The 72,089-nt window shown below is 35.7% G+C and overlaps 4 protein-coding genes across 4 annotated transcripts; 1 reads left to right on the plus strand and 3 right to left on the minus strand.

Moving 5' to 3' along the window:
- The first annotated feature begins 16,752 nt into the window (after nt 1-16,752).
- Nucleotides 16,753-19,603, plus strand: BIM2 (BES1-interacting Myc-like protein 2). Its single transcript, XM_089609231.1, has 7 exons — nt 16,753-17,042; nt 17,472-17,556; nt 17,863-17,932; nt 18,013-18,108; nt 18,315-18,640; nt 19,063-19,192; nt 19,303-19,603. Exons 1-7 carry the CDS (start codon nt 16,934-16,936, stop codon nt 19,384-19,386), a joined length of 900 nt encoding a protein of 299 aa, XP_089465357.1. The 5' UTR covers nt 16,753-16,933; the 3' UTR covers nt 19,387-19,603.
- Nucleotides 19,604-19,903: 300 nt separating this feature from the next.
- LOC149402715 (rhamnogalacturonan I rhamnosyltransferase 1-like) lies at nt 19,904-25,233 on the minus strand. The gene is made up of 8 exons (XM_089609230.1): nt 24,934-25,233; nt 22,515-22,582; nt 22,302-22,390; nt 22,066-22,213; nt 20,766-21,055; nt 20,464-20,668; nt 20,229-20,386; nt 19,904-20,157 (listed from the first exon to the last, which is right to left on the minus strand). The coding sequence occupies exons 1-8, from the start codon at nt 25,196-25,198 to the stop codon at nt 19,911-19,913; spliced, it is 1,470 nt and encodes a 489-aa protein (XP_089465356.1). The 5' UTR covers nt 25,199-25,233; the 3' UTR covers nt 19,904-19,910.
- Nucleotides 25,234-26,531: 1,298 nt separating this feature from the next.
- LOC149402716 (rhamnogalacturonan I rhamnosyltransferase 1-like) lies at nt 26,532-30,315 on the minus strand. The gene is made up of 8 exons (XM_089610068.1): nt 29,868-30,315; nt 29,651-29,718; nt 28,940-29,028; nt 28,684-28,849; nt 27,963-28,252; nt 27,457-27,661; nt 27,165-27,322; nt 26,532-27,072 (listed from the first exon to the last, which is right to left on the minus strand). The coding sequence occupies exons 1-8, from the start codon at nt 30,187-30,189 to the stop codon at nt 26,835-26,837; spliced, it is 1,536 nt and encodes a 511-aa protein (XP_089466194.1). The 5' UTR covers nt 30,190-30,315; the 3' UTR covers nt 26,532-26,834.
- A 36,442-nt stretch (nt 30,316-66,757) lies between these two features.
- On the minus strand, nt 66,758-70,843 carry LOC149402717 (Prolyl oligopeptidase family protein). Its single transcript, XM_089608785.1, has 11 exons — nt 70,421-70,843; nt 70,036-70,199; nt 69,728-69,950; nt 69,509-69,651; nt 69,200-69,408; nt 68,981-69,115; nt 68,679-68,807; nt 68,208-68,563; nt 67,449-67,665; nt 67,170-67,363; nt 66,758-67,064 (listed from the first exon to the last, which is right to left on the minus strand). The coding sequence occupies exons 1-11, from the start codon at nt 70,777-70,779 to the stop codon at nt 66,860-66,862; spliced, it is 2,334 nt and encodes a 777-aa protein (XP_089464911.1). The 5' UTR covers nt 70,780-70,843; the 3' UTR covers nt 66,758-66,859.
- Between the last annotated feature and the right edge of the window lie 1,246 nt (nt 70,844-72,089).

The following is a 72,089-nucleotide window of genomic DNA, read 5'->3' on the forward strand; positions in this document are numbered from 1 at the left end:
GGGGATTGTTTTTTCAAAGTTGACCTTTTGGACTAAGTGGTTGGTTGCACACTTAGACTCAATCCCTAGTAATCCTCCCTTGAGGCTCTGCGAAAGGATGTGAGTGATCAAACTAATTTAAAAGGTGGCTAGTCAAAATTGGTGTATTGACATTTTGGCTAAGCATTAATGATGTGTCATTTACTTATAAAAGGAGATTTTTTGCGGCCTTCTCTTGAGAGAGTAGATTATCATTTTTCTTGTAACACCTTTGGATTTTATCAAATGTTAAAAACTTAAATCCTAAACCAAAGACTAATCATAAACTTGTTTCAACTCTTATAGGCAAAATGTCTCTCAACCCTCTCTCAACCATTCTTTCCTCGAATAAACTCGAAGGCAAAAATTACGTCGACTGGAAATGTAACCTTAATATCATCCTTACCATTAACAAGCACAAATGGGTTCTCAAAAGCCCGTGTCCTCCTCAAACGAATAATGATTCAACTCAAGAGGACAAAGACACCTTGGCGGCCTAGCTCCACTCCGATGAGATTGTGAGGTGCTATATCTTAGCATCTATGAACAATGTGCTGAAACAGCAAGATGGTGACACTGAGACAGCCGCTGACATGCTCTATAATCTCCATGAGATGTTTGGAGGGCAAGGGCGTCAGGCTAGACAACAAGCAGTCAGACAGTTTATGAACTGTCGCATGAAGGCTGGGACTCCTATCAAGGACCATATGATGTTGATCATTAGTTACCTGAATGAGATGGAAATCCTAGGATCTGAGATTGATGAGGAGACCAAAATAGATATGATCTTGGAAACTCTCCCCGAATCTTTTGATACCTTCAAGCTAAACTACTCCCTGAACAAGCTATAGTACACTGTTACCGAGCTAATGAAGGAGTTTCACACTGCTGAAGGTCTCAGTAAGAGAAAGAGGAACCAAGGAGAGGCATATGCTACTGAGCACAAAGCCTCCGCCTCTGGATCTAAGACGAGACCTCACAAGGCCGAGAAGAAGAACTATCCTGCCTATCTCAAAGCAAAGGAACATAGTACTGTACTAATTACCGAAGCATATATGCTTAGTAGCTGATAATGTATCAACGTGGATTCTTGACTCCGCTGCTACTAACCATATTTGTTGTTCCTTGACTGGTTTCAAGAAAACCAAAAGCTTAGAGGATGGTGACTTTTGTTTCAAATGGGGTGATGGGAGCCTGGTGTCTGCGAAGGTTGTGGGATCTGTGATGATGTCTTTCGAAGACCGCAGTTTAAACTTGAATAATGTTTATTTCGCTCCTTCCGTTGGAAAGAACTTTATATTTGTTGCTCGTCTTCTTGAGCAAGATTATTGTTCAAAGTTCATTAAGAATGAAATTCTTATTTCGTTTCCTGATAATTCTTTTTTCACTGATGCATGTATGAAGAATGCTCTTTTCTACATATATCCCACTCAACCTTCTCTATTAGACACCGAAATAGATAATGATCTAGTTAGAGAGCCAAAGAGAATCAAACTTTCTGATTCCTCTGATTTAACAAACTCAACATATCTCTGGCACTTCAGGCTTGGTCATATCAGTCTAGACAGGATTAAGAGACTTGTAAGGGACGGTCCACTCTAAGCCTCTGCAATAGGTTCACTACCTACTTGTGAATCTTGCATAGAAGGAAAAATGACTAAGCGATCTTTCTCCGAGAAGGGTCGAAGAGCCACTGAGTTGCTAGAACTAGTACATTCTGATGTACGTGGTTCGCTCAGTCAACAAGCACGTGGAGGACACAGATACTTCATTACCTTCACTGATGATTACTCAAGATACAGTTTTGTCTATTTGCTCAAACACAAATCCGAGACCTTTAACGTATTTAAGGTCTTTAGGGCTTTAGTGGAAAAGAAAACTGGCAAACTGATCAAAACTCTTCGATCTGATCGAGGAGGTGAGTATATGTCTGGAGAGTTCGATGACTTTCTTAAAGAAGAAGGAATCACTTCTCAGCTTACCACACCTGGCACATCTCAACAAAACGGAGTGCCAGAGAGAACAAACTGAACTCTTATGGAGATGGTTATATCAATGATGAGTTACTCATCACTCTCTATTTCCTTTTGGGGATATGCCCTCGAAACAGCCGCTTACATTCTGAACCAAGTTCCGACAAAAACGGTTCCTGGTACTCCTTATGAACGATGGACTGGTCGTAAAGTAAATCTTGGCTGCATCAAAATTTGGGGTTGCCTTGCACACGTGCTGAGGCAAAAGACTAGCAAGTTGGCTAGTAGGTCAGAATTGTGTCTGTTCATTGTATATCCAAAGGAAACCAAAGGTTTCACATTCTATAGTCCCGAGGACAATAAGACTTTCGTTAGCATGAATGCTCATTTTCTTGAGGAGGATTTTATGTAAGATGTAAAACCTAGAAGAAAAATTGTGCTTGAAAAAAAGTTGGATGAAGAAGCTTCCACCTCATCAGTAAAAACTGTTCTTACCCCAACTGAAACACAAACTAACTCATCATAACCTCGTCAAGTAGTACTTCGACGTAGTGGGATGGCTACTCAAAAGTCTAACAGGTACATGTCCTATGGAGACACTCTCGTAGCCCTCTCTGACATGGATGACCCTGTTTCCTATAGCCAAGCGATGGCTTGTTCTGAATCAAACCTTTGGCTTGACGCCATGAAAGTTGAAATGCGCTCGATGTATGTCAACAAAGTCTGGAAACTTGTAGATCTTTCTGAAGGGATTAAACCCATAGGGTGTAAGTGGATATATAAGAAGAAAAGGGGTCCGAATGGGTACGTCGAGACGTTCAAAGCACGACTTGTAGCTAATGGTTATACCCAACAAGAAAGGATTGAATATGAAGAAACCTTCTCGCCAGTCGCGATGCTTAAATCCATCCGCATACTTCTATTCATAGCTGCATCTCTCGACTATGAGATCTGGCAAATGGATGTCAAGACTGCCTTCTTGAATGGCAATCTTGACGAGCGCATTTATACAGACAGTTTCGTGGAAGAAGGTCTAGAGACCAAGGTTTGTGAGTTGCTTAAGTCCATTTATGGATTAAAGCAAGCATCTAGGTCATGGAAGTTTCGATGAAACTGTGAAGAGCTTCGGCTTTGATCAGTCAATAGCTGAGCCGTGTGTTTACAAGTAGTTGTGTTTCTGGTACTATATGTCGATGATATATTATTCATAGGTAATGATGTGGGTAAGTTATCTGAGGTTAAGGTATGGCTAGCAAAGCAATTCGATATGAAGGATCTAGGAGAAGCCGCGTACATTCTGGGGATTCAAATCTTTCGATATCGGAAAAACCAGACTTTGTCGCTCTCTCAAGCATCTTATATTGATAAGGTGATGGATCGCATTTCGATGCAAGACTCCAAGAAGTGCCAAACACCCTTTAGGCATGGAGTCTCAGTCTCTAAGGACCAGCCTCCCAAGATTGCACAAGAGATTGAAGACATGAAAAAATTCCTTACGCCTCAGCCGTTGGAAGTCTCATGTATGCTATGCTTTGCACTAGACCTGATATCTGCTTCGTAGTTGGCGTAGTTAGCCGTTTTCAATCCAACCCTGGACCCGAGCACTGGATTGTTGTTAAACATGTTCTCAAGTATCTTCGAAGAACTAGGAACTTGATGCTTACATATTCAGGTACTGACCTGACTATGACGGGATATACCGACTCTGATTTTTAAGCGGATAAGGATTCTAGGAAATCAACTTCGGGATCTGTGTTCATTCTTAATGGTGGAGCTATTGTGTGGAGGAGTATTAAGAAATCTTGCATTGCTGACTCCACGATGGAAGCAGAATATGTGGCTGCTTGTGAAGCATCCAAAGAGGCTGTATGGCTTAGAAAATTCCTTAAGTATTTGGAAGTTGTCCCAAACGTCGACGAGCCCATGACCATTTATCGTGATAATAGTGGGACTGTCGCTAACTCAAAAGATTCTCGAAGCCATAAGCGCTCTAAACATATTGAGAGGAAATACTATTTGTTTTGAGAGATCATGCAGCGCGGAGACGTGGAGGTGAAGAAGATCTCAACGGTGGACAATCTGGTAGATCCATTCACCAAGGCCCTAGCGAACTAGGTCTTCGACCAGCATCGAGAGAGATTAGGCATAAAGGACTACACACGTCTTCTTTGAGTCAAGTGGGAGTTTGTTGTCAATGGTGCCCACAAGAAGAGTTGTAGTCTTTACTTATGTACTTTTGATGTAATAAAGCCTCACGAAGACTCTTTCTTGTAATTGCTTGTTTATTAATAAAAGTTGAAACGTTCATTCATTCTTCCTTGTCTGAAGCTTTATGATAAAACCTTAGTCCTTAGTCCATAAACAAACCTAACAACATATGAAGAGACAAATGTAGATTTGCAGGAACAAACTCGTCATGGTTTGCTTAAAACAATACATTCGCAATCTAAGGATCAAAGGACTATTGATCTCAGTACGATTCTTAGGAGAATCTATGATGTCTGATTATGGGACATTGAGAGTTGGAGACTCAATAGTTATTCTAGGTGTCTTCCAAAGGTACTGAATGGACCAGTGCACTTCTAGAGACAAGATAAGAACAAACCATTTAACCTCTTATGTCTTGAAGTCACTACGTATGAATTGCATCATGCTTACCTTAATCCTGAAATGAGACATGCCATTTCATAGCTTACGTATTCTCATTTGAGAAAGTCAGAGTTCGGATTCACTATGTGATTCTTAACAGGACCTATTGATGAAGTACTAAGTTATGAAGATGTCATGAGTAACTTTGTGAAGATCTCATAGATATGGAATTCATGTACAAGATTGCTGAAATGCAATGTATATCACCTTATGCTTTGTTCCCTGGAATGTGAATAAATGAACTAGCCAATGTCCAAATTGAGTCATGACTGTTTTGGATGAAATAATGTGACTTGTTAGTTTCTGACTTATTCACAAGCGACAAAGGAGTTGAGGAAATAACAGCTATAAGGGTAAAATGGTAATTTCCTTCTAGCTGTTATTTCCTCAACTCATTTGTCGCTTGTGAATAAGTTAGAAACAATGTATTGACGAGGAACTAACAAGTCACATTGATACATCCAAAAGAGTCATGACTCAATTGTTGGAATTGATCTAGGATTTAAGAAAATAATTAACGCTTCGGTAAGCGGCGGAATTTTAAAAAATTTCTTTGACAAGTAAAACCAGTTTTTACTAACCTAGACAAAAGAGCAAGTACACGTAATTAAAAACTATTATGAGCTAATAAGTTTACTAACCTTTCTTGAAGCTTGATCTTTGTGAAGCTCTTAGAAAGTTGCAACGCTCGTCTCCCCTCGCAGCACGTCCCTCTTTCTTTCTCGGCACCTCAAGCAACCACGAAAGTTTCTATCACTAAATCACTCGAGAGAAAAGGAATTAGTGAGTGGGCACTTTTAAACACTACGACTTAAGAACGAGTCTTGAAGTCGCAGAGCTAAACTCTAGGTCAAATGAGGACCTAGGTGCCAAAACAAAATCGAAAATAAACTAGAGAGAGAGAGAGAGGAGTTCGGCCAAAGTTCTAGAGAGAGAGTCTCTCAAATCTCTTAAACTTGGATGAATGAATTGTGAAGAAAAAGGGCTCCTATTTATAGGAGAGGTCTCACCTTCTATAAGGTAGTTTCCTCTTCTATAGAATATCACATATTCATGAGCCAATTACCACTTTTCCCACTTGAGATGCTCGGCCAAGGATGCCTTCCAAAAGGCTTGGATTTGTTTCCATTTTTGTTCCTTGCCTTGCCTTGTCTCTCTCTTGGTCAATTACCCTAAAGCATCTTCATGCAAATTTGTTTCCTCTTTTTCTTTTGGCAAGTATCTTGATACATTTATGCACAAAATATTCTCTCTATCTCTTGGGTAGTAGGCGCCCAACATGTCCTCTAGAAGGAGCTTCTAGAAGCTTCTTTATTTGTTCATGAGAACATGAAAAAGGCCCATTAAGAATTTTCAATAAAATTCTTATGAAATGAAATTAATCCACATGGCCCAATAAGACTAGTATTGGCAGAGTGATGCATGTCATCAAATGACCTTGTCAAAAATATTTATTGACATTCATTTCATCATATGTCTCAAAAGACAAATATACCCTTTTGACAATTTTCGTTCTTGTTTTGACTTAGCTTCCAGTTTAACTATTCCTACTCGATGTGATTCGTGACAGTGACCTCATGGACCCAAATAAACAAAGCTTGAGCTAAACACTTGGACTCAAAAGTTCACAAACCTTTTCCAAGTTTAGCTTAATGCCAACTGACTCCACTAAAGAGTTGACACTGAAAATCTATCGGTTCAAATGAATTTATTTTCTACTCAAGAATTCAACCTAATTATGATGAGCGGATCCACTGAATATTATCTATGTTTACCCTTCATGAATGTCATCAGCTAGTCGGGATTTACTAAATAACCATTTTACCCTTCTAGCTATTATTTCCTCAACTCCTTTGTCGCTTGTGAATAAGTTAGAAACAATGTATTGACGAGGAGCTAACAAGTCACATTGTTTCATCCAAAAAAGTCAGGACTCAATTTGGACACTAGCCAGTTCATTTATTCACACTCCAAGGAACAAAGCATGAGGTGACATACATTGCATTTCAGCAATCTTGTACATGAATTCCATATCTATGAGAACTTCACAAAGTTACTCATGACATTCTCACAACTTAGTATTTCACCAATAGGCCCTGTTCGGAATCACATAGTGAGTCCGAACTCTGACTTTCTCAAACGAGAATACTAAGGTGTGAAATGACATGTCTCATTTCAGGATTAAGGTAAGCACGATGCAATTCATACGTAGTGACTTCGAGACATAAGAGGTTAAATGGTTTGTTCTTATCTTGTCTCTAGAAGTGCACTGGTCAATTCAGTACCTTCGGAAGATACCTAGAAGAACTATAGAGTCTCCAACTCTCAATGCCTCATAACCAGACATCATAGATTCTTCTAACAATCATACTGAGGTCAATAGTCCTTTGACCCTTAGATTGCGAATATATCGTTTTAAGCAAACTACGAAGAGTTTGTTCATGCAAATCTACATTTGTCTCTTCGTAAGTTGTTAAGTTTGGTTATGGACTAAAAGACTAAGGTTTTATCATAAAGCTTCAAACAAAGAAAGAATGAATGAACGTTTCAACTTTATTAATGAATAAGCAATTACAAGCAAGAGTCTTCATGAGACTTTATTACATCAAATGTACAAAATAAAGACTACAACTCTTCTTGTGGGCACCATTGACAACATCAATTTGGAAACTGGCCAGTTCATTTATTCACATTCCAAGGAACAAAACATGAGGTGATATACATTGCATTTCAGCAATCTTGTACATGAATTCCATATCTATGATAAAACGTTTTTTATGAATTGAACAGCTCGAATACGAAATAGTAGGTCATTGATAGTTCATGCAGATGATTATCTTGATTATCTGGTTTATCTTGTTGATACTCATCTGCATTATTTATTGATAGGCATGAATGGAATGAGGGACAACGGTATCCATAAGCTCACTTGATTCATCGGCGATTTCATGCATCATTGAAATGCACGGATAGCATCATAAAAAACATTAATGCATAGAAAGTCTATTCATGTCATCAATGCAGATTGTTTGGAATGCCAGCCAGTTGGAATAATGCAGTCACATGCTTGTTTCCTTTTGTTAATTGTATGAGTCCTTTGTTTCTTCCTATTTGACCCGAAACCGATCGATCTAGCCATGAGCCTCGTGATGGAATCTCCCCCTAACTCATGCCAAACCCTTATCTTATGAGGTATCCGACTTTTTCCAATTCTGCCTTTGTGACTTCATCAGTCTACCGATAGCAGCATGCCAGTACTTTGCCCTAACTACGAAGCTTGAGTCCTGTCTTCGCCCGTGAACGCAACAGGACGCGGTCGTCTTATAGAGCCGTAGGAAAATAGGCTTTATGGGAAGGTCTTAAAGGGGGGCTATTGAATGCTGCTCTATAATGCCAATGATTTATGTTCCCAGTAAAACGCGGCGTTGTTCTATAATGTTGTTAATACCTCATGCTTAGGAAGTTGATATAAGTCTCAAGAGTCATCTATTAATGGGAGAATAAAAAAAACGAACATGATAAAGTTTTAAAGAAACAAACCAGATACAATAAATAGGTGATACAATCGAAGAGGAAATAGAAGAACTCAACCATTGCTGGGCATTGCAATCTTGAACGATATGGACTCTAAAAAACTATCATAGTCCGGTGTGTTGGGGACAACGATTCATACCAGAGAATACATTAGCTTCGATCCTACGTAACTCAATGTTTTTTCGGGATAGAATAATGAGATACTCGTAGTTCACCTCCCGATCACTCTTCACTCTATTTGAGGGATTTTATTCAAGGGCCGAGAAGAAAGGTTATGAAATGCATTTTAAGGTAAGTAAGGTTAAGGTATTGTTCGACTTCAGGGTTCTGGCCCACAGATTGATTGCGCCTATAAAAAATTTATCCAATGAGTTGATTTGCTCACTAGAAATCCTTCTATTCTCAGTTTTCGGGGGTGAAAGCCTATTACCAGACAGAAGAGGAGGTTTCTACCCCAACCCAAAAACCTTTTTCTTTTATTTAGTGCCTGTCTGCTTTCTGCCTGAAGCTTTCAAGCATAGGATTCCCACTAAACTGAAACTAATCCCGTGCTCGCGTAGGTCTCTCAAATTGAAAGTCCCGTTAAAAACACAATAGGTCTTGTCTATATCACTTAGTGAATCTAGAACTTTGACTTTCTCAAATGAGAATACGCAATCTATGTAATGACATGTCTCATTTCAGGATTGAGGTAAGCACGACGCAATTCATACGTAGAGACTTCGAGACATAAGAGATTAAATGGTTTGTTCTTATTCTCTCTCTAGAAGTGCACTGGTCAATTCAGTACCTTCAGAAGATACTTAGAAGAACTATAGAGTCTCCAACTCTCAATGTCCCATAACCAGACATCATAGATTCTCCTAACAATCATACTAGGATCAATAGCCCTTTGACCCTTAGATTGCGAATATACTGTTTTAAGCAAACCATAAAGAGTTTGTTCATGCAAATCTATATTTGACTCTTCATTTGTTGTTAGGTTTATTTAAGGACTAAAGACTTTAGTTTATCATAAAGCTTCAAGTAGACAAGGAAGAATGAATGAACGTTTCAACTTTTATTAACAATTCAACAGTTACAAGCAAGAGTCTTCGTGAGAATTTATAACATCAAATGTACATAAGTAAAGACTACTACTCTTCTTGTAGGCCCCATTGACAAAAAAATCATGTGAGGATTGAGAACTTTAGTGAGAGAGTCGCTAATGCTAATGTTAAGCCACTAAAAATTCTATTCCATACCTTTGACCATAGCTTTAACATTACAAGCCTTGAAAACCTATGGACTAGCTAGAAATGATGTGTGCATATTAATGGAGATCAAGGGTAACGAGAGAGCATATGGGTGTGTCAAATTGGAAAAATTCTAGTTTAAAGTCGATTTTTGTGTTCTCTTGATGGTGATCGGACGGATTGCGAGACTTGGTGCCCAACATCTTTTGAGGTGGGTAAACATTGCGAACGGTCTAAGGTAATGCGAGCTTGTATGGGTTGTTTCACATTTAGTAGTTGACATAGTTTAAAAACGTGAATTTTCATGTCAATGTAAGCGTATAAATTTGAAGTTGAGGCAAGCATGAGTCGGTCTATGTATTTCAAGCACTAAATTTCACTTGTTAGTTTAGATAACTTCTTTTGTGTGTGAGTTGTTTTGTTTTTTTGTCACTTGTTCACAACCGAAGGTTCAAGTTTAGGGGCGTATTTGACAGGTGCCTTCCGTACGCATTAAACTCATATTTCCCAGCTTGAATTCAGCAAGTTCTTGGGTGATTTGATGGTGTTAGAGTCATTATGATGATTTGCAGGTGCAAAGGAGTAAAAGAGCCTCAATAAGTTGTTGGGAGTCATTTTTCGACAAAACGAAATAATCGGGAATCAAAACGGGTCAAAAGGGAGCAAAGAAGGCAAAGCGGTGAAATCTTTTCAAATCGCGTGCCCCTATCCACTCGCCGCGCGGAATGTTACACAAGTCTCCAAGCAATTGCGCGTTCCGCGCTAACGTTGAAATTGCTACTACGCACAACAAACCCCTCTTTGCGCGCCGCGTAGTTTGAGTAAATTATCATCGTTCTTCTCCAAATGTATGCGTGCTCCTCGTACTTCCCAAAAGTTTGAAAGCACGACGCGCACAGCTTCCTTCTTGCTGCGCAGTTGCCCCGCATGTCGTAACCCTCTTTATGCGTGCCGCGAGGTCTCATCAGGCAGAACTTGAAATTAATGATTTTTGAACCGTCGAATCAATTTTAGTGACCTAGATCACTCCTAAAATCGGCAGGAAACCTATATAATCAGCTCTTGTAACTTAAAAACATACTTTTGCTTACATATTAGTTTCGCTTAGGTGTTCTGGCTAGTTGGAAGAGAAAAGGCAACCAAAGAAGAAGACCAACGTCGTCGCGATTGACAACCACGATTCAGCATTTTTTTTTCTTCTATCTATATTCCTTGGAACTCCCTTTTATTTATGCTTTGTTTTACTTTAGTTTTTATGGTTTTTTTTAGTTTATTTTGCTTTTATGTAACTCTCGTCGCCATGAACTGAACTCATTAAGGATGATGGCTTAGCTTTGCATAAATATTGTTGTGGATTCATAATTATTTATTTGAAGTATTTTTCTATTCATCCTCTCTATTGCTTATTAATTCCATGCTTTATGTTTGTGTGAGATTGGCGATCTCATTTGGGATTTTTAGGATTGACTTAATGCCTGAGAAATATTAGATTGATCATGCATAAGAATTATTTCACTGAGTACATTCCTAAGCTATAGATAGTCAGAATGCTATGAAGTCGTGTGTACACTCTTATTTGTAATGTTTGTCGTATTTTTAGGGTTTGAGATCAAGAGATAAAAACCCGATGTTGACATAGGTTGTTAGATGATCGAGAAAGATTTAGCGATCATTACATGAGTGTGATTAGTGAAGAGAGAAAGAGAACCGAAAAATTGTGTGTAGTTCTACGAATACCGACCCTAACAGAGTTTTGCGAAGCCGTTGCCCTTGCCTTCCTCATATCCGTTCACTTGTTTTTTTAATTTGCTTGTGTATTTAATTTTTGAAGTTTAGATAACAATATCCTTGTTTTCTTTGAGTTCAATTCCTTGCTAGCTCGTTCAGTTTTAGTTAAGAAAAGTCATCGTGGGATCGAATCATACTTACGATTTACTACTTGAGCGACTACGTGCACTTGCGTATGGAAATATTGCACCAAAGCCACAACCAAGGGTAACTCAAAGACACTTATTCGAGCTCACGAAAGCGAATCAAAAGGTGAAGTCGAGAACCATCTGTTGTCAATGGTGCCCACAAGAAGAGTAGTAGTGTCTATTTATGTACATTTGATGTCATATAGTCTTACGAAGACTCTTGCTTGTAACTGCTGAATAATTAATAAAAGTTGAAACGTTCATTCATTCTTCCTTGTCTGAAGCTTTATGATAAAACCTTAGTCTTTAGTCCATAAACAAACCTAACAATACATAAAGAGACAAAAGTAGATTTGCATCAACAAACTCTTCATGGTTTGCTTAAAACAATACATTCACAATCTAAGGATCAAAGGACTATTGATCTCAGTACGATTCTTAGGAGAATCTATGATGTCTGATTATGGGACATTGAGAGTTGGAGACTCAATAGTTCTTCTAGGTATCTTCCGAAGGTACTGAATTGACCAGTGCACTTCTAGAGACAAGATAAGAACAAACCATTTAACCTCTTATGTCTCGAAGTCACTACGTATGAATTGCATCATGCTTACCTTAATCCTGAAATGAGACATGCCATTTCATAGCTTACGTATTCTCATTTGAGAAAGTCAGAGTTCGGATTCACTATGTGATTCTTAACAGGACCTATTGATAAAGTACTAATTTATGAAGATGTCATGAGTAACTTTGTGAAGATCTCATAGATATGGAATTCATGTACAAGATTGCTGAAATGCAATGTATATCACCTCATGCTTTGTTCCCTGGAATGTGAATAAATGAACTGGCCAATGTCCAAATTGAGTCATGACTCTTTTGGATTAATCAATGTGACTTGTTAGCTCCTCGTCAATACATTGTTTCGAACTTATTCACAAGCGACAAAGGAGTTGAGGAAATAACAACTAGAAGGGTAAAAAGGTAATTTTGTAAATCCCGACTAGTTGATAATATTCATGAAGAGTAAGCATAGATAATATTCAGTGGATCCACTCATCACAATTTAGTTGAATTCTTGAGTAGAAAATAAATTCATTTGAACTGAGAGATTTTCAGTGTCAACTCTTTAGTGGAGTCAGTTGACATTAAGCTAAACTTGGAAAGGTTTGTGAACTTTTGAGTCCAAATATTTTAGCTCAAGCTTTGTTCATCTGGATCCATGAGGTCACTGTCACAAATCATATCGATTATGAATAGTTAAACTAGAAGCTAAGTCAAAACAAGAACGAGACAAATTTTACGAAAATTGTCTAAAGGGTATTTTTGTCCTTTTGGACATAGGACGAAATGAATGTCAATAAATTTTTTGACATTGTCATATGATGACAAATGAAACTTAAACCACTCGGCCATGAAGAGATTTTTGGGCCTTGAGGATTAATTTCATTTCATGGAATTTTACTTGAAAATTCTTAATGGGCATTTTCTTATGTTGTCATGAACAAATGAATAAGCTTCTAGAAGCTCCTTCTAGAAGAGGTGGCCGTCCAACCCAAAGAAAAAGAAAGACCAATTTTGTGCATTAATGTATCAAGATACTTGCCAAAAGAAAAAGAGGAAACAAATTTCCTCTATGAGGAAAGAGATGGGCGGCAACAAGGCAAATAGAGAACAAAAGAGGAAACAAATCCAAGGCTTCTAGAAGCCTATGTTGGACGTGCAAGGCAATGGGAAAAGAGGAAATAGGATTTGCTCATGAATGCTTGGAAAAAAAAAGAGGAAACTACTTCTTTCCAAGGCCAACCCTTCTCCTATAAATAGTACCCTTGTTCCTCTCATTTCATTCATCCCACATAAGTTGGAGATTGAGAGCTTCTCTCTCTAGACCTTGTGGTGGCCGCCCATCTCCCTCTCTCTCTCTCTAAGTTTTCTTTCATTTTTGTTTTGGCACCTAGGTCCACATTTGACCTAGTGTTTCAGCTCTTGGACTCATAGACTTGTTCTTTAGTCGTCGTGTTTAAAAGTGCCCACACATTAATTCCTTTCTTTCTCGAGTGATTATTGTGATAGAAACTTTCGTGGTTGCTCGAGTTCCTGAGGAAAGAAGAGAGACGTGCTGCGTGGGGAGACGAACATTTCAACCTTCCTAAGGCTTCTCAACGTTCAAGTTTCTCAAAGGTTAGTAAAAAAATAATGCTCATTTATAGTTTTAATTTATATGTACTTGCTCTTTGTCTAGGTTAGTAAAAACGTTTTACTTGTTTTAAAGAAAATTTTTAAATTCCGCCGCTTGCTCGAAGCGTTAAATCTTTTCTTAACCGTATATCAATTCCAACAGCATCATGATCAATGGTCACACTTAACATCCCTTAGGTAGAACCATCTCTCGGTCGTCCTTGCGATCAGCCCGGCCGCCCCTCGGTGTTGACCCTTCTTGGCCCGTCCCTCTTGGCGTTGACCCACCCCGGCTAAACCCTCCCGACAGTGACCTTTCCCGATCGTGCTCATGTCACCTCAAACCTTCGCAAACGTGCCCATGTCACCTCGACCCTTTCTTGGCCTTTTCTCGCCCAAACCTGGCTAGCCCTCTTGGGTTTGAGCCATCCCACCCTTCATCTCGCCTAAACCCGGCCAGTCCTCTCGAGTTTGAGCCCTCCCGACCTTCATCTTTCCTAAACCCGGCCAGCTCGGCCTTCATCTCCCCCAAACTCGGCCAGCCCCCTCGTGTTTAAACTCACCCGGCCTCCCTCTGGCCCAAACTCGGCCAGCCCTCTCGGGTTTGAGCATATCCCGGCCGGTCCGCACCATATTGACCCTCTCCCCTCGATCAAATGTGCACCTATGTCCATCCTCTCGGGAAAAAATCCCTCCTCTTGGAAAACATACCTCCTCTCGAGAAAAACTCCCTCCTCTAGGGAAAAGCCACATCCCCTCACTTAACCCCCCAAAAAAAATCCACCAAAAACTCCTTTTTTTTTTTTTTTACTATTTCTTTCACAAAAAATAGGTCCCACAACCCATTCAAAGCATCCTAACACTCTTAAAACTCTTTAAAATCTGTCATTTCACCACACTAAGGGGTGAGCACGAATTTTAGGAGCCAAAACTCTCTCACACCCATTTCCTCTCAACAACCCAAAATCAAAAGGCCAATACTCTACACAAATTACCTCTCATCCAAATTATCTCAATTCTCAAGAAAGATTCTCTAAAAAAAAACTCTCTCTAACCTTCCATCTCTCATCCTACATCTTTCATCATACAAAACCACAAAAGAGAATCATTCTTCTTCTTTTCTCTATAGAATTGGAGGAGAATCACTCTTACACCTTTCTTATCACATATTCTTTTACACAGAAGGTTAGGCTCACAATGATGCCATATTATATTACCTCTCAAGGTGTCTAAGAGCTTTTAGAAATCTTATTCTCAAGCTCTTCACCTTTCATAGAAGCACATCCCATCATTTTTCTATATCTTCATTTGATCTAGGAAAGAAGGGCAAGAAAAAGCCCAATTGTCCCATTCCACACGAGAAGGCTATTCAGAGGCTGATCACCATCAAGATCACCATTTCCAAGGCTCATTGGAGATCGTAATCCTTATCGGGCTAGTCCCCATAGTCATGATCTCCTTGCGACCAAGGAAGATGATCTCATTCACCACCATCATCCCGATTAACCCTTTCTAAGGAATATTAGAAATTGTTGCCATCATTGTGTCTTGACCTCATAGCATCGTTTTCTTTGAAACTAAGGGAAGACAATCACCTCTCTCACAACGTGCGTAGCCTGACCCCTTCGCGATACGTACGTCCCAAATGTTATGCGAAGAACTGAATCAACAAGTCTTGCGAGCATCAACAAGTCTTGTGAAAACTGTATCAACAAGTCTATGTCCTAAAAACTACTCATAACGAAAGAATAGTTAAGTATGGACTTGCATGATAGTTCTCATGAGTAAGTATGAAACTGACTTTCATAAACTAAGGATCGAAAGGACAACCGAATCCAAATATTAATTGTTATGAGAATTAATGATTTTTGATCTTGATACATAGAGAGTTGTAACATCATATATATTCTTGTTAAAATAAATTGAAACTAAAGGCCTTTTGATTAGAACCCTTACTCACCCCTCTTATTATATCCCATCAACATCTTTATCATCATCTTCTTCATCGTTCACCACCCATAATGAATCTTCACTGCCACATTACATCAAACTCCAGCCTCCCATGCCGCATGCCACGATCGAGCAACACCGTTCTCATCCACGCACAGACAAGTTCCACCATGACACGATCCTGCTCTTCCGTGCTCCACCACCACACGTCCTTCTCCATGCATCTTGGATGAGCACACAACTCCCTTAGAACCGCGATGCCCAACCTACCTCGGTAAGATACTTACCATGAGTTCTACCACCAAACTTTGTCGATGAGTCTCCAAGACCCACCACAACACGAGCTATTATATGGCGAGCCAAGGTTACCCTTCTCTGCCTTCTCATACATCGATGAGCTCCTTCACGACATCCGTTTTGACCACGGAGTCACTACGACCAAACCCACACTAACCATCCATAAACTATATATACTAAACTCGATTCTCTATCACAAAAAGGCATGATTATAGATGAGATAATCATATTACAAAACCAAACAACAAAATCAGATCTGAAAGAGTATCAAGATGAGAGAGAGAGAGAGAGAGAGAGAGAGAGAGAGAGAGAGAGAGAGAGAGAGAGAGAGAGAGGGGTACAAATAAGGAAATAAAAAAAAAAGCTTTTGAGAAAGGATTAAGGAATTCAAAATAAAATATAATCACATTAACTTAACTGTTATTTATAAAAATAAAATAATTGATTCTTTTTTAATTAATACACATATAAAGTTATAATCTGAGTTCAATTTTAACTGAATTGCTAAAATTGACCATTTTATTAAAATGCTCTAAATATTGTCTGATTCGCGATCTCAATTAGTGACAGTTCATCTAATTTCTAAAATCGTTTCGTCTTTTACATTATATCTTAAAATCGTCTCATTTTTTTACTTATAATCACTAATCCCCTTATATTTTATACTCTACAACAGCTAAAAAGTAATAGAGTATTTAGAGTATATTTCTAGATGATTTTGTTGTTATTTTAAATGATAAAAGTTGATTGAAACTGTAGGAAAAAAAAATCAAATACCGTAGTATGTAATAAGGAAAAAAATGTTAAAAATAAGGTATTCTTAAAATTTAAATGAGATATTTCCAGAAGAAGAACGAGAAGAAAGGTTAGTTGTTGAAATCGTTTTTAGAATGGAGTAGCTCAGGTAATTTCAAAAACAAAAAACGTTTGCCAACTCAAATCAATACCCACACAGTGTATCGAGAGAGAGGGGAAGAGAAATTAAACAAATAATAATAAATAAATAAAATAAACTCAACCCCCTAAGTCCGACCAAATTCTTCATTTCTCTCGCTAAGCTCGAACACTAATAAAGTCTTCACCTTTTGAATCTCCAAATCCATTCATATTCTTCTCAATCTCTCCTCAGCTGGGCACTTCTAGATTTGAGTCTCGATACTACGACCTCGGAAGAAAAACGAGGATGAGAACGATGTCGAAGGGCAATCAGGAAGAGGATGAGTACGAGGATGATGATTTTGGGTCCAGGAAAGAAGGCCCTTCTTCCAATTCTAACATTTCCAACACTAAAGGTTTGTTTCATTTATTAGAATTTTATCATGAATGATTTGTGTGTGTGGATCCGAGTCAAAAGATCCAGTTCTCATGGCATGTACGAACTTGTTCACTTCGGGTCAGAGTCTGCAATTGTGATCTCTCTTGATTTACTAGCATTACATGCTGAAATTTTTTATTTTATTTAGTTTTATATCTTTTTGTGTGATTTTTGTTGATTTCTGAAGTTTGAGCTTTACTTAGATGGTCTGTTTGTTCAGTTACGTATCTGTTTTCGTGCAAGGAAGAAGGGTAAACTTTTAATCTTTTGAGTACTTGGTTTTTTTTTTTTTTTTTTAAATATATTTATAAATTATTTTAGTATTTTGATTTCTGGTGACCCTTGTTATTAAAACCTCTTCTGGAGTAGTTTTGTGATTTTTTTTTTTTTTTTCTGTGGAAATCAGATGCTAGGAATAACGACAAGGCTAGCGCTACACGATCGAAACATTCAGTGACGGAGCAGCGAAGGCGGAGCAAGATCAATGAGAGGTATACACTAGAATTGATGAAAGTGTTGGTGTGATTGAAAGAAGAAAAAAAAAATCTCAGGTTTATGAACTCGGGAACTTAGTCATAGTTTGTACTGGGACTCACTATCAAATAGCACCAACTCTTTATCGTACCCGTACAAGAATCTTGATTATTTACTTTTCATTGACGAGTTTGGGTGTTATTACATAATCGAGCTAAGATTGTCACTCTTTAAGCTCGTATGATTTATTTGCATTTTAAAGTCGTGATTGTTGATAAATAAAAAATAAAAAAAGCCGTTTATTTTGTTACCACTTGTTTCAGGTTCCAGCTATTGAGAGATCTTGTACCACATAGTGACCAAAAGAGAGACACAGCTTCATTTTTACTTGAGGTTAGGCTCTTCATTTGTGCGACAATCGCTTCAGTTTCGGACATAGTTTTATTTTTTAATATAATGTTCTCCCTATGCAGGTGATCGAGTATGTTCAATATTTACAGGAAAGAGTGCAAAAGTGTGAAGGCTCTTATCAGGGATGGAATTCCGAGCCCGCAAAGTTAATACCTTGGGTAAAATTCCGACTATTGTGGATACATATCCTCTAATTATTCAAAATGACATATGCGTGTATGTAGTGGAGTTTGGATTTTATGCTTGATTATTGCGGAGGCGAAACATTTTTGGGAATTTTTCGGTCCGATTTTATTTTTTTGTATTTATGAGAATTGGTAATGGAATTGGATAAAATTTTTACGATTTTGCGTGAATAAAACAGCGAAACAGCCATTGGCGCGTTCCGAATTTTGCGGGTCATCCTCAAGAAGCAAAGAACGGAGGCGGGTCCGCATTTCCCGGGAATCTTGACGAGAATAACATCCCAAGCATTCTGGCGTGCTCGCAAAATGCGGTGGAGGCCAACCCATGCAGGGACGAGGGGCCAAGCAAAGAGATTCCTCTGCCGAGAGCCGATCCGGTGCTCGCATGCCCACTCCAATTGCCCGTCTCCGATCTGCAATCCACTCACTGCCCTTCCACGAGCCAACACGACAAGCTCGCCATCGAGGGCGGTACAATCAGCATCTCGACCGCCTACTCTCGAGGGTCAGTGTTTTTTTTTTTTTTTTTTGTCCATGTACTCTATGGGTCCTCGTGTTGTTTGGATGGATATGGAAAATAGAAGGGAAAGGAAAACAGAAACGAAAATGGAAAATCGGTTGGAAAATGGAATCCCCGTCAAATTTTTTACATGTAAAGACCACGTTTGTGTCTATTTCCGCATTTTCCACCCCTTTTTTTTTTTTCCTAACCATTTTCCATTACCTCCATACACAGCATAGGATTTTGATTTTCCCTCTTATTTTCCATTCAATTTTCATTTTCCCTCGCATTTTCCGGGTTCCAAACAGAGCCTATAAGCCCCGATTCGGGATTTATTTTGAACTCAAAGCGCGGTTGTTGTTTTGAATTTTCGCATATGAAACTACTAATTTACACTTTTCCTAACTCGATTTGTCTTCGAACAGGCTGTTAAACACGGTTGCTCAAGCGCTGCAGAACGCGGGTTTAGACCTGTCACAGGCAAGCATATCTGTCCAGATCGATCTTGGCAAGCGCGCAAATCAAATCCTCTCTGCAGGGGCGTCTTCTTCCAAGGTATATCGTCTGTTTTGCAGATTTATTATTATTATTATTATAATTGGTCACTGTGAAGCAATTTTGTTTTGTGTGCTCCATTGTTTGGTTGTTTGAATCTCTTATTATAGGATTATGAAAATCCTTGTTCACATCATGGAGATACGGGCGGTGGAGATGATTCGGATCAAGCTCAAAAGCGTCTAAAGACGTGACTACGGAGTCTTTTCGTGCTTGGTAATTTTTTTTTCTTTTTAATTCATTTTGCATTCTTGTCTAGTTTATATTCTCATGTGCTCGTGGTGTTCTCATATTTTTACCTTTGTTTTGAGCATAAGATAGCTATGTATCAAAAGAGCCTTTTAGAGGCCGGCCTCCTGGTAAATAAGTTGGCAATTCATGTTTGATGAGTTAAAACTCCAGTTTCTTTCCTCTCAATTTGCTCATTTGTGTAGAGAAAAAAAGAATAGTTCTTTTTTTTTTTTTGGGCCAAAAAAGAACAAAAAGTAGGGGGAAAAAATTATTTGAGGCGTACCAAAACTTGTTTTTCATAGAGATCAAAAATGATTATAAATAATTGCAGGACTAGGAAGACTAGTAGGATAAATATAAAGTTATCAACATATCCTAAAGCATAATACTAGACATCTTATAGCTTACAAACAAACATCAAACTCATGGATAAATTATAATCTTGAAGTTATATTTGTATTTTTTTTTTTTTTTGGGTCTTTCCTCACTATGGTCTATGATCTGTATGTGCAAATGGTGGCATACATTCATATGGGTTGCTGTAGAAGTACTGTTCTTGCTTGGGCTTACCCTTGATCTCCAATCTCGGAGACATCGTACCAAATTGACCGGCATGGCCTGTTTTAATCGATTCCGCAAACTCGTGCCAGCTCATCGTTCCGTTCCGGTACCGATCCGCTAAATACACTATAACCCCTCTTTCTAAGATAATAGTTGGTCTGTACCCCAAGTATCTGCACACAAAAACTTATAGTTAATTAAAGAATTAATGGAGTTGAGGTATTAATTTGTCTAAGTGAATCACCTTCTATGACCCTCAACGAGCAATGCCATGTTTCCTCTGTGGTTAGGCACAAAAATGTCACTTTCCAAGGACACATAGTAATCCAAAGCAGCCATTTGGTTCGAGTGGTTCCGAAAATGCTCGAGCTCTGAGCTCGATATCAGTGTCTCTTTTTTAACCTTGTTTTCAAAAGAAAAAACTCAGCCAAGGCATGTACATACATTTGTTATTGCTTTTGGTACTAAGTACTACTAACCAAATGTGGAAAGGCTAATCTTAAGAGAGCTAATCTCTTTTCTCCACCGTAAATTTCACCGGCGGCAATGTAGATTTGCATATCGGGGTCAATGTCCAACGCTCTCAAAGCCAGAGCCGTTTCCTCTGGAGTTACGGGGCATCCTCCGGTTATCCGTTTCTTCTCCGAGTCGATCTCTTTTTGCTTCCACCATGGATAAGCATACCTAATTAATACAATAGCGACGCCACAAAATTTTCAAATGCTATGTAAACGTCAAAAACCTTAGTAAGCTTTATAGATTCATGTATTAATGGAAATACCTAAGTGCGGTTAAGTCTTCGATTTCTTTGTCGTTGCAACCTTCAGTGCAGCCAGTGAAGGCCAACATGTCCATTTCGTAGCGGAGATGGAGAGCTATGAATGGGCCGTTTTTCCGTAGAAGTTTAATGATCTTGTTTCCCATTTCCTCTATCCGAGGAGTGAACTTTAAAGCCTCGTAATTCGCTCTACAACGGAGTTGTTGGATCTCCAAAGGAATCCCATTGTTGGCGAGTCTAGTATCCGTTTGAGTGAAATGAAGAACTTCGTACTTCTTTAGTCTTTGTAGAACCTGTATCAAAACATAACATATCATTTTCACCTATATTCTAGTGTGTTTCATGGCGTTTCCCTATTTTATACTCGTTCGATCTTTGTTCACTAAATTGCAAAATAGTGTGTTTATGAGGAGCGTATAAGAGAATCGAGCCTCGCGTAGAAATATACTAAGAAGGAGAGCTCATTATATATTATATATGCTGAGAAGAATAACCAATATTAATATCTGAGTGTTGCTTGGCTGCCACGGGATATCGGGTGTGTTGCCAATTATTTCTATATAAATCGAGTTGGGTTTTGATTTTTGGAATCTCGCCTCTCAAATGCTTTTTCCTTCAAATAGTTAGTTGTTTCTTCCCAATCATGTTCGATCTCGGCGATATTTCCAATATTAATGTCCTAGAAAGATTTTCAACTTTTTAATTTTCGTAGTTTCTAAACATAACATGAAGATACATGTAAAAGCTTACATTCATTTACACCTCTAGATTTATACTTGCCATGTATATTAATCTAATTTGAAACTAAATTTCAAACTACGAAGACATGAAGAAATTCGAATGTATTACTATGTTGTTCATCAGCGTTTGCAAGCTTACCACTTACCAAAATTTACAATATTACGAATATATTAAATGTTAATTAGATTTCAAATCCAACGTTTTAAGTGGTATTGTCTGTATATTAAATTTTTAATAATGAAAATTTAACATTGCAGAAGGAGGAAGAGAGTTGGAAGAGAACACAAAGAAGGGATAATTATATAACCCAAAAAAAAACGCTAAGACAAATAATATACTAAAAACTAGATTACCATTACATAATTGCTAATAAATTGATTACCCGCTCAATGGTCCTAGAATTTAAAAGTACATATAGATATTTAAGTTTTTCTCTCCACGTTTCCTCTTTCTTGATTTCTTCATTGGAATTAAAAATCACCTAAATGTGAATATAGATTAATAATTAAGGGTAAAAATTGTAATTTTAAGAGAGAGAGAGAGAGAGAGAGAGAGAACTAACCAGAGTGTCATAGAATGTCAAGTTGGACCAGCTAACAGGTGCCATTGAGAAACGAGGCTTGTGGGGTTCAGGAAGTTTTTTCAATATCCGTACTTCGTCTCTCAAAGATGTTATAAAATGTTCCACGTCAAATATATCTTCAAAATTACTGCGCCAAAAATTAAGTCCCATAATTTTAGTGTACACTAAAACAAACCTAAATCGGTTCTCATTGTACATGTATTACACGAGCAAACCTCTGATCGTTCCAAAATGATGTTTTGTCCAGCTCGGGAACTATTAGCGTTGCATTCAAATATCTTGCAATGGCCACCATATCACAAATCTATGGGACGATAATAAGCATATATGCACATATGTTATTTCAAGTATATAATATAAATAAATAAATAAAACCTTCAGCAATGCGAATATTATTGAAGCTAATAACAAATCGCAAAATTACTCACGCCAGATCGCATTTGGTTCAATCCTCCGTTACTTGAAATCATTAAATATCCATTGCTCTTATAATCTCCTAGTGATATTAAGTAATTGTATCAGCACAAAAATACCAAAAAGAACATATATCTAGGTCCATACATAAACCGTATAATAAATTATGCCCCCAAAATTTGAAGATCTAAATAGACAATTTTTTTATAAATTTTAAAATAGATGCTGATGTGGTAAGTGGCTAAGCCAGAAATTGAAGTTAAGGGATGGAAATTTGAAAAAAAAATTATATAAATTTAGGCTAAAAATATTAAAATATATATATATATATATATATATATATATATATATATATCAATTTTAGGGTAATGTTGTAATTTTGAAAAGCTTAGGAGGGCGTTGGCTGCCCCCTCTGGTCTCCATGTGGCACCACCATTGGATGTGACATTATTTGGACGTTTTTAGCATTTCAGTTATGCCTTTAGAGTTTGATGGTTCTTTGCAATTCTTAACGAATATTTACAACTATAAATATATTTTTGGCTATGTTAATAAAATATCGTTAAAATTTACCAAATACTGGCTAAATAGAAAAACCTAAGTTTTCATATAGCTATATAATTAGAGATTAAGTAATTAAACCACACAAATTTGGAGATTTGGTAAATAGTTAACCTTTTGTAAATTTGAAGTAAATAGTCATTATTGTGATGTGGAATTGTTTGGACGTTTTTAACATTCTATTTATGCCATTAGACTCTTATAGTAATTTACAATTGTTAATGAATATTTACAACTATTAAAGTTTTTTTGACTTTGTTAATAAAATATTGTTGTTATTTACTTAAAATTTATCAAAAATTGACTATATGGCAAAACCTGAATTTTCATATGGTTATATATCCTAAATTATTCATTACAGGCTAATGTGAAGTGATACCCATCACTCTATAAAAATAGAAGAAAGGATATATGCTATTTATTTTTTTGTAGCCCTGTAATATATAATTTGTATAACATATAATTTCAATTTGATTACTCACACTAAAAAAAGATTAGGCATATGGAATAAATGTTGGCTATACCTCAATGCTGAAATGTGGACTATGTGACATTTTGAATCGTTTTATTGACTTTGGCACAATCATGTAAAATGCTAATTACATCGTCAAGTTTAATTAGATTTTAAAATGCATAAAGCGTTGATTATATTATAAATCTAATATTTCAAGTAGTGGTCTAATCCGTATGATTTTTCAAAAAAAATATAACTTACCAATATTTCTTTTATATACTACTTTTAATCTTAATTTTAAAATGAATCATTTTGAATAAAAAAAAAAACTATGATCGTAAAAAAAACGCATTATCATTTGTAGAAATAGTACGTTGCCGAATTCTTGTGATTGTGCCATTTTAACCCCTAATTGTCATGGGAGCATTTTAATCTATAATTTTTATTTTGTAGCACCTCTTTTGTTTTTTCTAAAGATGGTTTTTTTTTAATGAGCTCTATTGTTATATAGCCATATAGAAACATAAAATTTGCATAGTCGAAATTTATTAATTATAGTTAATTAGTTGCTGATTTTATTAACAATAATTAATTGATAAAAAATTTCAAATAATTCATGCCTATTGGAAATTAATGGGCATAAATTATTCGAGCAAAATTGTCAAGTAATTGTTTGTCGGCTATATAGTCAAATAGAACTTGAACTTTTGCAAAATAGCCATAATTTGTCAACTATAAGCAAACTAGCCAAAATAAGATTAATCTAGGTTGGATTAAATTTAATCTCACGAACTATAAAGACAGAATGTAAGATTTATGAAGGCTGGATTAAAATTAATCGATGCAGGATTAAAAGTCGTAGTACTCTCAATTGGCTATTTTGCTATACCTAATGAAACTATGGCTATTTTGCAAAAGTCATAGTTTAAATTGGCTATTTCATACCATTTTTCCTTAGTGGTTAATTAACTATGACTAACCAAACATTGGCTATTTATCAAATAATAAGTTTGATTTGACTTAGTTATCTTATAAATATTTTTTTTAATTAAAATTCAAATACTAGATAATTGAAAGCATATTTACAATTAAAATGTATAAAAAAAAACATTAGTGATCTAGGGTCAATATATATAATTTGAGTAGCTTATTTTATTAAATTAACAATATATATATATATATATATGTGTGTATGTATATCTTTGCGTACAAGTATGTTGTACGTTGTTTATCAATGTTGAATTTCTTCAATAAATAAACAAAAAATCGAATAAGATAAAAAATAAATAAATAAAACTTCGAAATCGATAGTAGAAGCAAAAATTCCGCCAAGAAAGATTAGAGATCAAAATACGGCACTAAAGTGCATGATTGTTGTTGCATAAAAAAGCTTTAAACATTGTGTAACAAAAACTCACTCGGTTGTCGAAACATGAGGCTGTGTTGAGTCAAGGCATCGTTCAGAGTGCTGAGCTGGAACATGCATGTGTAGAGGATCATAACCACCGCCGCTGCCGCGGCCCATCGCTTCACGCGCCCCCCGGCTCTCCAGCACGGGTGCCTAATTACCGAAATGTCCTTCCCCTTTTCCGCAACCAAACTTCTCAGCTTCTCTATTTTGGCTCCCCAAACCCCAAAATTGTTGTACTTTGGCTTATCTTGGCATTCCATCGTGTTGGGCATAGTTTTGCTCTCCTTTGCTTCTTCAATGTAAACTTTGATTTTTTCCACCATTTTTATTATTTCTAGGGAGAAAATCAGACATATATTACTGAAAACCTGCTCTCAAAACGAGAAAAAGCTGGGTTTTCAGAATATAATGCATGCATTCGATGGAATTAAGTTGTTGCTTTTTTATAAAGGGACATTAATACGTTGAAACCTTGAGCACTATTCAACTGAGAACATTATTATTAATTAGATATAAATACATGAGCGGAAAAGTGTCGTTTTAATTTATTAATTTTATATCCTCCAGTCGCTTGCTGTCGCATTCCTATTCCCGCCGTCGTTTTCTTCAATTAAGAGAGGCCATTAATATGATAAGTATGTTATTGATATCCTGTATTTATGTACCAAAATTATGGTAAAAAAGGAAATGTTTTAGCAATTACAATTATACATAGAATTTGGAAGTATACCGCTGAACTATAACACCTGTATTAATATGGGTAGTACGAGATCACAATAATATTATTCAGTTTAAATAACCAATGTCATAGTCAACATAGTAGCTTGAGGCTCCATGTTTCAACTATTTCGACAAAGAAAATATGAATAGAATTTATAGTGTTTTTTTTTTATGCTTAAGAAATTTTCACTTCAAAATCTCAAGGATCACTTCCATTCCTTAATTTAAATTTTCCCCAAGTTAAAAATTTATAAACAAATATATGGGATAAACTATTAATGCTTTTAACGTAGGGGGATTCTAGTATCACTACTTTAAAACTCTGTGGCTTAAGACCAAAGGCGGTTCAACTAAATCGGGACTTTGAGCGAGTGGAAAAAAAAGAGGCCTTTTATAATCATAATAAGATTAATTAAAAAAATAAAAATAACACATATTTAACCAAATCACCCTTTTCTCTGTCTTTTGACCTTTTTTTCTTTTAAACTTCTCATTGTATTTTTTGGATTTTGAATACGGTAAAATAACTTGAAGCAAATATAAGTAAGATAAAACCTGTTAAATGAGGTATTTTGGAATCAAATAATCATTATCACATTGTAAAATGAGGTATTATTGGAATAAGAATGAACATCCAAGTATTATAAGAAAACATTTGTAAAATAAAGTATCTAGGGTAATTTTTTTTTTTTTTAAGTTCTAGTGCCTTTATTTATTTGGAAGAGGCCTTGGACTATTTGCCCCATTTGAGAGGCTTAGACTACAACTGGAAAATAATTCACACTTAAAAACTGAATTCATGACAAAGTGATTCAAATTGCTTAATTCCTTGATACCTCTATGAAGAAAGTAAGCTTAGAATCAGTCAGTGTAGGCACATGTACGTAATTGAAAAGATGCTTTATTTACTAATTGCCTTCGTGAATCCTTTGGTAAAATATACAAACATATATAATTTGCGCGTACGTTACACGTAACCAAAAAATTGTGAGGTATTAGGTCTCTTAATAAAGTCCCTTAAGACCTCTGATCCCTGTATCCCATTCCCCACTCCATACAAAAATTAAAATAAAAAACATAAATTATGGCCACTTATTTTACGAACAATTCCAAGTTTCACTTGGAAAGAAATTACAATAAAAGAGCTTTAATCAGAGGCTCATGCAACTTTAATTTTCGAGAGGTTAATTAATCGTCACGATTAAGTGGTTGCAGACACTCCTGTGGATTTGTGTAGAAGTAATCCTCTAACTTAGGTTTACCAGGGACCACAGTTCTGTTCGCTGGATTTCCCCACCGATCCACGTGGCTGGCTTTCACAGACATAGAGAACTCATTCCATGAAGTTGTTCCATTCTTGTATTGGTCAATTAGCTCAACTAGCACTTGCCTATCCGGAAGGACTGTTTTCTTGAACCCCAAATACCTATACAAAAAAATTAAAAACACAATGTTCAAATTTATTTAACATAAAAAAAATTAAAATAATTTAATAAGAGTCGTTTATGGTTTGCGTACCTTCTGTGGCCTTCAACTACTTTCGCCATATTACCTCCATAGGTCGGAACAAAGATGTCACTCTCTATTGCGACATAATAATCCAATGCCGCCATCCGATTCGAGTAGTTTCGGAACGGATCTAAGTCCGACGCTTCCAACAATGTCTCCTTCCTAACCTGGTTTTTTTTTTTTTTTATGCATTAAAAATTGTAATAAACTTCTTAGAGAATTTTTGTTCATACTTAGTGTTTACGAGTAAACCACACGTACGCACATTGTTTGCACATGCATGTTGTATAAATTTACGTACCAAGTTTGGGAAAGCTTCTTTGAGATCTTTCATTCTCTTTTCCGATTTGTAAATTTCCCCGGCTGCGATATAGACTTGGATATTTCGATTAATGTCCAAAGCACGCAACATCATTGCGGTTTCCTCGGGTGTTAGAGGGCATAGACCAGCTTTTCTTTTTGCTACCGAATCGATTTCTTTTTCTTTCCACCAAGGATACGCATACCTTCACATACATCGACATCAGCCAAAAAAAAAAAAATTAATAAAAGGGGTTGTTGATTTAAAATAATTGCTAAAATTATAATATAGAAAATGTCACTATATAGTTTCAATTTTAGTTTATATAGAAGCTTACAATAATATTGAAGCAATGGTGATTTTCATCAATAGTTTAAAAGGTATAATTTTATCGACTAAGAAAAAATCACTTTCATGAGGCAATGCTAAAGTGTAAATAGTCTTGTTTATCATGACATATATGATGAGCCTTACATAAAACATATATGGTGAAATTGATATATTACCTCATTTTTGTGAGTTCATCGATCTCCTCATCGGTACAACCTTCGTTGCACCCCGAAAAGGCGACCATATCCATTTCATATCTGAGATGGAGGACTAAGAAAGGCCCTTTTTCCCTCAAAATCCTAACGATTTTCTTTGCTAAAGCCTCGATCGGCGGAGCGAACCTCAGTGCGTGATAGTTTGCCCGGCACCGAAGCCTCTGGACCTCCTCGGCTATGCCGTTATTTGCCAGCCTGGCGTCACTTTTTGTGAAGTGCACAACCTCATATGTATGTATCCTTGGAATAATCTGTAGAATTGATTAATACATCATAAGCACACAAATATTCTAAACGTTCATACAACTAAAATAGTTATTTATAAACGTATTTCAATTCATATTTTCAAATCATGTCATGATATGATAATAGTTAACTCTAGAAGTAACCTCATATATTTTATCAACCTTATTGTTTTATTGACCTTTCGTATTATTTATCATTCATGTTTAAAGTAATAGATTTAATTTTGACATTGCTAATTTTAATTTTCTAACTTTTATATTCATGTTATATATACATATGGAAATTTGGTTTTTTGGTTAAACGAATTCCGAAATATTTGTCTGTAAATAATATACCCAGTTTATCTGCTGATATGATCAGTATTTTAGATACCATAAATCAAAGATCCGTCGGTAACCGGTAACGACATTTCAATTCCTAGTTTACAATATCTTACCACATTATAATAATACGTCATATTGGACCAACTTATAGGAGGCATAGAATAGAGAGAGTCCCTCTCTATTCTCGCTTTCTGCTCAGGAGGCAATTCTTTCAATATCTGAACCTCGTCTCTCAGAGATCCGATGAAGTAATCCACGTCGAAAATATCCGGAAATTGACTGCGAAATAGAGATGATTATGATGAAATAATGTGAAGAAAATCACTGAGGCACAAGCTTGGAGATTGCAACTGATTAACTAACATGTACCTGAAGTCATTCCAAAAGGAGGTGTTATCTAACTCTGGGATTATAAGCGTCACGTTCATGTATCTTGCAATAGCTACCATGTCACATATCTGAACACAATCCATATGAACATGCATGGAAGATTAATACGAAGGTATATCCCTTTAAGATATCACACACTTTCCAATCAATATTAATTAAGATGATTAATTTGTCCATTTTTTTTTTGTCTCCTTACTAATTGATGACACCTTAACAAAAAAAAAAAGTTTTTTTTTTTTTTTAATTACAAAAATCACGTTATAATTATTATATACTTCATTGTCAAATAAAATAATGGTGGCGTATCATATATAGAACATACATATTTTTTTTTTTTTATTATATATGTAATATATAGTTTAACAATAAGATAGGAGGTTAGTTTTTTAATGTATTGTTATTTAGGCCTGTCATTTTTAATTCTATTTTTTAAACTAACGTTATCAGGTCTAACTTGTATGTTATGTTTAGGGGAGAAAATACAACTCTTATTATATTTTAAAATTTATATTTGGCCTTAACCCTACAGACCTCATACAGTTCATAGTTCTTAAACTTTGAACGGTTATGGTACAATAGTGCATAAAATGTAATCTTACTTAATTTAAATCCTTTATCATCTGTATATATTGCTTTGTTAATTACTGTGGTTGAAGATTTAAGAATATTATTCTCTATTAAAATACTTACACCAGATCGCATTTGATTCAGTCCTCCGTTAGATGAAACCATAAGATATCCAGTGTTGTTATAAATTCCTGTATATATAATAAACATCCAACAGACATTTATCAATATATTTAGTGTGGTTCTCAGTAGCTAGAAAACAAATAATAAATACATGTACACAGATAAATATATATATATATATATATATATATATATATATATATATATATGTTCTTACTTGGTGGAGGAAAAGAAAACTTGGATGTGATCTTGGCCGGAGAAAAAACAAAGGACTCACAAAGAGCTTTGAGTTGGATAAGAATAGCCCACATGAGAACTACCGTGGTGACTCTAACACCCCATGATCTAACCTTAGCAAGCCTCGTCTTCGCGATCACGATTTTTTTCATCTTCTCGGATCGTTTGATATTGTCGTTTATCAGATTCTTCAACTTATCACTTTTCATTCCTCTCAGAATCAAACCCTTGAGAATTTCAGCCTTCACGCCTGCGTACTTTATTTTGCTCCGAAGCCTCTTCTTCGAGTCATCGTATTCCATTTCCTAATACTAGATACTGTTTATATAATTACGTATATATGCGGTGGAATATATATGAATATTTTTATTATGTCGAGGGTCACGCTAATAATTTTGCATGTAAAATGAGCGCGGACGTGAGTGAGGGCTATAAAGAACGAAAATCATATTTTCGGAGGTTGAGACACATATCACTGTTTCTTAAACTTATTAATTTGGCATTCAATGGGAGCCCATGAAAGAATTTAAGTGATATGGTTAGAGAACCGTATGGTTTAATCTACAAATATATATATATATATATATATATATATATATATATATATATATACGTAAAAAATTACAATGTATACGTGCTTGTCATTCTCTTTCAATTTAATAATTTCTAAAGTTAGAATTCCTTTCTTGTATTAAAGTTGATATTTGTTTTTAATTTAGCAACAAAAAGGTGATTAAGATCTAAATAAATATTTCTTAATTAATTATGAGAACATTAAGTTTTACCCTCTCTAGGAAGTAGGAATATTGACAACTACTGGTACCGTCAACATTGGAGCGCTACTTTTTCTTCACTTTATATAGTAGAGCAACTATGTTGGGTGGTCATATTCAATTACTTATTATTAAATTAATGGCTCGATATTATATCATTTTAAAATTAATTGTGACATTCAATCATAAATTAATTGTTCAATATATATTTAAATTACGAGTTTCAGTACTACGATTTAGTATTTTTTGCCGTCAATTTTTCAGTGAAATGATCGATAGTGACTATAAGGACAGTTTGGCATATAATCTATTTAAACTCTCTACATTATAATCTTGGCCAAATTATATAAAAATTAAAAAAAAAAATAACTCAAATTAAAGTATATCGCATGTGTTATATTATGGAGATGTAGGCATAAATTGAGTTATTTCTTTAATGTTTAAATAATTGGGCTATAATATTTATTTTATTTTAAGGTAATAATTTGCACAGTCCTTCGCCAATCCATCGTCATAGAATTTTAACAAGATGTGTTTGACACACTAGGTTACCTTCATGAATTGTGAATATGTGACTTTGAGCTTAATTTCCAAGTCTATCTATTGAGTAAGGAATATAATTACAATTATTTTTCCGAAATCGAGTTTGCGTAGTAATATTACCCTTGCTGGATAGTCACGAAACTATAGCAAAATGCTTATGTCATAAAGATGTACATTATAAATGGTGAAAAATAGATTTTGAGCTTTTCTAGGTATGCCAATTTGGAGAAGAATATAATTGCGAATATTTTGGGTGATTTGGTTTTACAGTGAGTACTTTGTCTCTTGTTTTGGTCGTGATTTTTTCCAACTTACGTGGATATTTAAAATTGGTTATTTGGATCTTTTGGTGTATTCTGAATTTGGGTATTTGAATTTATTGGAGATGTTTCTGTCATAGCCCCATGCCATGTTTGTCTCATCTTCCAACGGTTGTTTGGATATATGGATTCAAGGGTTAAGTTTACTGCCCCGCATGTAGATGTAGATAATATATTTTCTTAAATGTAATAAGTTTTTTTGTAAGGCAACATTATGTAAAGCCGAACTCAAATACGTATAAAGAAACGTTCATTCTTATTCATTTATTTTTGTGTTATGATTAAATTAGTCTTTGTCCTTAAACAATTCACAATATAATGATAAGAGTCAAATACATATTTGTATAACATCTATTCTGAAGTTGTTTAAAAATTAATATTTTCACAATCTTAGGAAGTGAAAATGAATATATGTGTCTTTTTGGGTTGTGGTATTAGTCAAAATTAATATCGTTGTTTTGATATGGTTAATCAGAATTTTGTATGTCTCTCGTCAAGGGATAGCCTAGGCCATCTCCAATTTTTGGGAAAAGTCCATAAATGCCTCACTATAATATGGTTATTTCTCAAATGCCTCTAATTTTATAAATTCAATAGCTATCTCATTTGTTTTTAAAAGTATCATAATACCTCATTTATTTTTAAAATGATTCCATAACTATAAATTTCGCCTATAATTTGTCTCTATCTATTTTTTTTCCTAAAATTAATTTTTTTTTTTATCTTCCAATTGTGTGTATTAGGTATAGAATTTTATTCATTCTTCACCCCATATATCTTTGTAATTTTTTGGGATGCTTGGTTAGTGGTGTTATCATGGTTATTCTGTCTCTTGAGTCAAATCAATTTTTTATTTTAGTTAAATGAAATTTTTTAGCCGACTGTACAGTATGGTTCTATGTAAGTATTGTACATTGCATATAGTGAGTTTAGATTACAAATTAATTTAATATTTAGAGATAATTTAAATATTTATTTAAAAGTTATGCTTAGCATTTTTTTAATATGAAATCAATTCATTTTATATTATGATTTACATAAAGGATATGTTTTGAGAGATTTTTATTTTTTAATGAATTTAATTTAGATACTTTTATAAGATATTTTATACAAATTATTTATCTTCGGCCACCTTAACTTTAATTCCCCGTTTCACGCCCGTCTCTTGTCATATCATTTTTCCAAAGCATATTTAATTGTTACGTTCATAGACTCGTTGAAATTAACAACAATAAACATTTATACATACGAAAGTTTATTGGTGTTGATTCGTATTATGTTTTTTTTAATAGACTTGATGTTATTAAATGTTATAAATAAGTATATACGAATAAAATGGGCTACGATTAGCAGTGATATTAATTGTTGTAAACAATTATAAAAAGATAAAATGAACTACAAAATTTAGTGGTTTTTTGTTTTTAGAAAATTTGAATTTGACAGTTTAAGCTTTAAGGCACACGTTTCTAACAATATTGCCTGTTTTATAATTCTTATGTTTGAATACAGTTATTTAACTAGAGCGCACTTTATCTTTAATCTGAATAATTACCATTATTAAGAACCAATAGACCCGATTCATAAAGTTGTGGCTGGTTAACTTCAAAGATAGAAAAATGTATAAAAACACATAAAATAAAAATGGAAAACGAGTTTTACTTTCACCAAATAATGCATGTCACCAGAAATTATACTTATTATTCTCTCTGGCCAATGATTAAAAAAATCTGTCGCAAATGTGGATGGCTCAACTTAATATGGTTAATTACTAGACACTGATAGTATTTAATCATGGAGTCTGTAATTATCAATTCCAAATTAAGATTGAGAGGAAAGTAACAACAACAAATAAATTGGGGCAATTCTTTCTTATTAAGATATTACCACATGTTCCTTTCACATGCACAAATCAAACTGCAGATAGATTTACAAAATCTATTGAAAAATAAAAGAAGAAGAAAAATGTGTAACTTCTTGGATTTTTTATAAACACGCGTATTATGCTTGGAATTGATCGCTAATAACAATTTATAATATGTTTTATAAGCGTTTAAACATTTAATCTATTCATCCTTAGAATAAAATTAAATGGCGATTAACAGGACCGTCTTAACATAAGTTGAGGTCCAAAGCCATTTTTTTTTTTTTAAAAAGGCCTATTTTAAATTAAAAAATAAAGTAGGGTATAATACTTATAGGAGGTTAAGAATGTCGTGAAATGAGTCAATTATTTTTTTTTTTTAGAAATTTGGGTCTCATCCAGTGAGCCATTTATTTATTAAATGAATTTTTTTAACACAAAAAATTTAGTCTTGAAATGTGGTGTTATTAGTACATAATGAGCCTTTTTATTAAATGGGTCATATTAATACGTACAAAAGCCTTAATAATCGGTGTCATATGGTACATCATATCATCATCCAAATAAAATGGGTCTTTAACAATAATTTCTTTTGAGTTATTGACGGCATAAATACTACAACTTTTTTATTTTATACTCTTTTATACTATAATTTTTTTTTTCCGACGGAAAAAATACATAACTTTAGGTTTTAGGACTACCGTTATTCTCAGTCCGTTAAAATAATACGTGGACTCCGACATAAATACCACGACTTTTCAATTTTATGGGTTATTGATGGCATAAATACCATAACTTTTCGATTTTATACCAAAACTTTTATTGAAAAAATAATTAATAAACTGGGAGCTGATTGTTGGGGTAGAGTTCGGCCTCGTAATATAATTTGATATTGGGCCGCCAAAGTTCAATATCCATCAAAACTCATTTCGATAAAATAATTTATATAATAAATAAACGACAATTATTAATTGATTGTTATTAATCCTTGACGCACGAGTTTAATAAATCACTTGGGTCCGGCCCAAGTCCATTTTACGAGGTCACAATGTAACCAGTAAGGTCGTGATGAAGTTGAAGTCAACGCATGAGAAGCGATCTCGCCTTGAGACTCGGAGAATTGACGATTTCTACCGAGCTTGTTTAAACACAGAAGTGACGTGGCAGAAGATGAGGCGATGAAGGGCGAAGTCGCCAACACGTATCTCCAAGGATTTCGCATCTCGTCGTAGTATGAATTTTATTCTTCAGAGAGAATTTGGACGTTACTTTACTTTTTACCGCATACTCTCTCTCTCTCTCTCTCCCAAATTGTACTTCTGAGTCCACTAGTACAAAATATAGCATCAAGTGCGACTTTTTTCACACCTGAAAGTGCAAGAGTCGCACCTGATGACACTTTCAGGTGCGACTTTAGATGCGACAAAGTCGCATCTGAAAGTCCGCACCTGATGATTTTAGGTGCGACTTCTCGCACCAAAAGTAGCACCTAAACATCACTATCAGGTGCGACATTTTAGGGGCGACTTCTCGCACCAAAAGTCGCACCTAAATTTACTCCAAAATAATATATTAAGGCGGGATATATAGTATTAGATGCGACTAGTCGCATCTGAAACCTTAGCGCGAAAAGTATCAGATGCGAGTAGTCGCATATGATACTCATTCTCGCCTAATATTTTGGCGGGATACAATACAATCAGATGCGACTAGTCGCATCTGAAACCTTTGGCACGAAAGTTTCAGATTCGACTAGTCGCATCTGATTTTCTTTAGCTTTTTTTTTTAAATGCTGATTCTAATAGAACCAGCATATAAAAATATTCTATTATAATCAATATTTTTTTGCTAAATTAATTAAATAATTTTAATAATAATAATTATATAATATTAATTAGAATAATAATTATAATATGTTGTATCATATAATAATTATATAAATCATTTAATAGAAATTCTGATATTAACAACATAAAATTTGATAATTTACGTTCAATAAATTAAAAAAATTACAATATATTCCTTTTGTTTCCCTTTTCACTCGAAGGGTTCCAATTCTTCAATGCACGGCCTCCTCTTCCGCCAGATCTTCCTCGTGCGCCTTGGCGTCCTGGTGCGTTGCCGCTCGGACGATGCCGCTGAAACTCTACTGAATCTGGCGTCTGAGCATTCGGCATTGAAGCTGATGGCGGTGTCTGAGCATTCGGCATTGAAGCGGATGACGGCGTCTGAACATTCGGCATTGAAGCTGATGGCGGCGTCGTCACAGGGTGTAGCATCGCGGGGGATGTCTGCATGGGAGACGGATGCTGCTGTGTGTAGGCAAACAACTGTCGCTGAAAGGCCTCCATCTGAGCTCGTTGCTCACGCCTCATCTCTTCCATTGCGACTTGTTGTTCGGCCAACGCTGCTTGTAGCTCGCTAACCACTAGATCTGGAACGCGTCTCGATGACGAGCTCTCGTCCTGAGCCTGAGCCAAGAGATACGAGGATCTCGGGATCGAGGGACCTATCCCGACATACCAATCTTGACGTTGCTCGAGAATAGTATCCATCGCATATTTCTCCGCCCGGTCTCTGTCAAACGTTTGGCCTGACTCCGCTGCTTGTCGCTGAATATCCTCGACTTGAGTTCTAATTCGCGCTTTCAAACATATGTTAAAAAATTATTAAGATTATCGAATATTGATTATTAAGTAATTAACACAAGTAACTTAAAAATTCTTGTTTCGCCCAATCTGTCGTCCAGTTTCCTTGATCATCTTGGTGTTTTTTCTCCCACGTGTCTAACGCCGAGGTCAAAGTCCCATCTTCCATACTCTACAGTTTTTATCAAAATATGAGTAATGTATTTATTGCAAAATAAATATTACAAAATTAAAATAAACTTACGTTCAAATGTCGATGAGCCAAGAAAGAAATCGATCCTTGTGTGGACTTCGTTTTCTTGTTCTTTGAATTGTCCCTGTTGCGATCAGACTTTTTCTGCAAATATTAAATTGCGTTATAATTCGATTTGATATATAGAAGATAACATAATTTTTTTGAATTATACATTACCTTACAATCGTCAGTTGCGAACTCCTCTATCACCTTCTCCCAATCGTCTTTCTGGTATCCTTTTGGGATTTTTTTCTTAGCGACATTTATCTGCCCGCAACATTTGCCTAAGAACGTCCCTGATAATCTAGACTTTTGGTTGCGCCTCATTCGCTTTGCATCGCGAATGACAGTCTGGTTAATCTTATGACGAAAGCAATCCGCCAAAAGCAGCTCCTCGGTCTCATCATCCTTGTACACGAAAGTGTACTCGGAATGAAGTGCGCTCAGAATATTGCCCAACATCTGGGGCGTCACTTCATTCCAATCACGAACTGTGACCGGGATATGGACTTTCACCAAAGCGCCGACACGGTTGTTGAATACTCCTACCTTTTTTTATTGTTTTCCTTACATCCTGGTAGAAGGTTTCGTTGATTGGGTCCCACCTAACAATCTTCGCATCGGGTACCCCATGCGCTGCTTTTGCCGAAGTAGAGCCGGTCGTTGGTCCCCTTGTTTTCTTAGGACCTTAGGAACCCGGTGTCTCTAGCGGAGACTCATCTCAACCTGCTCCTGAACGGTGTAGCGGAGACTCATCTCCACCTGCTCCACCTGCATCTGACATCCTGTAAGATGAAAACAATATTAGTAAATAAATATTAGTTTTCTGTTTAAAAAAAATGTGGACGGCACCACGGAGTTTATTATTAACAAACCTCACATATGGTGGAGGAAAACCGTGGTTATATACTAGTAAATAAACATACTAAAAAGATATTACTTATTCATCGTCATCTATAATGTTAATATCATCTTCTATAATGAAGGGAACCGATAGAATGCGAATAGAGCTCGTCAGACACGTCAGAGCCACTAGCTTTCATATAAAAAATCTGGTTACGAAAGAAAGCATTGATTAGCACTTGTGCGTTTATCAAAAAATTGCATTGATATTGTGTTATTACCCTCTTCTCAAACAAAATTTTGAACCTCTTTCTATGCTCCACTTCAATATCGCGAACTCCAGATTCGCTCAAGAGATCCAAATGCTCACTGTTGTTAAAAACATTACTCAAATAGCAATATATACAGAATGAATTGAAACACATTCTCAACGATAACTTACGTTAAACATGGATCCACTTCAGGACAGTTGGTATAGATGTACCACTCCGCATTCTCTTTCTGTTCATCATCTAATACTATCGGCTTTATCATCCCATAAGCCACACACATCTCGGATCCAAAAACAGAGAGCACTTGCACTTGAACTTCATCGACACTTTTTTTTATCTTCAAGATACCTTGCAACGAACGTTAGAGCTTCTTCTACAACATAATCTTCCGCAATAGAGCCTTCTGGTCTATCTCTATTTTTTACAAAATGTTTTAACGTCCCAAGGTATCTCTCAAATGGGTAAATCCACCGCATATGCATCGGGCCGCCATACAACGCTTCCTCTGTTGGGGAATCAAGCGCGTATCATACACGAACAATCGCTTTGATACCACTCGTTGGTGATGATTCTCCCATATAACCATATTAATGCGGAAAAATAATTAATTACGCTGATCATAAGCTAATTAAATTATGGTTATAATTAACAAGATCTAGTTATGTTTAATTAATTTAATTCACGAGAGCATATTTAGCAAGCAACCGATTTGAAGAAAAATGAATACTTACACTGATTTTCGGTTCAGCTACAGAACGCTCCTAAACCAATCGCGTACTCCTTCCGTCGTCTTGATGAAGGACTCGAGGATGACACCTTAGTCTTCCGAAACGTAATCTCCGAGACGAATAAGAAAGATGAGTGGGCACAGTCTTTATCTCACTAGATGAGAAACGTGGTGTTTCGAATCTCGCTCTTATTTTACTAAGAATGGAAACGAATTTTCTAGAGGAAGAGGCAGAAAATTTCGCACGGCCAAGAGGGAGAGCCACGGAATTATTAAGTCAAAATCCTTCTTTATTTTATGCCTTCTCATGAACCCCTATTTATAGTAGTAAAAGGAGATATTCATAGAACTTTCCAGAATATATTATTTCCTTTTATTGTGTTCACACTAGAGGATTTAATCTAGGCCATTGGATCTCAACAATGAATCCTACTTTTTCTCTCATCCATCAGATCAATATCTATGAGATATTATTCTCTATTTAAATAGAGAATATTTTATTTAGTGAGATAATAAAGGAGAATATATTATTTCCCTTTAAATATATTCTTATATATTCTCATAAATACTTTCCTTTAAATAAGGAGAGAATAAAAGACAATATATTCTATTATTCTCTCTCCTTTATTTAAACAACTAAAGAGAAAATATTGGTAAATACCAATATCATAAAAGTCGGATTTTAGGCACACGGCCAAGGCAAATTTGCGCAACTCCCATGCCAAAATTCCCAAATCCGATTTTCATATTTTGTGCAAGGCCCAATTGGTTAAAACCCAATTAATTATTTATTTACTTGGTCCAACAACAAACAAATAATTAATAATTGATTATTTACTTGATCCAACAATAAATAAACAATTCTACCATAAATATTTATTTAATTCTGCGAATACCTGTTTTCCAGAATTAATGTTGTCAACCACAATTACAGCAAGTGAGATCAATAATGATAAACATTATTATACGAAAGTTTTTATCCTCCTTTATCAGATCCGAATCGGGGACTATGAACCTAGTAATAGAAACTTAACAAATCCGATGAAAAAGACGAAATAGATCAAATACTGATCAAATACTCCATCGATTCGTCTAATATTGATCAAATACTCCACTTTGTAAGCCAAGAATGAACTCTCCTTTAATACTAGAATTATATTTACTCATCGTGACGAATGTCCACTGATATAGTCAGTACGTGATCAAGATCCTCCAGGTTCAACCCATGTCAAGAGAAGTCAATTTTTTCCGTTATACTTCTCTTGATACATATCAGCCCTAAGCATTGTTGTTTCCCCAACGAAAGATTCTTTCGAACGTTACTTACTTCGAAAGTGCTAGCAATCTATCAGTTCTGGAATCAACCCTTAGGTGAGTGAACATTAACCTTCTTTCAGGAAGGCTAGATTCCGTATCTTTAAATCACTTCCCACTCGAATCATACTCTGAGAGACTCCCAAGACATAAGCTGTGATTAGCATGGATAGCCTTTTAGCGAATGAGTCAAAGATCTCAGTAACATGACCCAGTGTCCATGATCACTTCAGGATTCAGATCAAGTCTCACTGTGACCATCATAGCGGCCTCGGTTAGTGTGTCGTAACGGTCCTTAAACGACACATCTACAACCAAGACCTGTCCAAGTCGTACACTTACCACAAGTGTAGAATGCTCCCTCATAATGATCAGCCTTCACCTATGTGTTCCACATATATGACTTTAGATATAGCTTTCGAGGCGTATATCAGTCATCGACCTCGTTTTAGCTCACCGCCCGAACTCAGGTGCCCAACACGTGACTCAGTTTAATACGGAGGTTATGGAAGATAGTTGTTATTGATTCTAATTGTTTAGAAATCAACTCACTAATCATATAATGCTAATAAAGTTATCTTATTATCGAATTTAGTAATCATTTGTTCATTATCTTCAAGTGGGCAATATTCCCAACAATCTCCCACTTTGACAAGAGAAGATAAGTTTCTTTCAGCCAATTTAATTCTTTGCCATCATTATAGACGGTTTAGACTTTGACCCAGGATTGAGATTCCCATCATATGGATTCCCACTTTTATCTATACTCTATCATTTATGTCGATCTGACATATGTCCCATTTTCATATTATTCTAGTTCATGCATTTTTGCAAGTGATCTTTGACTTGCCATTTAAGGTCAAGTCAAATTGTTCATAGTAAATAAATTTACTTTAGAACAAATTGACACTTCGCATACCTTTAGATTATACACCAGACTTTATATCTAAAGATAACAAGTCTCCCTATCAAGGTGTACATCCATTTAGTGCCAAAACAGGTTGCACCATTGCATGGTTTGATCTCATCACCACTTACTATAGTGTGATTTATTGAACGTGTTTAAATAAGAACTTATTGACCTATTTTCATTACTTGGTTATTTATAGTTCATTCTTGTTTGTCGTGTTTATATTCAATATATACACAAGACTTTAATGATCTACTATATTTAAATAACTAAGTATCTCTCTATTTCCAAAAAATTACAGTGTTTACAACACATGTAGTTATTCTCGGAAATACGACATTTTCTAAGGTCTAATTATTAGTCCTTTTTAAAGACAATGTCAAATAGCCTCAACATTGAGCTCATACCTTATGTCAATAAGTATGTTTGAGACATTATGGAACGAGCATGTCGTTTCTAAATTTAATTTTAGAAACAGTTAGCTCAGTCAATTTACTTGTGTCATAATGAGGTCTAGAACTATAATAGTAATGACTTTATTCATGACACTTGTTTAGGAGCTACACTTATCGATCATTCTCAAAATATTGATTATAACAAACATCCATGTACATTCATGATTAGTTTGTTAAGTACTTAGGATCTACCTTTCATATTTCAAAAGTTTTAGTAGTATAATTACTTCGATCCATGTCTTTATGTTATTGGAACTTCATCCTCAAAGGACAGTTCATCTTCAATTTTGAAGATCCCAAATGAAGTGGTTCGTGGTATCATAAAGAAGAGTATCATTGATGATAGTGTCTTTCCTTAAGGGCTCAATCCCTTACCATATAGCTTATTAAAGCTTAAACCATTTCATTAATCCTTTTATAGATCTCTCTATTCCTTTAAGCTAATAGCTTAACAGGTAGATCTATTAAATATGGGCTAATAACTTTCAGACAAGTTAGTTTGATCAAGAGTGGTATCTCAAGATCATGTCTTTCCATTCAAGGAAAGTTTATTGTTGATGAGAGAGACAATGATCCATTCTAGGATGCTCTCACTAGGTTATTGATTTTAACGACAAGATAATTCAAAATTATCTTTTCTTTCAATTCATTGATTTATGTGGCAAGGTAATCATTGATTACTCTTCCACTTTAATTATTGAATAGTAGCATATACATTCCGGTTAAGGATGCCATCTTCAATTATGGGTTTAATCTTATGAAGGATGTTGCTATTTATTGAACAACAAGTGGCTAGATTTCATTAAAGAAAGCTCCCACTCTTTTATTGAACAATAGTGACTAGAATCCAATTAAGGATGCCCCCACTCAATAATATTGGTTATTTAGTGGCTAGGTTCCATTTAAGGATGCTCCCACTCAATCAATACGAATATTAGTGACTAGGTTCCAATTAAGGAAGCTCCCACTAATTTAATTCATCATCAACACTAACTTTTAGTTGTGTCTCCTTTATTACTTATTATTCGCACAAGTCATTGTCGAATAATGGTAGTAATTATTTAGACGCTTTCAAAGCTCTAAATAGTTCTGAAACATATTCAACATAAGAATTTAATGAAGAAATAAAAGCTAATTAAATTCTAACAGAGATAATAACTTAGAAAATATTTATATTTATTTATTGTGCTTCTATATAGCATACGAACGGAAAAAAAATGACCTTCATATTCTATACCTTTTTCATAAGGACATAAGCATTCATGCATATTCAAATATCATAAAAGCAATCAAGGCATTCAATTATAGAAGGAAATATTTAAAGACACAACCATGTGTTCATAAATAATGTAATAAAACATAAAGAAAGAAAGATTCATCCTATCTGGAATAACCATAAAGGCTACAGTCCAGAAAACCTCGGATTATCAAATGACACATCCCATGTTCAAAAATAAATCCAAAAATGAAAGTAATAAAACTAGCGGAAAATTAGATCTTCAAACGGAGCATGAGCTTCTCTACAATTCGGGTTTGAATCCGACATTGTTCAGCAAGCTCGTCTACATACGTGTGCTCCATCAGAACTGCTTTGCAACAAGAAAAGAAGTATGCTCATGAATAATTATCCTAAAAAAAAAATTAGGATATCTTTAATCATGAATTTTAAGGTACCATACCAGCATTCTTCTTGTTTTTCTCAAGCTCAGCCAAGTACAAAGGACAATGCCTCTTCCAATGGCCTTCAGTGTTGCAGTGGTGGCATTTACCTTCATAAATATGCTCACTAACTACCAATTTTATAGGAATCTTTGGCCACATGAGCAACCACCGATTGGTTCATGCATGAGTCAACCCAACATTTCAGTGAAAGAAATCTAGCTCATACGCACTAGCGTAACTAGTACACGCAGAGATCAACCCTCTCACCTATCGTCAGAGACACAACCTTGATATTGGAATCAGAAAAGCCCTTCCGAATGGAACTGACCACCATGTTTAGAAATCCGCCGGTCACGAGGGGATCTTTCATCCTCACGGTGTTCTGTCAATTTTGGAGACCTTACGACTCAATATACTTTCAGTATTTTAATTTTTCTAGCATTAACTTTAATCTAGATGATCCACTCGAGTTAACTAAATCATATTAAAAACTCGAGTGTTTCTAAGCTACCCTTATGTTTCGATATAGCTTAGTGATTAGGAATTCGTGACATCTAGTCTTGATTATCATAATAGTATTCCATCACGGAAAAGCTCCCAATAGAGGAGGTGAGACACTAGGTCTTCTTAAGAACCTCTCAGCTTAGCCTCTTATCGGCTTGGTGACAAAGCTCTCCGATCCGTTCAACTCATTCGTTAATTAACTATCCTAATCCAATTAGACAATTTTAATGAATGAAAGCCCATGACAACCATTAACATATGATACATGATCTAAGTTATAGCTTACAAGCATGGCATAGTAATTAAATAAACAAGCAAGAGCATGCAAGAATGGTTTGATTCGGATTGATCGTTTCCTATTTTATTCTATAAAGTAAATCAAGATCAGCCCAATCATATTGGCCCATGGATTCAATTGGGCCCACTCTTATGTCCTTTAGAAAAATAAATCAATATCAAATTATTTAATTTTTCTATTTTTTTTAATGAGTGGGCCCACGGGTTTCCGGGCTGAGGCCCGGACAAATCCTCTAATCTTGACCTAGGTCAAGATTAGACTTGAGGCTGCACCGGACCGCCGCCGCCATGAGGGCGCGGCCCGGCACGAAGAGGACGGCCGAGACTTGTCACAAAATTTTGTGACAAGTTTTCTTGTGGCGTAGTCGTAGAGGCTTTCTTCATCTGTCATGCTTTTTCGTTGTCTGTCCGTCTCTCGCCGATCGCCGTGATCAAGAACGTCACACCATCGGATTACAACAATAATAATAATAATTACATAAAGCCTATACCCTTTGAATTTCGGGTTTACAAAAAAAATCTAGAAAAGCGAGAATCAAATATTCTATTATCAAACCACGAATCACAAACCACATATCATATATTGAATTGCATGAAATTCACATCCACGTATAATTTCATTCAAACCATATTTAAATTAATTTCAAGAACGAATCGATTAATTAATCATAACATCTAGCTCTGATACCACTTTTTGGGGAATCAAGCGCGTATCATACACGAACAATCGCTTTGATACCACTCGTTGGTGATGATTCTCCCATATAACCATATTAATGCGGAAAAATAATTAATTACGCTGATCATAAGCTAATTAAATTATGGTTATAATTAACAAGATCTAGTTATGTTTAATTAATTTAATTCACGAGAGCATATTTAGCAAGCAACCGATTTGAAGAAAAATGAATACTTACACTGATTTTCGGTTCAGCTACAGAACGCTCCTAAACCAATCGCGTACTCCTTCCGTCGTCTTGATGAAGGACTCGAGGATGACACCTTAGTCTTCCGAAACGTAATCTCCGAGACGAATAAGAAAGATGAGTGGGCACAGTCTTTATCTCACTAGATGAGAAACGTGGTGTTTCAAATCTCGCTCTTATTTGACTAAGAATGGAAACGAATTTCCGAGGGGGAGAGGTAGAAAATTTCGCACGGCCAAGAGGGAGAGCCACGAAATTATTAGGTCAAAATCCTTCTCTATTTTATGCCTTCTCATGAACCCCTATTTATAGTAGTAAAAAGAGATATTCATGGAACCTTCCAGAATATATTATTTCCTTTTATTTTGTTCACAGTAGAGGATTTAATCTAGGCCCTTGGATCTCAACAAGTGAATCCTACTTTTTCTTTCATCCATTAGATCAATATCTATGGGATATTATTCTCTATTTAAATAGAGAATATTTTATTTAGTGAGATAATAAAGGAGAATATATTATTTCCCTTTAAATATATTCTCCTAAATACTTTCATTTAAATAAGGAGAGAATAAAAGACAATATCTTATATTATTCTCTCTCGTTTATTTAAACAACTAAAGAAAAAATATTGGTAAATACCAATATCATAAAAGTCGGATTTTAGGCACACGGCCAAGGGAAATTTGCGCAACTCCCATGCAAAAATTTCCAAATCCGATTTTCATATTTTGTGCAGGCCTAATTGCTTAAAACCCAATTAATTATTTATTTACTTGGTCCAACAACAAACAAATAATTAATAATTGATTATTTACTTGATCCAACAATAAATAAACAATTCTACCATAAATATTTATTTAATTCTGCGAATACCCGTTTTCCAGAATTAATGTTGTCAATCACAATTACAGCAAGTGAGATCAATAATGATAAACATTATTATACGAAAGTTCTTATCCTCCTTTATCAGAGCCGAATCGGGGACTATGGACCTAGTATCATAATGGTCTTGTTGTTAGATCTGACTTTGTCTTATTGTATCATGGTCGGTCTTTCTTATTTTTAAGTACTTGTATTATATTAGTTCATCTTAAAGCATTGATATAATGTCAGATATTAGGCCCTTGACAAGAATGAATAAAGGCCAGCCAAAGCTGCTCCCGTGTAAGGAGCAAGGTACTGTAATGTAGCCGGCGAATCCGCCGTTTCAGCTACTACCTTCTTTTTTGGGAAATCGATCTAGAAATCTTTCTTGTACAACTCAAAAAGAGAACTGATGTTCATGTATAACCGGAACTCTAGGTTTCTAGCATCATTGTATATATCAGAAGCTTTAAAGGAATTACGATTATTTTATTTAGGCTCATCATCTCTGAAAATTGAAGAAGAAAGAACGGCGGTCGTAACTATAACGGTCCTAAGGTAGCGAAATTCTTTGTCGTGAAAATGTCTGTATAAACAAACACGACCCGCTCCTAAAATCGGGTCAAGTTATAATTGTTCAAATTGACTCTTTAGTAATAAGAACGGCGATGTCTTATTTGGCCACTCCAGAAGCAACTGTTCATGGCCATTATGGGGAAATACTTTTCGAAGGAGATCGAGGCACCAATCGAAACGAAGTGAGATAGTGATGAAGTGAGATAATGACGGACATAAAAGAGAATGTGGGATAATTCATACATTGTACCAACATTCTATGTCCGGGGCCTGTTATAAGGAAAAAAAAAACCACTACACTGGCTTATGGAACTGCAATAAATAATACCATGAATCAATGATGGTTTAAATAAAGGGAATGTACCTGATATATATGATATGAAGGAAGAAAGAGAAGTTTCTATCTTTCTCCAGCCAGAGATTGCAATCGCAGACGAGGAGCATATCAGGGCTAAATGTTTATCACTTTTTGTACTCCGCCTACGACTACATGCGATTCTCTGCCAGAACTCAACATGCATTATGGGTTGGTTGTTGTTGGCCCTGCCGTTCCCCGGTCAAACTCGGCAGGATAGAGTTCAATTATTCAAACAAAGAGATTTCACCCGTAGTAAAGTTTGGTTGGAAAAGTATGAAGTCTCAGTGATAGAGTTATAGCAGCATTAAATAAAGAACTACCAGAAAAAACACCATATTAGTACACATAAGTAAATATTTCTTAACTTTAAGACGATATTCTTTCGTCTAATCTTGGTCAAATACTCCACTTTGTAAGCCAAGAATGAACTCTCCTTTAATACTAGAATTATATTTACTCATCGTGACGAGTGTCCACTGATATAGTCAGTTCGTGATCAAGATCCTCTAGGTTCAACCCGTGTCAAGAGAAGTCAATTTTTTCCGTTATACTTCTCTTGATACATATCAGCCCTAAGCATTGTTGTTTCCCCAGCGAAAGATTCTTTCGAACGTTACTTACTTTGAAAGTGCTAGCAATCTATCGGTTCTGGAATCAACCCTTAGGTGAGTGAACATTAACCTTCTTTCAGGAAGGCTGGATTCCGTATCTGTAAATCATTTCCCACTCGAATCATGCTCTGAGAGACTCCCAAGACATAAGCTGTGATTAGCATGGATAGCCTTTTAGCGAATGAGTCAAAGAGCTCAGTAACATGACCCAGTGTCCATGATCACTTCAGGATTCAGATCAAGTCTCACTGTGACCATCATAGCGGCCTCGGTTAGTGTGTCGTAACGGTCCTTAAACGACACATCTACAACCTAGACATGTCCAAGTCGTACACTTACCACAAGTGTAGAATGCTCCCACATAGTGATCAGCCTTCACCTATGTGTTCCACATATATGACTTTAGATATAGCTTTCGAGGCGTATATCAGTCATCAACCTCGTTTTAGCTCACCCCCCGAACTCAGGTGCCCAGCACGTGACTCAGTTTAATACGGAGGCTATGGAAGATAGTTGTTATTGATTCTAATTGTTTAGAAATCAACCCACTAATCATATAATGCAAATAAAGTAATCTTATTATCGAATTTAGTAATCATTTGTTCATTATCTTCAAGTGGGCAATATTCCCAACATCCTCTGGTAGATGAATCGCCACGTGAACCATGATCGTGAAAAAAGCTGGTGGAAATATCATTACAAGTTTGCACAAGATCTCGATGATAGACTCTTGCGCATTTTCAAGATCTTCTACTCTCAAGGTTCTCGAACTTATCATCTTGAAAAAGTTGCAAAGCTTGAAGATCGTCTGCTGTATTTCTTTTGGCACAAAAGCACGAATACCAACAGCCAGCAACCTCTACAAGATCACGTGGCAATTGTGCGACTTCAAACATGTGAGTTTTCCGTCAGCAGTCACATTTATCTTCAAATTCCCAGCGAGCCCATCTGGGAATTTGACAGATTGTAGGAACTTGGTAAATCGCTGCCTCTGATCAAGGGTTAGAGTGTACGATGCTCTCGGTTAATACCAAGAATCCCTTTTTTTCAAGTGGAGAGCGGTCTTAATGTCCAAGTCCATCAAATCAAACCTTGTCTTATCGGTGTCGTAGTTCTTCTTTTATAAGCTGAGCATGGTTCCGAGAAGATTCTCGCACACGTTCTTCTCTATGTGCATGAAGTCCATGTTATGCTTCAACTCCAAATCTGACCAGTACGGCAACTCGTAAAAGATGCTTTTCTTGGCCCAATTTAGTTCGCACTCGGCTCGCTTTCGTTTTCTGCCCACGGAGCCAGCGTGTTTGCCAATTGTCGTGCAAGACACACTAGCCAACTGAGCGAGTATGTCTTGCAGAGTCAAATTATCGGGTTTACTGCGTTTCTCGTGGCGATCCTTGTAGTGATCGCTGCTTTTCCTCAATCGGTGACGCGTACGCAAGAATCGACGATGGTCGTAGTAGACGATCCTGTTTCTGACTTTCAAAGACGGCGTGTCAAGGTTGCACGTAGGGCAAGCGAGATACCCTTGGACACTCCATCCCGATAAATACGATCGAGCCGGAAAATCGTTTATCGTCCAGAGTAGCGCGCACGCAATCAAAACACTTCATCGTTGGCACCATCTTGAACGCGGAATCCGGTCTTCCACAGTTCTTTCAGCTCTTCAACAACTGGCTGCAAGAACACGTCCATGTCTTTTCCTAGTGAGTGAGGCCCCGGGATCAAAAGCGTCAACATTAGGTACTCTTTCTTCATGCACAACAAAGGCGGCAAGTTGTACGTAGTTAGTACCACAGGCCACATGATGCACAATAGATTCATTTCTCCGGACGGATTAAATCCATCTGCAGCTAGTCTAAGAAGCACGTTTCGAGGCTCTGCAGCAAAGCCTGGGTATCTCTCGTCCAGGTTTTTCCACATCGTACCATCCGCAGGATGTCACAGAACACCAACTTCCCTGACGCGATCTCTTTCGTACCACTGAATCAAAACCGACGTGTGTCGAGACGCGTACAACCGCTTCAATCGATCTTTCAGGGGAAAATATCGCAAAATCTTTTGCGGTATCATTTTCCCAGTTGGCTTCCATCTGCTCTCGGTGCATACTGGGCACACGCCGGCTTCCGCGAGATCTTTTCAAAATAGGACACAATCGTTAATGCACGAATCGATCATCTCGTATCCCATGCCAAAACGCTTCAGCATCGCCTTTGCCTCGTAATGCTTCTCCGGAATTCGATTACCAGCTAGATGAGACTTCCTCAAAAGCTGCAAGAGTTCTGTGAACGACTTGTTCGTCCAATGGTTCATGACTTTGAGGAGCATCAACGAAACCAAGTAGGACAAAGAAGAAAACTCTTTGCATCCAGGGTACAATTCCGCTTCCAACTCGGCGAAGAGGTCTTCCAATTGCTCCTCTGCACGCACCTCGCTCTGGGTCGGCTCCGTAGCATCATCGAAATCCTCATGATCCCTGATATCCTCCACATCACCGTACAATCCTCATATTCGTCTCTGATCTGATCATTTGATGAAATCTTCTTCATGAGGAAGGACGACACGCTCGAGCTCGCCGTGATGATACCATTTTGTGTAGCTTGGGGTAAACCCCTTGTTCAGTAGATTATTCCTGACAACCCTGATGTTGTGCCATCTCACGTTGTTGCAAGGCTTGCAAGGACACCGATATTTGTCAATTTCGTTAGGGAATCTTCTTGCAGCGCGAATAAACTCGTTAACGCCGGTTTTGTACTGCAATGTCACTCGATTATTCTCCGTGATCCAATCTCTATTTGGATTGGACGTTTCGCTGAATGAGAGCGAAAAATGAAAATTGTGAAGAGTTATTGATAAAGGACGGAGAACAAAATGAAAGAGAGATTACGAATTGTATGTTATTTTGAAGTCGGATTGAATAAGTTGTGAGTTTTTACACTAATTGATTCGAAACTCTACCGAAATTTCGGCAGAGGTTCCCCTATTATACTCACAAACCAAAAACCTGCAAAATTATTTAAAGACATATACAAACCATCCAGAACTATCCTACAAATTAGCTCAGTCCTTCGGTCACAATATTTTATAAATGAAAAACCGAAATAAACAAAATATCACAAACTATCAAAACATGTCACAAATTATCAAAACATGTCACAAAACTATTTTTCTTATATAAATTACAATTTCATTACATGTTAAATCAACTAAACAAAGTTATCACAAATTAATTAACTAATTATAAACTAAGAAACATACATGTAATTATTAAACTAATTACAATTTCTAGGTAATAATTTACTTACAATTAACCTAAATTAATTAAAAGCAAAAAACTTAAAAATGTCACAAACTATATCAAAACATGTCAAAAAAAAGATTAAAACTTAATTTTAACCTAATTAATTTACAATCAATTTAATCTTTTAACCTAAACTAATAGAATTATTAAACTTAACCAAATTACTAAACATATGAAATTATCAAATTAATACTAATTAAGTTACACATTAAAACTGATCTAATCTAATTAAAACTACTTAACACAATATAGAAATTAATTAGTAACAAACCTAAACTAAACATACACATATATACATATATTATTACACAAATATACAATATTAATACAAAACATATATATATATATATATACAATACTTATGAAACAGGAAAAAAAAAATCAGACTAACCTCTTGCGCGCGTCGGAGATTGAGCAGTGGACGGCGGAGACGGTGACGTCCAGTGGCTGAGGCGCTGTCGGAGATGGAGCAGCGACGGCGGAGACGGTGAGTTCCGGTGGCGGAGCTGGCGCAACTCCGACTGATGAAACAGAGAAAAATAGTGAGAGAAAGGGAGAGCCAAAGATAGAGTGAGAGAGAGAGAGAGAGATAACCTGATGGTCCGGTGACTGAGGATGTCGGAGCTGATGCGGTAGCTTGTGGTTGTCCGGTGGCCGGATGAGGCAGAGGACCTGAGACGGGCGCTTGTGGTGGTCGGCGAAGTGTTCTCAGGCGAAGGAAGAGTCGGAGAAGAGAGGGACGGAAGAGATGGTGGTCGGAGTCGGCTACTGAGTTTACAAACGGAGAAGAGAAGTTAGCATAGAGGGAGAAATAAAAACATGTTTACAAACTCGTTTCAGCGGCTACTGAGAAGAAGAGTCGACCTGGGTTTTTAAACAAACCCTAATGATCAGGTGCGACATTATCGCACTTGATAACTCTTCAGGTGCGACATTGTCGCACCTGATACCTCTTCCGATGCGACTAGTCGCACCGAATCATAATTAAAAAAAATAAAAAAATTCATTCGCCACGTCAGATTAATGAAATAAAAGAGGGGGAGATAAGGTCCGCCTAAAAATTTTAAACTATCCGATGCGACAAAATCGCACCTGAAAGTTTGAACATATTTTCAGGTGCGACAAATCGCATCGGATAGCCAAAATCAAAAGATAATTTGAGCAAATTTTTTGGGCTTCTGGTTGATTATCTGATGCGACTTATCGCATCTGATGGTCTTGCGCATCAGAAAATCAAATTTGTTGTAGTGGTCGATTGTGTTCATAATCAGTCAAGCTCGACCAGTGTACTCTAGACCAAATTTTACTTCATAATTATTGAGGCTCGGAAACAACATCAACAGTCACTTTGGGGCATTTTCGTCAAACACCTTGCGCACGTTTCGGAGTTAGTCGGCGCTGACGTAGAGGACGAGGAATGACGTGGCGACAAAAGAGTCGGCGATGACGTTGCGGTGGAGAGCCTGAGTGTAGAGTGACTCTAGCTCATATGAGATCTGATGGGCTTTGGCAGCGCCACATCAAATTATTTTATGGGGCCAAACTCTGCCCTCACAATCAACTCTCAATCTATTAATTATTTTTTCAATAAAATTTTTGGTATAAAAGTGTATAAAATCAAAAAGTTGTGGTATTTATGCCGTTAATAACCCATAAAATTGAAAAGTTGTGGTATTTATCTCTGGATCCACGTGTTATTTTAACGGACTAAGAATAACGGTGATCCTAAAAAAAAGTTGTGCTATAAAAGGGTATAAAATCGAAAATTTGTGATATTTATACCGACAATAACTCATTTATTTTTCATCAAATTTTATTTTTGGACCTTCTCAAAAGTGAGGCCTAAAGTCCATACTTTAGTGCCTTTGGGTTGGGCCGGGCCTGGCAATTAATTGGGACTCGTTTCCTAAACGAATAGGCCATTTAATTTTCCAGCAGAAAGAACTTTCCATTTAATTCAGTATCTTGATGCAACTTGATTAATTGGATAGACCAAGTTCCAAAACTACAAAACCTTCATAAGCAATTCTTTCAGAGTATGTTGCTACTGTTGCCCTTGCTCTTTAAATATTAAATAAAGAGATTATACCACAAATATGACATTCCCTATAGTTTTGGATCAAAATGTAATAAGTCTATTTTTATCCAAAAAATATGACTACTCATTTTGTGTATTTACCTTTTTAGCCATTCTCTCTCTCTCTCTCTCTCTCTCTCTCTCTCTCTCTCTCTCTCTCTCTCTCTCTCTCGTGCGTGATTGATTTTTTTTGTTTTTGAGTTGATGAATCATCACGGCGTTCATTTTCGTTCTCATAGAACTGTTTGAAGATTTATTTATTTTTTTTCATTTGAAGATTCATTGACATTTTTTCCATTTATTGACATGTATGTCAATAAATTTTTTTGGATGTTATTAAACCTTCAAGAGATAAATTCCTTATAAAAAAAAACACCTTTAACTTTATTTTATCATAATAAATTAATTAATTTTAAAATTGGATATTCATTCTTTCTCATCATGGATTTGGCTCCAGCGTGCCATAAATGACCTACGAATAGAAAGAATCCTAGAACAAAGTGAGAGGTTGATAACCAACTTCTAGGAGAGACATAATTAACTGCATTGATCTCGACGAATTCTCAGAATCTTTAAAGATTTATTGACATATCTTCAAACGGTTACATGAAAATCGAAAGTGACCGCCGTGGGGATTCGACAACTAAAAAAAAATCATTCATGCATGAGAGAGAGAAAGAGAAAACAAAATGGTTAAAAACGTCAATACACAAAATAGATAATCATACTTTTGGATTAAAATAGTCTTATTAGATTTTGGTAAAAAGTTATGGGGAATGTCCTTTTTGTGGTATAATAATATATATCGATTCAGAGCTAAAATCTCTTTTCATTCCCCACAAAAATTTATTCCCAAATACAAGGGCTATCTCAAATCAAGATTTAAAATACGCCATATAATCGAAAATCACTCCAACAATTTATTTAATTGTCATTTTTAGAAATTTTGGATGGTGTTCAAATTGAAGTTATAAGATTTTGACATGGCCAAAGATTTGGATTTCGTGACGGGAGCCGTGTTTGTATGTGAACAATGTGTCTGCATTTTTGTGCTTGTGTTAGTAAATGCAATTTTTTTTCCAGAAAATTTAGTCTTTTCTCTTCTGAGAAAGACTAAAGAGTTTGTTTGACACACCATCTAAACGGGTCATTTCATCCGAACTGTTCCATTATAAACTTGACATTCAAACTAGCTATTTCAACTGTCCATTTGAAATGTCGTATAAAAGTAATTCAAACGGAAACCTGATAAATTAGCGTTTGACTATCACCATCTAAACAGTTTATGATGTAAGTGCTAGGAATTCTTGCCCACGAGAGATAATGAATACATTATAAATTAATACTAAATAGAATAATGGTTTACTTTATTAGCATCATATGATTAGTGGGTTGAGCTCTGAATAACATATCAGTAACAACTATCATATATAGCCTCCGTATTAAACCGAGTCACATGTTGGGTACCTGAGTTCGGGCGGTGAGCTAAAACATGGTCGATGATTGATACATGCCTGGATAGCTATATCTAAAGTCATATATGCGGAACACTAGTGAAGGTTGATCGCAACGTACGAGCATTCTGCACTTGTGGTAAGTGTACGACGTAGACAGACTTTGGTTGTAGATTTTTCGTTTAAGTACCGTTACGACACACTAATCGGGGTCGCTGTGATGGTCGCAATGAGACTTGATCTAAATCCTGAAGTGATCATGGACACTAGATCATGTTACCAAACTCTTTGACTCATTCACTAAAAGGCTACTATCATGCTAATCATAGCTTATGTCTTGGGAGTTTTCGGATCATGATTCGAGTGGGAAGAGGTTGACAAATATGGAATCCAACCTTTCTTAAAGAAGGTCAACGTTCACTCACCAAACAGTTGATTCCAGAACCAATAGATTGCCGGAACTTCCGAATTATGTACGTTCGGAATAATCTTCCGCTGGGGAAGCAACAATGCTTAGGGTATATATGTATCAAGAAAGGTATAACGGATTAATTGATCTTTCTCGATACGGGTTGAACCTGGAGGATCTTGATCACGTACTGACTAGATCAGGGGACACTCGTCATGACTAGTTCAGTCTTGGCTTACCTAGGTGGATTCTCCCCTAGATTAGACAAATCAATGTGGAAAATAGAAAGGATTTTTTCGTCTTTTCATCGGATTTGTTAAGCTTCTATTAATAGGTCCATAGTCCCCGATTCGGCTTCGATAAGACGACTAAAGAACCTCTAAACATAATTTGTTTCATTATTATAGATCTCAAAAGCTATAATGGTGATTGACAGCATTAACTTTAGAAAACGGGTATTTGCTGAATTAATAAAGTATTTATAGTAGAATTATTTATTTATTGTTTGATCAAGTAAATAATCAATTGATCAATTATTTATTTATTGTTTGATCAAGTAAATAATTAATCAATTACTTATTTGTTTATTGTTGGACCAAGTAAATAAATAATTAATTGAGTTTTAAGCAATTGGACCTTGCACAAAATGAGGAAGTCGCTCTAAATATTCATGAGAGAGAATAAATGACAATATCTTATTTCCTTTTTGGTATTATTCTCTCTCCTTTATCTAAACAACTAAAAGAGAAAATATTGGTAAGTACTAATATATATACGATGGACGAATTTTGACACACGGCCAAGAGGGAGTGATGCAATTCCTTGTGCTCAAATCCCAAATATTCGACTTCCTCATTTTGTGCAAGGTCCAGTTGCTTAAAACTCAATTAATTATTTATATACTTGGTCCAACAATAAACAAATAAGTAATTGATTAATTATTTACTTGATCAAACTATAAATAAATAATGGATCAATCGATTATTTACTTGATCAAACAATAAATAAACAATTCTACTATAAATACTTTATTAATTCAGCAAATACCCGTTTTCTATATTTATTGTAGTCAATCACCATTACAGCTTGTGAGATCTATAATAATGAAATAAATTATTATTATAGGGTTCTTTATTCGTCTTATCGAAGCCGAATCGGGGACTATGGACCTAGTAATAGAAGCTTAACAAATCCGATGAAAAGATGAAAAAAGTCATTTCGCTTTTTCACATCGATTTGTCTAATCTTGGTCAGACTCCACCTAGGTAAGCCAAGACTGAACTCTCCTTTATACTAGAATTATATTTACTCATCGTGACGAGTATCCACTGATCTAGTCATTTCGTGACCAAGATCCTCCTGGTTCAACCGTATCGAGATAGGTCAATTAATCCGTTATACATGTCTTGATACATATATACGCTAAGCATTGTTGCTTCCCCAGCGAAAGATTCTTCCGAACGTACAAACTTCGGAAGTGTCGACAATCTATCGGTTCTGGAATCAACTCTTGGGTAAGTGAACATTGACATTCTTTCAGGAAGGCTGGATTCCGTATCTGTCAACCACTTCCCACTTGAATCATGCTCGAAACTCCCAAGACACAAGGTGTGACTACCATGATAGTAGCCTTTTAGCGAATGAGTCAAAGAGCATGGTAACATGATCCAGTGTCCATGATCAGTTCAAGATTTAGATCAAGTCTCACTGTGACCATCATAGCAACCTCGGTTAGTGTGTCGTAGCGGTACTTAAACGACACATATACAACCAAAGTATGTCCAGGTCCTGCACTTACCACAAGTGTAGAATGCTCACACGTCGTGATCAACCTTCACTAGTGTTCCACATATTTGACTTTAGATACAGCTATCTATGCATGTATTAGTCATCGACCATGTTTTAGCTCACCGTCCAAACTCAGGTGCCCAACACGTGACTTAGTTTAATACGGAGGCTACGGATGATAGTTTCCATTGATTATGATATTCAGAGCTCAACCCACACATCATATGATGCTAATAAAGTAAATCATTATTCTATTTAGTAATCATTTATAATGTATTCATTATCTCTCGTGGGCAAGCATTCCTAACAATCTCCCAATATGACCAGAGAAGATAAGGCAATTCCTTTAAGCCATTTCATTCTTAGCCATGTCATACAGACAGCTAGAAATCTGACCAGGATTGAGATTCCCATCGTATGGAGTCTCACCTTAATCTATTACTCTATCGATTTTGTCTCATCAACGTATTTCTCGTTAAACATTCTTTAGTTCATGCTACTTTACAAGTGATCATTGACTTACCTTTATAAGGTCAAGTCAAGTTGTCCATTAGTAAATCAATTAACTATAGAACACATTAACACTTCGTAGACGGTTAGATCATGCACCAGACTTTATATCTTCTTGATAATAAGTCCCCTACCACAGGTGTACATCCCTTTGGCATCAAGACTAGTTGTACCATAGCATGTTTCAATCTCATCACCACTAACTATAGTGTGATATCATTGAACATATTTTTAAGAACTTTTATTGACCCGTTTCCATTACTTGGCTATTACATAGTTGATCCTTATTGGTCGTGTTCATATTCAATATACACATGACTCGAGGTTCTACTATATCTATAACAACTAAGTATCTCACTATTTCCAGAAATCATCGTGTTTTAAACATTGCTAGATTTCTCAGAAATTGAGCATTTGTCAAAGGACTAATGGTTAGCCCTTATAATGACAGTGTCTTCAGCCTCGTCAGTCGAGCTATATACCTTATGTCAACAAGTATACTTGAGATAATATAGAAAGATTTAGTTTTTTTTTTCTAAAACTTAGGTTATAGAAACAGTCAGCTTAGTCAATTTCTTTGTGTCAATCGTTGACACGTGTATAAGGAGTTAGACCTATCGATCATTCTTGTAATATCGATTTTATTCAATAAACTCTTAAGTACAATCGTACTTAGTTTATTTCATTCTTGGATCAACCTTTGTGAAGGTTTTAGTAGTTACACTACTTTGATCCATGTCATAAGTTTTTCAGAACTTTATCCATAAGGACACATCACTAACTTCTAATTGGAAAACCCAATGAATTGGTCCCTGGTATCAGAAGAGCATCATTGTTGCCAATGTCTCTAATCAAGGGCTCAAAACCCATTTGTACAATTAAGCTTATTTAAGCTTCAACGCTTTCCTTTAACCATTTATAGATCTCTTCTAATCCATTAAGTCGAAGACTTAACTGGCAAGTCTACTAAATTGGATTTATGACATCTTTTAAGTTATTATGATCTTCATGATCATATCTTTCATTGAGTGAAAGATATTTTTGATGATATTGAGGTGACGAGGATCCTTTCAAGGATGCTCCAACTATTTCATTAATTTTGTTCCTAAGGAAAGTGTCATTTTTCCTTAAGTTCTATTTATCGATTTATCGAAACATGTGATAAGGTTATTTTCAATTAACCTTTCACTCAAATTATTTAATGATAGCAAAATGTCATCATTAATGATGAGCTTGATCATGTGAAGGATGTTGCTATGCATTGAACAACAAGTGGCTAGATTCGGAACCTCACACTTAATCGACGAACAATAGTGACTAGGAACCAATTAAGGATGATCCCACTTAATAATTTGAAAACATAGTGGCTAGGGTCCTTTAAAGGATGCTACCACTTATTAAGTGAACTAGAGTAGCTAGGTTCCCATTAAGAAAGCTCCCACTCATTTAGAGAACTAGAGTAGCTAGGTTCCAATTAAGGAAGCTCTCACTCATTTAGTGAACTAGAGTAGCTAGGTTCCAATTAAGGAAGCTCCCACTCATTTAGTGAACTAGAGTAGCTAGGTTCCAATTAAGGAAGCTCCTACTCAATTAATGAAGTATTAGTGACTAGGATCAAAGATGGTCCCACTAACTCATCATCATTAACACTAACTTTTTGTTGTGTTTCCTTATTACCTCTTATTCACACAAGTCATTGTTGAAACAAGGTAATTTTTCTTTAGACGCTCTCAGAGCTCTAAAGAGTTCTTAAATATACAAACATATTCAATTATAAGAAATAAAGCAATCAAATGCTAATTAAATTTCTAACAAAGATATAACTAATAGACCATCATAACACTCACTAATAGTGTATGAACGGAACACTAAGTCCTTCATAATCTATAACATCCACATCATAAGGCATTTATGCATAAACCTTATAAAAAACATCAAATGCATTCTAGGAATCAAAGAGGGAAAATATTCATACGACACAACCATGTGTTCATAAAAGAATATAAGACATAATGTATAAGAGAAAAGAAAAGATTCATCCTATCTGAAATAGCCACGAAGGCTACAGTTCAAAAAACCTCAGATGATAAAGAACATCAATATGTTCAAGATATCATTCCAAAAATGAAACTAGCAAGAAATTAGATCTTCAGACGGAGCATCAACTTCTCTACAACTCGGGCTTGAATCTGACATTGTTTAGCAAGCTCATCAACATTTGTGTGCCCCATCAGATCTACTCTGCAACAAGAGAAGATGTATGCTCATGAATAATTATCCTCAAAGACATTTTTAGGATATCTTTAATCATGAATTTTAAGGTATCGTACCAGCATTCTTCTTATTTTTCTCAAGCTCGGCCAAGTACAAAGGACAGTGCCTTCGCCAATGGCCCTCAGTGTTGCAGTGGTGACATTTACCAACACTTTCTTGCTTCTTATCTTTTCCTTTTCCACTCATCTTGAGGTTTTTCTGTTCCCTTTTAGTGGGAGCTTTCCCCTTTGAAGTACTAGGTCGTGCCTTAGATGACTCAGCACCAGAAGTCTACTTCTTCTTGGTTATTTGAGAAGAACTCTTGTAAGCATAATTCGTCGACCCTTTGTTCTTCCCATGTTGAGTGATAGACTCGAAAGTCTATAATTCATTCAATAGCTGAGACAGTCCAATACTCAACTTGTTCATGATATAGTTGGATGTGAACTGTATGAAGTCACTCGAAAGGGAATTCAGGATTACTCCCACCTGAGTGACCTCATCCATCTATGCCCCATGGAGTTCAGCCTCGGTGAAGTAGTTCGTCATTTTCATGACATGATCCCTCACCGGGGTTCCCACAGTCATCCTAGTGCTAGTGCACTTACAGGTGAGCTCTATGCTGGCTTGCTCGCTTTGCATCCCAAACATTTCATACAGTGAGTCAAGGATTTCCACGGCAGTCTCCTTCCTTTCCATTTTTGTTCGCAACGCATCAGATATGCTCGCGAGCATGTAGGCCATAGTTTTGTTGTTAGCCATGACTCACTTGTCATAATCCTCCCTTAAGTTCTTGGAGGCATTAGGAGCAGGAAAGGGAGGTCTCTCTTCAGTGAGGATAAAGCGTATGCTTTCACTCACCAGCACGATATTAAGGTTCGACTTCCACTTCGGGAAGTTATCACCAGTGAGAACGTCTTTCGACAACAAGACCATAATAGGGTTCGACATGAGCACTACAATTTATAACAGTAATTATTAGCAATATGAAAATAAACAACTATCAATAATATTCAGGAAAATAGAAACTTAATGCATAAGCACGGGATAAAATACTAGAATAAAATAACTCAGTTTTTATATTCCACGGTAATTCACCAATAGCCACAGTCCGTTTCACTAAGGTGACATAACGGAGTCGACCCAATATTTTAGTAGACAAAGCTTAGCCCGTGCATGCTAGGGAAGCCTAGGTCAAGCATGAGATCCACTTCCCTACCTATCGTTAGAAACACTACCTTGATATTGGAATGCGTTTACACCTTCCAAAGGGAATTGACCACCATGTCTAAAAGACCACCGGTCACGAGGCGAGCAAGACCACCCTCACGGTGTTGTGTTAATGTTGGAGGCCTACGACTCAATATAATTTCAATATTTTAATTTTTCTAGCATCAACTTTAATCTAGGTGATCCACTCGAGTTAACTAAATCGTATTAAAAACTAGAATGTTTCTAAGCTACCCTTAAAAACATAAGTTTCGATATAGCTTAGTTATTAGGAATTTCGTGACATCTAGTCTTGATTATCCTAATGGTATTCCATCACGGAAAAGCTTCCAGTTGGGAGGGAAGACATTCTCTTTTATTAACCCCCCAGCTTAGCCTCTTATCGGCTTGGTGACAAAGCTTTCTAATCCATTCAACTCATTCATTAATCAACTATCCTAATCATATTAGACAATATCAAATGATTGAAAGCCCATGATAACCCACGACACAAGTTCTGAGTTATCTCAAGCATGGCAAAGTAATTAAAAAAACAAGCATAACAAGCAAGCATGTTTTGATTCGATTTGATCGTAACCTATTTGACTCTTTATAAATAAAACGAGATGAACCCAATATCAAATTGGTTCATGGATAGAATATGAGCCCATATCTATGTCTCATTGAAAAATAAATTAATATCAAATTATTTATTTTTCATTCAAACCATTTAAATTAATCATATAAACGAATTGATTAATAAAGTAAATCATCTAGCTCTGATACCACTTGTTGGAAAAAGTAAGTAGGTATCAGACATGAACAATCGCTTTGATACCAGCTGTTGGTGAAACACGTAGGCTATCAGACACGAACAATCGTTCCAATACCACTTGCTGGTTAATCACGGTTGGTATCAGACACGAACAATCGCTCCGACACCATTTGTTTGGTGAACCAAGCGGGTATGAGACACGAACAATCGTTCTCAAAACACTTGTACAGTGATGTGCTCACCTTGATAACCATATAAGTTGTGAAATTAATTAATTCTACTAAAAAGAGCTAATTAATATTATGGTTATCTAACAAGATCTAAATTTACTTATTAATTAAATAATGAAAGCATTCAAACTTCTCAAGTAGCCAATAAGAACAAAGAATAAAGTTCGAAGAACACTTACGGATTGGACCCACGAACTGAAACTTCAAGCTTTCACAATCCGTCTTCAAATGCCTTGAGCTTCTTCTTCAAGTTTTCAAATCCTCGTACTCCTCTTGATGACACAGTAGTCTTCCGAGACGTAATCTCCGGACGAATATAGAAAGACGCTGTGGGACCACACCCTTTAATCTCACTCGATCAAGAAACAATGTTGTTTCAAGATCTCACTCTTATTTTCTAAGAACGGAATTGAGTAATTCCAAGGGGTAGAGAGAGAGGGGGGGGCGGCCAAAGCTAGAGAGGTGGACAAAAATTTGCTCTTCCAAAGACTTATATTTCTCTTCTGATGAACCTCTATTCATAGTAGTACAAATGATATATTCTTGGTAGTTTCCAAAATATATTATTTTCTTTTATTGTGTTCACACTAGTGAATCAAATCTTAGCCATTGGATCTCATCTCATAAATCTTACTTTATCTCTTAGCCATCAGATCAATATCTATGAGATTTTATTTTCTGTTTAAATAGAGAATATTTTAATTATGAGAGAATAGAGGAAATATCTTATTTCCTTTTAAATATTATTCTCTCCTAATATTCATGAGAGACTTAATTCCTTTTAAATATCATTCTCTCTTAATATTCATGAGAGAGAATAAATGACAATATCTTATTTTCTTTTAAATATTATTTTCTCCTAATATTCATGAGAGAGAATAAATGACAATATCATATTTTCTTTTAAATATTATTCTCTCTAAATATTCATGAGAGAGAATATATGACAATATCTTATTTCCTTTTAAATATTATTCTCTCTCATTTATTTAAACAACTAAGATATTTCATCTATTCTCTCATAATTAAATATTCTCTATTTAAACAGAAAATAAAATCTCATAGATATTGATCTGATGGGTAAGAGAGAAACTAGGATTCATGAGATGAAATCCAATGGCTAAGCTTTGATTCACTAGTGTGAACATAATAAAAGGAAATAATATATTATGGAAACTACCAAGAATATATCTTTTGCACTACTATAAATAAAGGTTCATGAGAAGAGAAAAATAAGTCTTTGGAAGAGTAAATTTCCGTCCACCTCTCTAGCTGTGGCCGTCCCCCCCTCTCTCTCTCTACCACTTGGAATTACTCAATTCCGTTCTTAGAAAATAAGAGTGAGATCTTGAACAACATTTTTTCTTGATCGAGTGAGATTAAAGAGTGTGGTCCCACATCGTCTTTCTTTATTCATCAGGAGATAACGTCTCAGAAGACTACGGTGTCATCAAGAGGAGTACGAGGATCTAAAAACTTGAATAAGAACCTCAAGGCGTTTGAAGACGGGTTGTGAAAGCTTGAAGTTTCAGTTCGTGAGCCCAATCCGTAAGTGTTCTTCGAACTTTATTTTTTGTTCTTATTGGTTGCTTGACATGTTTGAATGCTTTCATTATTTAATTAATAAGTAAATCTAGATCTTATTAGATAACCATAATATTAACTAGCTCTTGTTATTGTAATTAATTCTGCAACTTATATGGTTATCAAGGTGAGCACATCACTATACAAGTGTTTTGAGAATGATTTTCGTGTCTTATGCCCTCTTGGTTCACCAAACAAATGGTGTCGGAGCAATTGTTCGTGTCCGATACCAACCGTGATTAACCAACGAGTGGTATCGGAGCGATTTATCGTATGCGATACCCTAGTGTTTCACCAACAAGTAGTATCAGAGCGATTGTTTGTGTCTGATACCTACTTATTTTTTCCAACAGTAAGTGATGTAAAAATTAAAACTCATGTCTTATTGAGAAAAAAAAAAATTTACTCATAATAAGCCGCTTAAGATTTACAAATTGCAAAATACCTAACTTTTCTTAAATTTTTTTATTTTACCCAAATTCGTACACGTTTCATATTCAATTATTCGTTTTGATTTCGTCATTCATACACGTTTTAAGTGCAAATTCAAAGCAATAAACAAAACTAAATAGGCTGCATAATTAACTTAAATAAATTAGTTTCAATAACAACTAAAAAGCGAAAAATTTGTACGAATGACGTTTATTATAGTTCATTTTTATTTTTTCTGTTTACATAAGGCAACGCGTGAAAGGGTATATGCTTACATTTTACGGTTTACTTAATGGGTATTTTGCCAAATCTTTCAAAAAGGTCGAGTATAAAATATTTTGGTTATTAGCTACACTACCTTATTATTAATTGAAATAAATTAAATTATTATAATTAAAATATACACAATCATTTAATTGTTATATTTTAGTTTATTATATTATTCAAAAAAATCACTAAATACATATTTGATAATATTATTTAAATTGTGAAAGTATCGTTAAACATTCGGTAATGGCTGTATTTGGCTTAGCTTATAAAGCCTGCTTTAAAGCCAAACCGTTTTAAAGTATTTGGTAAAATAGCTTTTAGTCAAATTTGAAAAGTGTTTTTGCAAAATATAGAAGAAAATTGAAATAAAAGATTTTTGTAGATTTGGGATAAAAAAAAAATTTCGAAAGCAAAATCTAAAAGCATTTTTTTAAAAGCAAAACTATGCAAACGGTGCCAATATGAAGTTTTCTAGTTTGATTTAACTTGTTATACGTTATTTATAAATAAACATTTACAATATTCTATTCATTTTATAATATACTCATTGATGTTAAATGATAAAATATTATATAAAACAAATAATTATTACTTTATATTATTGATCATTTATTTCTTATTATTATGACAATTTATAATGTTTTGTTCAATAAAATAAATAAAAAAATAATCATTAATTATAGTGAAATTTGTTGTAACTAGCCAAGTTTGTTATTCTTATTGAGATAATAGCGCCCAAGTTTCATTTTATTAAGCAAATAGCCCATATTTTTTGCTCAAACTATAGTGTCCTCGCTTTCTTCACGAATCAGTTAATTAATTAACGTACCGGAGTGAGTTAGGTTAATTAATTAACTGATTCGTGAAGGATTTGAAATTCACAAAAAAAATTTACAAAAATAAGAACTTAAGTCAATTGATATTCAAAGCATTCAATTAATTAACCTAATTCCTAATTTAATCATTTAGTAAATTAACTGTACTTACAAAAAAAATCAGAACCTAAGCTAATCTTCAACCAATAAGTTAATTAATTAACCTAACTCAACAGTCAGTTAATTAAATTAACTGATTCGCGAATTTACAGTGAATCAACAAAATCGGCGAATCTTTTTCTTCTTCTCCACCACCAGCGAACCCGAGCCACAATTTAAAACAGAAAACCCTAGAAAACCTCTAATCATCGCCGGACACTCTGTCGGAGGCTCGATCGCTGCGTGAAACGCGAGACGGTGGAGGCGGAAAATCTTCTGGCATCGTCGTTTGAGTCGGTGAAGGCGATGAGTCGACCGTCACCGTCGTTTGCGGCGGTGGAGGCGACAGAATCTTCTGAGTCGCGTTCGACGTGGCCGGGGCCTCCGGCGGAGCCTCCGTAGGCTGCGGAGACGTGTCGTTCGCCGGCGGAGAGATAGTCGGAGAAGTAGACGACATCATGAAAGAGAGAGTGAAGTTAGGTTGGGTGAGTGGGATTTCAATGGTAATTTAGGTAGTGTATAAAATATGGGCTATTCCCTTAATTAAATGAAACTTTAACTATTCTCTTAATATTAGTAGTTGATTGGGTTAGTTAGCAAAATAGCCATTAACTATAATTATAATAATATAACTTAATTTGAAGTTCACTTAATTTTAGTACATTTTTTTATTAATATGATTAAATACATAATTAAATAATATATTTGAGAAAATTTAATACATAATAACTAATATATTTTAAGTGGTAGACATTCTTAATGAGTTTAATTCACCTACGTAGTGTAATTAAAATAAGAATAATTTGTTGCAATTAGTCAATTCTCTATCTTTTTTATAATTTAGCCAATATTTTATTTTTTAAAAATAGTCCACCAAACTCGCATAGTTAATGACCATTTAAATACTTATTTAAATGAAGTTGAATGTTTTCTGAGTGTTTGCTCAAAAAACACATAAAATGTTTTTATCTATTAATTTAAATGATAATAGCCCATAAATAGTATGCTAAACCAATGATTGAAATACCGTTACCGTTACCGTTCCGAGCTTCAGAATTTACTGGTAACCTCTGGTACCGTAAAGAAATACCGGGAAAAGCAGGAAAAAAAAGGAAACCGGTACCGTTGAACTTACCGTTACCGTAGATGAATACCGTCAAATACCGTATTTACCGAGGAGAATCCAGAAAAGAAATATATAAAAAAACATACAAAGTACGTAGGATAAAATTCATAATATTAAAAATAGTGTATAATGTTTCAACACATTACCAAATTACAAACACAACAAAAACTAAGTTCAATAATACAAACCAAAATGATAAAGTTCAACACAATTTACCAAATACTATAGTTCAACAAATTCAACATAGAATGAATATAAATGACTAGTTGGGTCGGGGGCCGACATTCTTGTAAGTTGTAACCTACAAATTAACAAATCACCTTTAGTAAATTAAATTAAACTAACAATCATGAATCATATTCACAAACTCTAACATATTCCTAGATCTAAATGAAAATTTAAAATAATTCATAACAAAGTTCAACATAACCATAATCACCGAGGAGAATCCAGAAAAGAAATATATAAAAAAACATACAAACTACGTAGGATAAAATTCATAATATTAAAAATAGTGTATAATGTTTCAACACATTACCAAATTACAAACACAACAAAAACTAAGTTCAATAGTACAAACCAAAATGATAAAGTTCAACACAATTTACCAAATACTATAGTTCAACAAATTCAACATAGAATGAATATAAATGACTAGTTGGGTCGGGGGCCGACATTCTTGTAAGTTGTAACCTACAAATTAACAAATCACCTTTAGTAAATTAAATTAAACTAACAATCATGAATCATATTCACAAACTCTAACATATTCCTAGATCTAAATGAAAATTTAAAATAATTCATAACAAAGTTCAACATAACCATAATCATCACTAACTAAATTATAAACATGAACACAAACTCTAAAATTAAAAACAAGTCATAACAATTTCGTCATAAATCAATAAACAAGTTCAAAATAACATTAATCATCACTAACTAATAAAAAAAATTACAACAAAATTCGGATTAATTACAAAAAATTAGAAACATGAACACAAACTCTAAATAAACACTACATTCATGTTCACAACTACCAATTTTTATTTAATCTTCAAGAATTATCAACAAATTTCAAAAAATTAAACTCAAAATCATAAAAAAAAAAAAAAAAAAAAAAAAAAAAAAACAAGAAATGGTCAGGAAACTCACCGGGATCTGGGCAAACCGGCGGGATACGGTGACTTTTGGCCTTCGCCGCGTCGGGAAGCGCTCGGGACGGCGGGATCCGGACGGAATTTCTGAAAGTTTGGTCTTGCTCGCGTCGGAATTTCAAATCCCCTTTCCCGTCCTATTTTTGATTTTTTTGGGGGAAACCCGGGATCTATACCCGGTTATTGAATTTTTTTAAACTGAACCTGACCGGGAAGTGGGAATCGGGCTCCTCACTGGTTCCCAGTATGGTTCCCCCGGAATCACCGGAATATTCCGGTTTTGAACGTTCCGGTGCGGGGGAGTTCAAAAAAGGGGGATCCCATCCGGTTCCCCCGGGATTTCAATCCATGCGCTAAACAGGCGGTAATTTAATTGGCTAGAAGATTTTTCTAAATCATGAGTAAGAGCTGTAAATATTTTTTAAGTGCAATATTTCTAAAAGAACAACTATTTTAAATCCTTTAAAACATAGTTTTTTCTTTTAAATAGTAAACAATTATTTTTCTAATGAATAAAATTGTAAGCAGTAAATCAAATTAAGTAGAGACCAAAAAAAAAAAAAAAAAAAAAAAAAAAAAAAAAAAAAAAAACGATAAACATCAATAAAAATGAATGTTTACGGCTTAAAAAAGACATTACGTACAAAATTTTTTTAAATTGCTAATTTTGGAATTGTATAAAAAATGGGCCTACAGTAAGGAGAACAATAAACACCACTAAGAGAGCAGTTTAAGCTTCACATTCATTCAACATTCCCATAGCTTTGAATAGAAAGGCGTAGTCATAAGCAGCTTCCTCACATTGCCCGACCCGCCCGCCCTCACCGAAATGACCTCCGCTCATATCTGTCTTCAGAATAACCGAAGAAGAACAAGCCCCGCACCCATACTCTCTCACTTTGGCCACCCATTTCGCACCTTCCCAAACACCCACCCTGAATAGCAAAAAAAGATAAAATATATATATCTATATATATATTAACATGCAATGCAAATCCGGATATTAAGGGTTAAATTCGAGAAAGAGCAAAGAATCTTGCCTAGTGTCATTCATAGACGCCGTGACAAGCATCGACGGGTAACAACTTCCCCGCGAGATGTTATCATAAGGAGAGTAACTTCGAATGCACTCGAATTGCGAACGTATCCGAGGATCCCCGAATTCTTCGCGATCTAGAATGGTCAGAGGCAAATTCTCGTCCAGCAAGGTGTTGCACACATCAAGAAAAGGGACCTGATTGAAGAGCATCCCCAAAGATAAGCACATAGGAACGGAAAAAGGAGCGCAAAAATATTATTTATATCATTTTAATAAGCACCTTCAAAATGGCGGCACGGAAAAGATCCGGGTGCATATTCATAGCCGCTCCCAAGAGAAGAGACCCGGCACTGTGTGCGATGCCGCCGAGCCGGTGTCTGTGTACGAATTCCTCGTTGACTAAGTACTGCGCGCACGACACAAAATCGCGTATCGAGTTTTGTTTGTTCAGCCCGGTTCCGGATTTATGCCATGATGAGCTGTCCCCGCCGCCGCCTCTGCGCATAAACCGGGTTTGAATCATTCTTAAAGACATAGGACATGTTCGGGAATTCGATTCCCACCTATTAAACTTTATTTAAGAAGTAAACATCGATAAATATTTTCATTTAAATGCTAAGAAAAGTCATTCCCTTTAAAACATCCATATACCAATTCAAATATTTTGTTCAAATGACCCGTTCGAACTTGAATATTGGGAGAGTTGCATGAATACCTCATTTGAAAATGCAAATATTCCTGAATACCTCAAATTTTCAAACCTTCCACAAATATATATGTATTTTTTTTTTTTTTCCAGACGATTTTGCAATTAGTTTAGATGAAACTGTGAGCAGACAAAGTTATATATTGAAATAGAAATTTCAAATAAAACCGAGAACAAGGAGGAAAATACAGTAACAAATAGGTATGTACGAAAACATAAAATTGGAGGTAATTTTCAAGAAATAATTCTACTTGATTGACCAAACAAGCCCATAACAGCGATGGGACGATCGAATAAACTTATGAAGCATATCATACAAAATTAGGAAGCTACCTGACATCAGCAAACGCCAGAAGCCAACCTCGGTCAAGTAAGCTGAGGCGATTCGTGCACCAGCTTTTATCCAACGCTTCTCCGTAGGATCCGTATCCGTGGATGAGACCGGGGGAGCGGCCCTTCTGCCAGGCTGTCCGCGAGTACAAAATCGTCATCGGAACTTCGATGCCGTCGTACGAAACAACCTCTACGGTTTCACACCCGTATTTGCTCGACAAGTCTTTCCATCCTCGCGATTCGCAATTGTCCGCCGTATCGTGTTTTATCTCGAGAGAAACGCCCTCGACTTCCTCTTGGTGCGCTATCGAGAATGTCCTCGCTGGCATGTCGTAGTCGACAATCACATCGGGCATCTGTACGTTTCAGGAATTCAAAGAACGACCCTAGACTTGGAAAATTCATATGCTGAAATGCAACACGATAACTGGAATGAACTGAAATGATGTCTTTTTTATGCGAAGCACATACCACCGGAGAAGAAAGCACGACTCGGAACACTGAGCTCAAGTAGTCAAGGTTTGAGCCAGGGACAACACTACATGAATCAGCCGGCACAGGGAAAAACCATGGATCAAGATCCTTGATATCAAATTGATGCTGCAAAACACAAGAAATAACAAATGATCAAGAAGAATCCTTCACAAAATGACTAATGAGGGAGAGTCTCAAAGTGATTCTTTTATATATATATGTATATATATATATATATATATATATATATATATATATATAATTTTTTTAAGAGCTCGAAATAGGCACAATTTGGCTACCTCGCAATCGACATTGATGGGCAAGTTGATGGAGCAGAAGGTAGATTTACCCTTCTTATTGATATATAGCACCAGAAATTCATCAAAGACCTCCATGTCTTGTATAGTAAACTCATCGCGTGGAACGATAACAGTCTATTAAATCAAAAGAAGAAAAAGGACACCAATTCAATACATTCACTGATGAATTAGTGTATAAAATAGATTAAGAACACTGACCTGCCACTCGGCGGAGTGTATATCCGAAACCGGGCATCTAGCAAGATAATAATTCTCACCGGACCACTCTTTATTGTCCCTCAAATGAGAGTTGGTAAGAATATAGAAGAAACCATGGTGATGTTCCACAAAGTATTGAACCCCAGGTACACGCTCACGTATCTTTTGAATTCCACCAGACAGGTTTGTAGAATCCATTATATAAACCTGTAAATTTTCAGTTGAAAATATATATATCCGTGTCACTAAAAAAGAAAGCCAAAACACAACTAATAAAAAAAGGGGTGTGTGTTGTTTCTCTTCATTCCTCGGATGAAGTCCTTGAGTTTGAATTCACAGTTATGAACTTGCCGTCTTTCGTGCTCGTTATATCCACGCAAAATCCAGGCTCACTTTCCGTGAATACGATGACACCCTCCGTATTTTCTGAGTCTAGCTTCGAGTATAGAAGCCTGAAAAGAGAGGAAAGCTCGTAAGGAAACATATTTTAAAGGCTGGAGAGTGAAACAAGGAAGTAAATAAAATTGCCTGAAAGGTCGCTGATTATTGTCTGATTGAGTGTAGAACAATGTACGGCCATCTTCGGCCCAAGCAACACTAACGACCCCTTGAACTTGAAGATTCGGAATAACCAGCCCGGTTCTGAGGTCTTTAACTTGAAGAATGAAATCTTCTCCGCCAGAGACATCAATCGTGTATGCGAGGAAATTGTGGTCCGGTGACACTCGACAAGTCCCAATATGAACATAGCCTGAAAAACACAGCCACTTTATTACACTTACACTGCAAGAAAGTAAACAAATTTAAAATAAAAAATAAAAATAAAAAAAGCATGCCATGCTGCTCTGCGATTTGGTTCCAATCAAGCAAAGTTTCTTCTGTGCCAAACCCTCTCTTGGCATAGCGCAGAACAGTCTCGACCCAATTGCTTTCACCAAATTCCGGTCTTCTGTATAGAACCGGATATTCCTTTCCCTCGGGAATGTCTTGATAGTACAACCTGATCAAACCCCAATCCTTAATAAACCCATAAATTTGTTTGTCAAACTCTACTAATAACCCTCCAACAAATAAAATACACAAACTCTTCATCCAGTGAGTTTCATCAACTTGAAAACCAACATAACTATGACAAGACGCTACAAGTTTCAATTTTTTTTTTTTTTTCAAAACATTGTTCCAATATTCAATAAAGCAAAATACAGAGCAAAATGGACGAACCAGCGACCCCATCGCTGAGGAGGGCTCGAAATCTTGGCGGGAATTCGAGCGGTCATCTCAGACAAAAGTTTTTGCCTGAGGCCGTGCGTGTCGGCCATGAAAGCGTCGGCGTAGGAGTTCTGTTGGCTGAGATAGGCCGAGAGATCGGGGTCGTTGGTGTCGGACATCCAATGGTAGGGGTCGTGCCACGTCACCCCGTGAACCGAAACTTGGAATGGGATTTTCTTCGGCGGCGGCGGTGGTGGTGCAACGACGGTGCGGGTTTTGCAGAGAGAACCGGAGAAGAGGCGAAACGACTGAGAAATGAGCGTCGTTTTGGGCGATAGGTGGCGGAGGAGAGAGAGAAGCTTCATTGACATTGTTGAAACTTTTGATCATTTCTATGGAAATACTAGGAGGAACTAAGAAGGCAGTGAAGTGAACCTCTCTGTTTAGGCGTGAGTGACTGAGTGTTGTTTCTTTCTACTCGAGATATATTTTTTTTACTGTGTTCTAGTAATTTATCAAATTTAACTTTTAGTTTCTCAAAATGTCGAGTTTATATCTTTTATTTAATTAAAATACCAAATTATATCATAAAATAAAATAGAGTCACTAACATTCTTTCTATTGAATTTTAATTTATGTTCTTTGATATAAAAAAACCGAACTAAACCCTGAATAAGTATCTCAATCCTTCAAATAAAAAAAGTCGTAAATCGAAATAGATACTAAAAGAGAAATTTCATTTTATAGACCTAAAAATTTACAAAATATCGATATTAGATCACATACTTTAAAAATATCTAAAAATGGACTTTTGTCCCAATTTCAGACACAAATACCATTTTCAACAAATACACTCATTTAACTTTCACTATCTATCTTATCAATCCCTCATTCGATCTTTCACCCTTGATTCCGATGAGATATAAATAAATTCGATGAGATACGAGGGAATCCGACGAGCTATGATAACCTAGAAAAACAAAGTTTCACATTAATTTGACTTTTTTCCAATTAAAATGCCCAAAAAGTATGAATTTTATCGTATAACATCGTACATTATCGTACGGTATCGTACACTATCGTTTATTATTGTACATTATAACGCAATTTCATTTGTATGAATTTTATCGTACATTATAATTATAATGTATCGTATGTCATCGTATTATATCGTACACTATCGTACGGAATCGTATATTATTATACATTATAATTATAATGTACATTATAATTTGTATGAACTTTACCATACATTATAATTATAATGCATCGTATCATATCGTACACTATCGTACGACATCGTATTATATCGTACACTATCGTACGGCATCGTATATTATCGTACGTTATAATTATAATGTACATTATAATTTGTATGAATTTTACCATACATTATAATTATAATGCATCGTATCATATCGTACACTATCGTACGACATCGTATTATATCGTACACTATCGTACGGCATCGTATATTATCGTACGTTATAATTACAATATACGATGCCGTACGATAGTGTACGATATAATACGATAGTGTACATTATAATATACGATGACGTACGATAGTGTACGATATAATACGATGAGATACGATACATTATAATTATAATGTACGATAAAATTCATACAAATGAAATTGCGTTATAATGTACGATAATATACAATAGTGTACGATACC

This window comes from Urtica dioica, chromosome 3, assembly GCF_054948205.1.
Source record: "Urtica dioica subsp. dioica isolate 48M chromosome 3, U.dioica_male_clone48M_v1_H2, whole genome shotgun sequence".
In the NCBI taxonomy this organism is placed as follows: Eukaryota; Viridiplantae; Streptophyta; class Magnoliopsida; order Rosales; family Urticaceae; genus Urtica; species Urtica dioica.

Bases quoted from the DNA above. Each gene is read 5' to 3' on its own strand.
- BIM2 (XM_089609231.1), top strand. From the start codon at position 16,934: ATGAGAACGATGTCGAAGGGCAATCAGGAAGAGGATGAGTACGAGGAT. The intron at 17,933-18,012 runs GTTAGGCTCTTC...CTCCCTATGCAG, and splicing joins CAGCTTCATTTTTACTTGAG to GTGATCGAGTATGTTCAATA. The intron at 19,193-19,302 runs GTATATCGTCTG...CTCTTATTATAG, and splicing joins CAGGGGCGTCTTCTTCCAAG to GATTATGAAAATCCTTGTTC.
- LOC149402715 (XM_089609230.1), bottom strand. From the start codon at position 25,198: ATGCCCAACACGATGGAATGCCAAGATAAGCCAAAGTACAACAATTTT. The intron at 22,391-22,514 runs GTGAGTAATTTT...ATCGTCCCATAG, and splicing joins TGAACCAAATGCGATCTGGC to ATTTGTGATATGGTGGCCAT. The intron at 22,214-22,301 runs GTTTGCTCGTGT...TTTTTGGCGCAG, and splicing joins TCATTTTGGAACGATCAGAG to TAATTTTGAAGATATATTTG.
- LOC149402716 (XM_089610068.1), bottom strand. From the start codon at position 30,189: ATGGAATACGATGACTCGAAGAAGAGGCTTCGGAGCAAAATAAAGTAC. The intron at 28,253-28,683 runs GTAAGATATTGT...TCAATTCTACAG, and splicing joins TGACGTATTATTATAATGTG to ATTATTCCAAGGATACATAC. The intron at 27,662-27,962 runs GTAATATATCAA...ATGTATGTGAAG, and splicing joins GATGAACTCACAAAAATGAG to GTATGCGTATCCTTGGTGGA.
- LOC149402717 (XM_089608785.1), bottom strand. From the start codon at position 70,779: ATGTCAATGAAGCTTCTCTCTCTCCTCCGCCACCTATCGCCCAAAACG. The intron at 69,409-69,508 runs AGGAATGAAGAG...CTGAAAATTTAC, and splicing joins AAACTCAAGGACTTCATCCG to AGGTTTATATAATGGATTCT. The intron at 68,808-68,980 runs GTAGCCAAATTG...TGTGTTTTGCAG, and splicing joins CCATCAATGTCGATTGCGAG to CATCAATTTGATATCAAGGA.